This window comes from Rhineura floridana, chromosome 1 (assembly GCF_030035675.1).
Source record: "Rhineura floridana isolate rRhiFlo1 chromosome 1, rRhiFlo1.hap2, whole genome shotgun sequence".
In the NCBI taxonomy this organism is placed as follows: domain Eukaryota; kingdom Metazoa; phylum Chordata; class Lepidosauria; order Squamata; family Rhineuridae; genus Rhineura; species Rhineura floridana.
Window position 1 is genome coordinate 10,816,673 of NC_084480.1, and position 71,164 is coordinate 10,887,836.

Genomic DNA, 71,164 nt, shown 5'->3' on the forward strand with positions numbered 1-71,164 from the left:
GTGGTAATGAATGCATGAGAAAAGGGGCTGCTGGACCACAGAGCACCAACCCCCAGCTTCCCTCCCCTTAAACAGTGGTAACCACATGTAGGAGGGGAATGCCTGAAGAGGACTGGTGTCATGTCTGGAATGGGCCTTAAGCCTCCTTGCTTTTCTATAAGGTAGGGGTTGATGGAGCCCATTTCAGTTTTTGTTCAATTCAGTTTTGTGCAAATATTTGAAAGAACACACAGAAAGTCTGAAGGACCGTCTCTTCCCACATGAACCAACCCAGACCTGGCATTTGTCATTGGAGGCCCTTCTCCATGTTCTCCCTCCAAGGGAGGTTTGGAGGGTGGCAAGATGAGACCAGGCCTTTTCAGTGGTGGCTCCCCCATTTGTGGGATGCTCTCCCCAGGGAGGCATGTCTGGCACCCTCACTGTCTGTTTTTATTCACCCAGGCCTTTGGAGTTTAATTTTATGTTTGTTTTTAGTCAGGTGAGGAGGTGTTGGATTTTGTTTTGATGTAGCCACTGAGCAGGAGGATTTTTTATTCTTGTTTTCATATGTTTTTAATGTTGCAAGTTGCTTTGTTTCAATTTGAAAAAAGTGACTAATAAATAACAATAATCAGTCTGCATTTCAATTTTGCATTTTATATGCACTTTCTACAGAGTGCACATTTCTTCCAATTATTTTCAATACATTTTTGTGTAAAATATGCATTTCTTTTGCATTTTTAACATCAAATACCCATTTTTGTGTGCACTTTTTGCATGCCGAAGCAGCACTGCAAATCTGGAGGTGTGAAATTCGACTGGGAGTTGAGTTCTGAGCCACAAGCATATTTGGGAGCATCGGGTCAGTCCACTGGGAAAAGCAGACCAAACATTCTTCCTCCATCCATACAAGAAGGACAATCTCGTTGCCTTTCCTCCAGTGATTTCTATGCTTCCACTTCCTCCTGTACTTTCCACTTAATCACAGATTTCCTTCAGTTTGCATTAGTGCATTTTTACGTCTGCAGAATGCAACGAAAAGGGCCTTGTCTCAGTCTCTTTCCTCCAAGTGTGGAAGATCCGGTCAAAGAGGCCTTCATCTTATCTTCCACAGCTAACTTGCAATCTGCTAAAACATTGGTAGGGGGCAATGAGAAGGCAGAGAAGAAATGTCTGCTTAATTGCCATTAAACACAAGACGATTGATGGATTCCTGAAAGTTGTCTTCCTAAGGGAAGAAATGTACACCCTCATTTCATACTCATCAGTAATGTGACAATTTGCCAGAGTTAACGGGCTGCATATTTTCTTTACTTAAAGCAATAATGGCCAGTTTCAAAATTGCACGCAAAACGAAAAAAAAAAATCTTTATTTTAAAACTTGAGAGCCCACCAGCATGGTGAGTGGCGAGCATTGCTGCCCCCGCACTGCCTCCCTCCCTCTCCCATAGTGCCACTCTGCCCTGGCTAGTCTCTCTAGAAAAATCCATTTCTGCATCCCAAATTCCTGACCAAGAAATGGGATATGCAGCAGAAGGGAGACGTAGAGCCTGGCTTTGTGTCTCCCAGTGGGAATGGCAGTGCCTGCTCCAGGGTTGTAGCGGTCCTCCATGGCCAGGTATCCTCGGGGGGGGGGGTTCTTAAGTGAAAGGAAAGGAAAGGAAATGTGGCCTGCAATCCTCACACTTTTCTCATGCTGGAGCTGAATTCTGAGTGCTCCTTGCAAAGTTAAAAAGGAACATTGCTCAGTGCTGGAAAGCTTGTGAAAGATCTTCTAAACCAACGTTGACCCAACTTCTGCTCCATGAATCCCCTTTTATCTTTTCTCTGTAACTCGTTTTTGCCACGAAGGAAAAAAGCTTGGGATGGGGTAGGGGGAGATACAGAAGATATAAGTCAGACAATAGACCTCCTTAGTCATAGAATCATAGAATAGTAGAGTTGGAAGGATCCTGTAAGGCCATAGAGTCCAACTCACTGCTCAGTGCAGGAATCTAACTTAAAGCATACCAGACGGGTGGGTATCAAGATGCCTCTTCGATACCTCCAGCGTTGGAAAGCCCACCACCTCCCTAGGTCCATTGTCATACCACTAACAGTTAGGAAGTTTTTCCTGGTGTTCAACTGAAATCTGGCTTCCTGTAACTTGAGCCCATCATTCCATGTCCTGCACTCTGGGATGAGTGAGAAGAGATCCCGGCCCTTCTCTATGTGACAACCTTTCAAGTACTTGAAGAGTGCTATCATATCTCCCCTTAGTCTTCTCTTCTTAAGGCCCAGTTCTTTCAGTCTCTCCTCATAGGGCTTTGTTTCCAGTCCCCTGATCATCCTCATTGCCCTCCTCTGAACCTGTTCCAGTTTGTCTGCATCCTTCTTAAAGTGCAGTGTCCAGAACTGGATGCAGTATGCAAGATGAAGCCTAACCAGTACCGAATAGAGGGAAAATAGTACTTAAATGTGATTTGGAAACTATACTTCTGCTAATGCAGCCTAAAATAGCATTTACCTTTTTCGCAACCACATCACCCAGTTGACTCATATTCAGCTTCTGATCAGCAACAGTCCCAAGATCCTTCTTGCAAGTAGCCAAGAATCCCCCACCTTATAACTGTGCATTTGGCACTTCTCCCTGTCAAATTTATTCTGTTGTTTTCAGCCCAATGCTCTGGCTGCTGAAGATCATTTTGAATTTTGTTTCTGTCTTCCAGGATATTAGCTATCCCTCCCAATTTTGTATCCTCTGCAAATTTGGTAAGCATTCCCTGCACCTCCTCATCCAAGTCATTAATAAAAATGTTGAAGAGCACTGGGCCCAAGACTGAGCCCTGTGGTAGTAGTCACTGTGGGCAAAAAGCTTTCCTCTGTCTCTCTTGCCCCACAAAGAAAAGATTTTGGTGGTCAAGTAGTGATAATGTGGAAAGTTGAGAGGGGCTAGCAATTGGGAACAGCACTGGAGAAATGATTGTGGCAGGGACTTGCATTGGGATTGGATGGCAATGAATATTTTTAGAAGCTAACCAGGGCGCCTAGTGGGACTGTGAACAACCCCCTCCTCCTGATCCTGGGTTCTATCCAGTGCTTTGGAGCAGCCCCAATCTGACCCAGAACAATCCAGGGCCAACCTAGATCCTGAACTGATTTGAGGGCCTTGCAGAGTGCTTAATTAGGGTTTTAAAAACTAGTAAAAACCCATGGTTGGGAGTAGGAGGGAGATTGCTCTGAGGGACCCAATCTGATCAGGGCAATCCGGAGCTGCTTCAACCCACTGCAGCCAAACCCAAGTGGACCTGAATTGGCCTGATTCAGTTCAGGATCCGGGATGTGTCCGGAGCCAGTGCACATCCTTAGCTCCTACCATTGGGCCCCAGTCCCATCAAATTATGAACTTGGCTCCTGCTCATCCAGAGAATGGGAGCATTTAACCCATTTAGGCTCAACAACTATGGTTTAATGTGTTTGCTATACTGTTGCATTTCTTTATTCTAAAACATGCAATCTGTAACAAGATGGGGGGTGAGAAACCTCTGGCCCACAGGCCAATCTTGGCCTGGCACAGGGTCCAATGTGGCTTACAGGGCCGTTTCCCCAAACCACACCCACCTGTCAATCATGTGACATTACTGGGTGGGGTTCAATCATGCTGGATATTGCTTCATTAGTGCATTCCCCTGCAGGGAACATGCTGGTGAAACAAACCCATTCCCCCCATCCCTGCAAGTCAACTTTGACAGGTGGGCAGGGCAGTCCACCTATAAGTCACCTGGTATTAGATGAGTGACAGGTGGGTAGGCCTGCCAAAACAACAAAGTTAGCCCATGGGGTGGGTGGGAGATAATTATATGGCCTACTTGGCCATTGTTCCCTACCCATTATAGTGTTTTATGGCAGCCTGGCTAATATCAGAGATCAGGCTTTTTTTGATGGGACATGGAGGCAGCTGTTGGTCTGGCACGACATGCAGTGATGTTAGGAGGGCAGGGCTGTGCTGTGCTGTGCTTCACATGCTAGCCCAGCCTTTCCCAACTAGTGGGCCACCAGACGTTGTTGGACCACAACTCCCATCAGCCTCAGCTAGCATTGCCAATGGTCAGGAAAGATGGGAATTGTGGTCCAACAACACCTGGTGGCCCACTAGTTGGGAAAGGCTGTGCTAGAGTAATACATGCCTTTCCTTTGGGGTCTGCGGTTGATCTTTTGTTCTTTTACAGCATCAAAGAGCACTGTAGATGCATATGCAAGATTGTATTCTGGAAGAGAGGGCATCTACACCACTGCTGAAGGATTATTCATGTTTTAGGATGTTCTTCAGTTTCCACACATCTAGGCATAGCCATGCTGGGTTCAGGTGACAAACTGGTCTTTGTGCAACTCTTAGTAAGGGAAGAAGCCATGGTTGCGCTGATGCTAGGTGGACTATTTCTGAGAACCAGAGTCTCCCTGGACAGAATAGAGCGATGGCGACAACCAATGCCTATTTGCTTCAGATTCTGCATTAATATCCTCACTAGGAGAGGAGGGAAGGTGTAGAGCAGTCGGTGGCTTTGCTGTCATGGAAACATGAACTGCTCCCTCTGACAGAAATCAGGAAAACAATCTTGGGGTTTCACAGTTTATGGGGGAGGCAAGGGGTGGGTGGGTCAAAATGTCTCTGAATTGTTTTGAGCAAAGTTGGGTGGAGGCTTCATTCGAATGGATCCAAATCCTGATGGCTGAGCCAGCCCTCTTTGGAACTAAATACATGCCTGCATAAAGTGCAGCAACGGACAGACAACTGACTCATCCTAGGAGAGTCAAGTAATTGCATCCTGTTCAGAAAGCAGGGTATGGTTTGCCCTTGCTTGTCAATATGGACCTTTGCGGTGGTATTGCCTGTCTTGATGAGGGTGTGGGATTGGCAAGTCAAGTGCAGGAAGGTTTTAGGGCTAGCAAAGTCGTGTGAAGTTCCAGCCAGTTAATGCTGTGTTTGGACTCAGTTTATCAAGTTTACTGAACAAGTCCCAAGCAGTGCACTTCCTAGGCCCAGAGGATGGCGTCTGTGGTGATAAGGATAAGTACATAAGAAGAGCCTGCTGGATCAGGCCAGTGGCCCATCTAGTCCAGCATCTTGTTCTCACAGTGGCCAACCAGGTGCCTGGGGGAAGCCCGCAAGCAGGACCCGAGCGCAAGAACACTCTCCCCTCCTGAGGCTTCCGGCAACTGGTTTTCAGAAGCATGCTGCCTCTGACTAGGGTGGCACAGCACAGCCATCATGGCTAGTAGCCATTGATAGCCCTGTCCTCCATGAATCTGTCTAATCTTCTTTTAAAGCCATCCAAGCTGGTGGCCATTACTGCATCTTGTGGGAGCAAATTCCATAGTTTAACTATGCGCTGAGTAAACAAGTACTTCCTTTCGTCTATCCTGAATCTTCCAACATTCAGCTTCTTTGAATGTCCACGAGTTCTAGTATTATGAGAGAGGGAGAAGAACTTTTCTCTATCCACTTTCTCAATGCCATGCATAATTTTATACACTTCTATCATGTCTCCTCTGACCCGCCTTTTCTCTAAACTAAAAAGCCCCAAATGCTGCAACCTTTCCTCATAAGGGAGTCGCTCCATTCCCTTGATCATTCTGGTTGCCCTCTTCTGAACCTTTTCCAACTCTATAAAATCCTTTTTGAGATGAGGCGACCAGAACTGTACACAGTATTCCAAATGCGGCCGCACCATAGATTTAGATTTATACAACGGCATTATGATATCAGCTGTTTTATTTTCATGGAATTTCAAAATTTCATGGAATTTCATGGCATGGAATTTGCTTTTTTCACAGCTGCCGCACACTGGGTCAACATTTTCATCGTGCTGCCACTACAACCCCGACGTCTCTCTCCTGGTCGGTCACCGCCAGTTCAGACCCCATGAGCGTATATGTGAAATTCAGATGTTTTGCTCCAATATGCATAATTTTACACTTGTTTATATTGAATTGCATTTGCCATTTTTCCACCCATTCACTCAGTTTGGAGAGGTCTTTTTGGAGCTCTTCGCAATCCCTTTTTGTTTTAACAACCCTGAACAATTTAGTGTCGTCAGCAAACTTGGCCACTTCACTGCTCACTCCTAATTCTAGGTCATTAATGAACAAGTTGAAAAGTACAGGTCCCCATACCGATCCTTGAGGGACTCCACTTTCTACAGCCCTCCATTGGGAGAACTGTCCGTTTATTCCTACTCTCTGCTTCTTAACCAATTCCTTATCCACAAGAGGATCTCTCCTCTTATTCCATGACTGCTAAGCTTCCTCAGAAGCCTTTGGTGAGGTACCTTGTTAAAAGCTTTTTGAAAGTACACTATGTCCACTGGATCACCTCTATCTATATGCTTGTTGACACTCTCAAAGAATTCTAATAGGTTACCGAGACAGGACTTTCCCTTGCAGAAGCCATGCTGGCTCTGCTTCAGCAAGGCTTGTTCTTCTATGTGCTTAGTTAATCTAGCTTTAATAATACTTTCTACCAGTTTTCCAGGGACAGAAGTTAAGCTAACTGGCCTGTAATTTCCGGGATCCCCTCTGGATCCCCTTTTGAAGATTGGTGTTACATTTGCCACTTTCCAGTCCTCAGGCACAGAGGAGGACCCAAGGGACAAGTTACATATTTTAGTTAGCAGATCAGCAATTTCACCTTTGAGTTCTTTGAGAACTCTCAGGTGGATGTCATCTGGGCCCAGTGATTTGTCAGTTTTTATATTGTCTATTAAGCCCAGAACTTCCTCTCTCGTTACCACTATTTGTCTCAGTTCCTCAGAATCCCTTCCTGCAAATGTTAGTTCAGGTTCAGGGATCTGCCCTATATCTTCCACTGTGAAGACAGATGCAAAAAATTCATTTAGCTTCTCTGCAGTCTCATCATTCTTTAGTACACCTTTGACTCCCTTATCATCCAAGGGTCCAATCGCCTCCCTAGATGGTCTCCTGCTTTGAATGTATTTATAGAACTTTTTGTTGTTGGTTTTTATGTTCTTAGCAATGTGCTCCTCAAATTCTTTTTTAGCATTCCGTATTGTCTTCTTGCATTTCTTTTGCCAGAGTTTGTGTTCCTTTTTATTTTCTTCATTCGGACAAGATTTCCATTTTCTGAAGGAAGACTTTTTGCCTCTAAGAGCTTCCTTGACTTCGCTCGTTAACCATGCTGGCATCTTCTTGGCCCTGGCGGTACCTTTTCTGATCTGCGGTATGCACTCCAGTTGAGCTTCTAATATAGTTTTTAAACAACTTCCAAGCATTTTCCAGTGATGTGACCCTCTGGACTTTGTTTTTCAGCTTTCTTTTTACCAATCCCCTCATTTTTGTGAAGTTTCCTCTTTTGAAGTCAAATGTGACCGTGTTGGATTTTCTTGGCAATTGGCCATTTACATGTATGCTTAATTTAATAGCACTATGGTCACTGCTTCCAATCGGTTCAACAACACTTACATCTTGCACCAGGTCCCGGTCCCCACTGAGGATTAAGTCCAGGGTTGCTGTCCCTCTGGTCGGTTCCATGACCAACTGGTCTAGGGCACAGTCATTTAGAATATCTAGGTTGTTTTCATTCAGCCATCATGTGAATGATTGTTTCACTTATGGTGGCAATAAGAGGTAGCACCACTTTTTTTTGGCAATGCCATCCTGGAACACTAGGAATCACTAGGATATAATGGAAATGAGACCATGGAACAACCTCTGCAGGGAATCATGAGGCTTAAGGATAGAAATTGCTTCAGAAGGGAGAAAAGGAGTCTTTCCTATAGAAGAGTCTGAAACATTGAGATTCCTCTGTGATACGAGTCCTCTGATGACCACTCTTCTTCCTCCTAACCGAGGAAAGAGGGAATTTTTAAAACAAGTTTTACTGTGGTGGAATGCACTGCTGAATCAAACAGACACTGTGTCCAGAGGTGGAGTAGACCATTAACGTGGAATTCTTTATATTTTTAAATACAGAATTCTGTCAGATGCCAGTGGGTGGGAATCAGGAAATTACACCTTCAGACTCACCTGAAGTGTGAGAGAGAACCAAGGTGTGCTCGTGCTGGGACTCCAATGGACTTCTTTCTTCCATTGGGCTCAGCACTCAGTGGAGGAAGGTAAGTGTTTCCCCCTGTTGTGGATGTGCTTTCTTCCTGTTCTTTTATACATCTTGCTCAATATCAATCATTATGCCCTCTTTAACTCTCTGAATGAATTGAGCATGAAGGATAGTTGCAGAAAAATTTGGAATTGCACCATTCTGATCAGATACGGCCTTGAACACTGCCCTAACCTGAGGCAGACATTTGGAAGGCTGTAGGAGCTGGTATAGCACAGTGGGGAGGAGAACCTGGCTGGGAGTCCAAAGGCTGTGAGTTCAAATCCCCGCTCCTGTCTCCTGGGTGTCAAGGGCCGGCAAAAGATCACCCCCACAGGGAGTGGCTCAGGGGTTACATGCCCTGCCACCTGTGCAGCCATGGGCAAGCTGGCAGTTGCGGACAAGGAAAGGGCTGGCTTGTGCATCTGTGGCAAGCTGAGCAGGCCCTAGCCAGCTGGGGAGGACTAGCCTCAGAGGGAGGCAATGGTAAACCCCCCTCTGAATACCGCTTACCATGAAATCCCTATTCATAGGGTAGCCATAAGTCGGGATCGACTTGAAGGCAGCCCATTTCCATTTAGGAGTTGCTATCTGGCAAACATAGTCCCACTGCTATACAGGAACTGTTCTGATTGTATTGATTACTCTCTGCGGCCATCTGGTGGCCTGTGAGAGGAATGTCATTTTCCTTGGTATTTAATTACAAATGGGCTAAAAGTCTGCTGGGGCAGACCCAAATTGGACAAGGCTGCTAGACGCATCGCTCTGACCTGCCACATGAGAACATGAAGGAAGTCTGGACACACTGACAGGGCCTTCAATTGGCAGTTTTTCTTATCTGCTGAAGCTGGCTGCTGAGTTGAGTAGCGACATAACTCAAGTCATGCTTTGCTGGATCTTTAGGAGATTGCTCACACTGGGAGTTCCCTTTCTGACTTGGCATGGCAGGGAGGACTGACACTTTGGAAATGTAGCTCTTCAATGCATCACTGTTCTATCTGCGAACTTGGTTTCAGAACACTTTCCTGCTGGTGCTATGAGAAGCCGAGATGAAGGAAAGAGAAAATGAAAGCGGAACGGTTTTTGTTTCCTTTGTTTTTAGAGGGACAGTGAAGCTCAGAAAAAGAGGTCAAGAATAAGACTAGTAAGTAAGCAACAGGCTAAAGAGATGAATGGCGATTTGAAAGAACAGGCCTGGCAGATATGTGCCCTGTGGGGCGAGAGACAAAAAATCATGCCTGGCTTCTGAGCCAGACGGCGAGGGATGTGGGAAGCGCTGCAAGGAAGCAAAACTAGTCAAATGATCCCCGCCTCTTAAGCAAGTAGGAGTAAAAAGGTCAGCCTGGGTAACCTCCTGCATCAGTTGGGACAAGGGTTTCGTGGCCTGAATCCAAAGTTACTTACTTTCTATCTTGGTACACTGCGGGCTAACGACTTTCAGAGCCTCCTTCTTCGGCCTCATAGGGCACCAGGAACCATCCTCCTGGAATTTGATCTCATCTACATCCAAACATTCATTTAGAATTTCCATAAAGAGTCTGGAAAACAGCATCAAACATTACTAGTTTGTTTCCACTGATTGCTCTGATAGCGCCTCCGAGAGATGGTTGCCTTTGAAAGATACTTCAAAGATACTTCATCCTAAAGGGATGTCCCAGCGCCTCACCAAACCAAAAGGCAATTACCACCGTGAGCTACGGTTGACCAGCTGGTGTTAGGTTCTACAAATATTCATTCTGAGGCATTAGTAATGGACCACAGAGTGCTTTGACCCTGATAAGGTATGAGGGTTTGACGAACACTTACCATAGATTTTTTACATTTTTATAATATCCAAAATGGCTCAAAGTCCAAATGTAAAATCAGATTAACACATGGTTTAATAAAAAATTCTGATCATGACACAATAGCTAGTTAACCAGCCTGTGGATCAGGAGCCATGCAGCTTTACACCCATAAATTAACTGCATGTTGCCTCAATCATATAAAGTCATCCACAGAGCTCTACATGGGGCAAACAAAGGCCGAAGCCAGGTCTACAGCCTTGGAAGCTTGATGGCAATTTAAACGGTTATAAAACCCTTTGACACATTACATCTATATAGGCTCAAGGTGTAATGTTGGTTAAAGAATAAAATGAGTTATGGGATGCAAGTTCCAAGCTTCAAATCCAGATTAGCACCAGCCCTTTATGGCTTTATCACAACCAAATGCATGCCTCTGGGAGTACACTATGCTAGCTTTTTATTATTATTATTATTAATTTAATTTGTATCCTGCCCTTCCTCCCAGCAGGAGGCCAGGGCTGCAAACAAGGCACTAAAAATACTTTGAAACATCATAAAAACAAATCTTAAAATACATTTAAGACAAAACAGCATTAAAAACATTTTAAAAACTTTTTAAAAAGGGTTAAAAACATTATTAAAAAACCTATTAAGCAATTCTGACACAGACACAGACTGGGATAGCTCTCAACTTAAAAGGCTTGTTGAAACAGGAAAGTCTTCAAAAGGCGCCAAAAAGATAGAGATGGTGCCTGCCTAATATTCAAGGGGAGGGAATTCCACAGGGTAGGTGCTGCCACACTAAAGTTCCGTTTCCTATATTGTGCAGAACGAACCTCCTGATAAGAAGGTATCTGCAGGAGGCCCTCACCTGCAGAGCGCAGTGATCAGCTGGGTATGTAAGGGAAAAGACGGTCTTTCAGGTATCCTGGACCTGAGCTGTACAGCCAAGACTAGAACCTTGAACTTGGCCCGGTAGCAAATGGGCAGCTTAAGGAGCATATCCAAGCTAAAATTAAACACTAAAGTCTCACTTATTTCAATGGAAGAATTAAACATGTGCTACGTACTCCATTATTCCTGCTGAAATAAGCTGTACTAAATGACTGTGCCCTTAAAAGATTTACAGCTCAAATCCACCCAAAAGTAAGTCTCACTTTGTTCAGCTGAGCTTACTCCTAAATGTAACTGAGTAGGACTGCAGCCTTACAGTGCAATCCTATATATGTTTACTTAGAAGTAAACCCCAATGGGTTCAGTGGGACTTGCTTCCAGGTGTGCGTATAGGACTGCAGCCTTAGGCTGCAATCCAGTGCATGTCTACTTAGAAGTAAGCTCCACTGGGTTCAATGAGACCTACTCTCAGATAAATGTGCATTGGATTGCAGCCGTAGTAACTTAAGTTTGGGGAGGGAAGAAAGGACCACATCACTTTTTTACAAAAGAAGTTCCCTATGACAGAGTTGGAGTTGCTAGTCTAACCAAAGCACTGCTATGAGAAAACAGACTTGGTACGCAATCACACAGTACTTTGCCAGCTATTTTCCTCCAAACCAGAGAAGAAAAATTGGGGAAAAATCCAAGCTGTGAAAAAAGGACTTCAGAATCAGTGCAAATAATTCAAATTGATGCAGTACCAACCAAGTTTTGCAAATGTGTCCATTCACAGATCCATGACCTTCATCCCAGAGACGTGAGACATTTATGTGCAAAGCTGTATGGTAAAGGGTATAGCACCCCTTTGTACCGGCAAGCAAGGATTCCAAGAAGTTTAGATTACAGCAGATATGCCATCAAAAAAATTTCAACAACTTACTGGCAATGGAAAGAGCTTCCCATTTACTTTTATGCACAAGCTACTAGGGTAGTTATCTTCTTGAGCTGGTTTCTGCCAGGCATAACGTATGTGCAGAAGAGAATCTTGTTGAATGGCAACATGAATGCACATTAAAATGTACTCCAATTAAAGGAGGCATTTCTACGTTTATGTAAAGAAGATGAAGTCACCTCAGCTGAACTTGCACAGTGTAATCCCTTCTGCCTCCTGGCAAAAAGTCCCTGTTGCAACAAAAGTAGACGTTATTTAGACAATAAGGTTGCTTTATCTCAACAAGTCAACCCCTCACACAGAGATTACTTTCCTAATCCCTGAATTGTAACATTACGTTGCTTTTGTGAGTGTAGGTATCAATACATACAGAGGTAGATAAACATATATACACACACTGGACAGCATAAGATCAAATGTAACCATTTTCCACGGACAGCAATGAGCCAAGCTATTTGTAAACAATACATGGCTAGTTTTCTTAGCTGTCTCTGTGGAGACAAACCTGTAGGAAAGCTGCCAAATATGCTCTGAAGCATCAAAAGAACCACAACCAAATTCATAAGTACTTCCAAGTGTCATTTTTGCTAGATCCATTCATGGTATTTGAGGGGAATGACAGACTGCAGCCTCAGTGATATATAACTACATATTACTGATTGTCACTCAGCATATTCATATACATTACATGCAAATGAACATATAATTTAACTGCTGTCATACAGTTTTTCATATTTCCAATAGGATTCTCATTTCTGAACAAGCTGCCCACTCACACTGTAGTCTTGGAAGAACATGTTCATGCTACCAGATTGTTAACTGAAACACAGAACTATTTTGCCTAGAAGTAGTTCTTAGGGTTTCCAAGTAACCTGCAGGAATCTGCTAATTCATATGGCAGAAAGGATGCCCAGAGGTAGATCAAGTGGTCTCTTACAAAATTCCATTCTTCTGCAATTTTGTCAAATAAAGTTAACCAAATCTGAGATGAGAGAACTCAGGCTAAACATTCTGCTATTACGGGGAAATGCAGATTTCTCTGACTTGTTGAGGTGTTAAAAGCAAAGATAAAGAACTTTTCTTGGAACCTCTGAATGCTGCTCTGTACTGCAAAGAGAAAGAGAGAGGGAGGGAGGGAGACATGAAAAGAGCTTTTAGCTGTAATCTATTGACAAAGTTCAGAGATTGCAGAGAGCAGTAAGAGCCTTGTAATTTCCAGATTTCACAGAAGACTTTCAAATAACAGAGATGTACAGCTTTCAAATCTTCAACCCAGATTAAGTGCATAGACCACCATACTTCTGCGTTTATATGGATTTAACAGTGCGCCTTGTACTATCAGTATCCCAAACAATTATATTCTGTACACTTCAGTAGCTTGGAAAGCTAACAGCTTTATAGTCATCATAAATGAGGACAGTTGTGATGTCTTGGAAGTTGACACACTGTAACAAGTATTATAAGAGGAAGGTGGCCCCCAAGTGAAAATGGTTAAGTGATTTGCACTCCTCATAAATACTGAAATAATTCCATAGCTAGAATTTTGCTAGTCAAAGGATAACACACCAACATAGTCAATACTGCAGGATGTACACATTTAGTGATACACACTAAAGACTAACAAAATCTAGCTTGCAATAATGAAAGCTAATTGGACCGATGCATTTAGGATTGAGTTCATTTTAACATTTTAATTTCTATTTTGTACACTAATTTCTTCAGGTTCCTTGACTATTTGCATTCCTTTAACTCTAGATCAAGGAGTCATGCTTGTCCACAACCCCCCCCCTCAATAAAACACAGATAAAAGAGAGAGAGAGAAAAGGGAGCCAAGAACAAAAGGAGGAGAAAGGGGGAAAGCAGGACAAACTAGAGAGATGGGGATAGAAGAGGCAAAACTCAGGAGCAGAACATTAAAAGGCGAGGACAGAAAAAAGCAGGAGCCAAGAACTAAGGTGGAGAGCAGGAAAAATCACGGCTGAATGATGGCGGAGAGGATAGTGGAGACAGAAAGAATGCATGAAAAAAAGTGCTGTCTCTCTAAACCAACCAAATTATGTTGTGATATTCTAACACTTACCTAAGCTTGTAGGTTTGATGAGAACATCAAGCACATCATAGAATGGGAGGCTCTTCAGCTGAACATCAGGATGCACAGGTGGAACTGGAGGTGACGGCTGCTGCATCTCAAAGCGAGGCTTTGTGTCCTGAAGTAGCACTGAACTAAGAGGCGAGGAAGGGGATTGAGGAGCAACTGAAGTAGACGGTAACGGATGCAGGCCAGCAGCCGCTAAATCAGGTTCTACTGGAGATGAGCTGCTGTCCAAACTGAAGACAGAAGGTTTTACAGTAGACAAGTCAGAAAGACCTTCTATTGTCCTGGGATATCGGCGCCTGTAGAGTTCTCGGATCTTTATCTGAACTGCTGGGCTGCAGCCACTCTTCAGCAAGTGCAATGCCCTCATCAGGAGGTCATGTTTGCGTCCACTTTTATTATGTCCAGCAAAGCCCAACAGCACTTGTAGTTCAGAGACCCGAAAACTTGATACCATATTCTAAGAGGAGAAATAGAAGAACAGTATATCAAATAGACATAATATATCATATTGAGAGGACTGAACATAAAGGTATGAAAATAAACAATGGGATTACAAATATACCTTAGGAGACCCCCTTTCAGTCTTACCTGCATCATCCAATAACACTGTCATATAATATATGGAGATGTCAAGCCAAGCCTTCATGGTTTAGTCTCATTTACAGAAAACACCATCAACACATTGTGGAAACATTACAGAAAAATATGGTCACTATACATGGAGTGGTTCCTACTTTTGGCAAGATCTAAAACTACTATAACAGAGTTTAAGAGGATTTGTTTTCTCAAATACAGGGCCAGATTTCCAAAAAGTTGGGGAAAACCAACCAACACAAAAGCTCCATCTGAACTGGTTAACATAGTAGGCCTTATCTCCTCTGTTCCATATAAACCTTTATGCTAGAAAAGTAGAAATTTATTGTTTGTAAAAACCCAACGCGTTTCAGCCTGTTGATTTTCAGGCCTTCGTCAGGGGAAATCAGGCTAGCGAGAAGTTCAAATGAGCAGACTGCTTACAACAATATAGACGCCTCCAATATATTGTTGTAAGCAGTCTGCTCATTTGAACTTCTCGCTAGCCTGAATTCCCCTGACGAAGGCCTGAAAATCAACAGGCTGAAACGCGTTGGGTTTTTACAAACAATAAATTTCTACTTTTCTAGCATCTTGGTTTCTGCCCCCCTTTTCTTCCTGGTTTGGATGCTAGCCACTTTCTGTCGTCCCATCATAAACCTTTAACAACTAGACTGTTCAGAGCTCAAATAGCAAAGGCAAATGAGGAGATATTCTTGGTGGCTACCCCGCAGGTGAAGAACTTCCCTTTCCTTGAAGATCCATCTGTCCAACCCCCCCCCTCCCAAATGTGTTCTGGAAGCACTGGATGACTTTCCTATTCTAGCTGGTTTTTAACAGCTGGACTTGATCAGAGATAGGGTATAATGTCTATACTAAGCATGAGTACGGGTAACTTAAATAATCACATGTTCTTCCCTGTTTATTCCTGCTGTCTCCTCTGTGTCTATTTCTAGATCAAAATCCCCCTGAGACAGTGCAGTGTCTTCTCATTCTTTGAGAAGTGCAATGTACGTGGATGGGCCAACAATTAACAACATTTAACTGGAATGGTCAGATACAGCATGCTTCTGAATACCAGTTTCTAGAAACCACTGGGTGTGTGCTGTTGTGTTCAGGTCCTGCTTGCAGGCACGTGGTTGGCCACTGTGTGAACAGGATGCTGGACTAGATGGGCTATTGGCCTTATCCAGCTGGTTCCTCTTATGTTATGGATTATCTCTTTTCAAAATCCGATACCTCCCACGAACCAGTGAGGGCAGGTTTGTTGAAATGTTTTGTTCTCATTTTTTGTTCTTTACACTTGAAAATAGCTTCTTTCCATCTGTCAACCAAGATGTGAAAGCTCTGCAGGAAAGCTCTTTGCACTTTCAGTGTTTAAAACAAGCTAAATCAGAATTAACATCTTTTAAAAATGTGGTCTATATGTTTAAGACAGCATAACCAGCTGCCTACATTGTAACAAATACAGGAAATCACAGCCACAACCAGTAGCTTGGCCATGATAATTTCTACTTTTGCTTCAGTTGTACAGCAAAGGAATACAGACACAAATATATTGGCCGCACCAGACAGAACTAGTATTACACACAGTCATTTTATTATTTATACAGCAAAACAATACAGATGATGCTTCACAGTAACAAAAGCAAAAGAAAGCAAGCCACTGCTCTGCTTACCGCCTCCTCAGATTAAACAGTGGGTGAGACAGACTTGTGCATTACCAACAGAGCTGTCAGTGTAAACTACTAGAAAAGGAACAGGGCTTGCCCCAGTGAAGAACTGTACCATAGATACTCCAGGCCACAATGTAAATTAAGCCAGTAGTAGAAGTAAGTGTGATAACACTAACATTTGTACAGCGCTTTCAAGTATTAAAAAAGCTTCACATACAACACCCCTGTAATGCAAGTCACTACTACAATCCCCCATACTATGTGTATGCATGTGGGGGGGCTTTCTGGTTGTAACTCTTAGCCATGATGCTACAACTCTCATGTACGTGTGGAAGCTGGAGGAAGTGAGTATACTCGTTTGTTTTCCTCAGTGGATAGTTTCGCCACCAAAGTAATATCCACTTTTTTAAAAATTGCATATTCATTCCTCTACAACAAGAAACATTAATTAAGAATGTATACTTCCTAAATAGTTATGATTGGAGGCAAGTTTCTGCATTCTCACTTCTCTGGTTCAACCCATGCAGATGAAAACAGCAGCAGTTCCATTTTATGTGTGTTGTTTTGTTCTTATAAAGAGTTATTCAGTTCAGTGCTTTCTTTCATGCAAAAAGGTTTTAAAAACAGAAAAAAGTTGGCTGCTATGGCAGTTCTCACAATTGGGAGAGGCTTTGCAGTTATATTACAGAATTAAGCAAAAATGCAACATTCAATGAAATTAAAATTAGCAATAGTTGTGTAGGTTGCTTAGAGTCAAGTGGAAGCACTACTGCTTTATCAGAGTTTTATATGTACAATGTTGCTAACACAAAATATTCTGAACATTACAACAATTTGTAATGAAGATGCTGGAGTTTTGCACACAAGCATTTAGTAGCTTTGCATAATTGGTTTAGAAAATGGATAGTCCCTCTTTGCTTTGGAAGGAAAATTTTACCCAGGAGTTCCTGACAACCATAACTATACTGAGGATTAAACACTCCCTCAATGTATTCCTATTTTGAAATATTTACAATGCTGACCTGTCTCAGTCAGCTGAAGATCACAGGATGCTTGGCAGTCATACCAGCAGAACTGCACAATGTGACAAACTGGTGCCATGTTGGTGTGATATCCTTCATGAGCTGCCATAACCAGCCTGCTTGAAGAAAAGGATACTCATAAGCTCCATTTGTAGCAATGCCTGCCAGGCACAGAAAGCCAGAAGACGCCCAAGAGCTGAAGGAAGGCTTGTAACTGCTTTCTTTGAGGTATGGTCGGTAACTTCTCTTTTTGTATTTCAGCACCAACGAAAACATGCTTATTTACACAGACGCTTGTATGCTCTTCTAGTTGCAAGAGGTCGTTTTAACAGGATGCTTTAAGGATAATGTATTATACAGCCACGAGAGTGGCTGTATACTATACTCAGCAGGGATTTTTCACATTCCGCAATGTTAAATGGAAAATACCCCCCAATGCCATTCTGATGCTTCCCATAAGCTCATTTCAAAACAAAACCTTACAAAACTTATAGTTCTGAACTCAGAAACGCTTGCTTAACAACCCTGTCAATTTTCATGGCGATACACAAAACAGTCAGAGAGAATCGAGAGTTCAAAGTTTAAAAAGAAAGAAAAAAACTCAGAGCCCTTTTGGACTTTTTTATGCTCAGAGGCACATGTTACCAAATTCTTCCAAGCTACACAGCAAGTGGATTGGACTGTGAAAGACCAACCCAAATTGTGTTTGCATTTTGACAACTTTGTCGGGCAGTACAGTATCTCAGAGAGGAGTTCAGGTCTCCTGCTTCCCTGGTGCATTCACTATAGCTGCCCAATTTCCCTGCTTTTTAAAGTTTGGTAGAACTATCTGTGGGCTATAGGTACATTCTTAAACCGCAAGGTTTTTTTGCCTATTAGTGAATTTATTTATATACCACCTAATGTCAAAATAGACTTGAGTGGTTTAAACTAGTTATACACAAATTGCTGCCCCAGAGAGGAAGGATGGGGGTGAAGTTACAAGAGGGCAGATTTCTGTTGAACATTAACAGAAAGTTCTTGACAAGAAGAGCCAATTGTCAATGGAACCAACTGCTTAGAGGGATAGGTTGGCTCTCCCTTGCTGGGAGTTTCATTCTGTTTAGATATTTTCCTGCTGTTTTTGTATTTTGTCATACTGGTGGGTGCAGTTTTAAAACTGAGTTATTGTGCCCTGCCCTGGGACTGCTTGTGACAAAATGCAGGTTGTTTTTTTAAAAATAGACACCTTTGCTCCCCCAGCACCACCTGCATTTGACACCAAAGCCAGGAGTTGTGAGAGCAGCTCAGTGAGGAAATCCTGGCCTTTGAGGGGCTATCCTACTGGAGGTAAGGGCAGGATATAAATTTAGTAACTAACCAACCTATTTCCAGGCCAGTAGATTCATCTGCAGAGTAGCAGTTGGAACATCTGAGAACGTATTACACCTTTGCCCCATTCTAATAACTCTTGTGTATTTTATTGTTGTGCCTCTTGCTGGGAGGAAGGGTGGGATATAAATCAAATAATAAATATTAAGCCAACTCAAGAACTTCAGTTAGTAAACTGAGTATAAATACTTCAGAACAAATAATGAAATGCACGCTTAGGGTTTCCACTCCAAGCAAGCCTACAAAAGAACCTGGTACTCTACAGAAAATGTAACTTTGGTATCACAGCACACTCTCAAGTGCCCTGCTTGTATAGGAAGAACAGTAAGGGAACACAAGACTCACCCCCTTCCAATTTTATCCTGTCTGTTTCAAAATACTCAGGGTAACTACTTAAAAGGTGCTTCATCCTGGACGAGGGGCTTATATTCCGGCTATCCATCACCCTTCAGTGATAGTACTATATTTTTTAAAGAACATATATATGACTATAATGTACTCATTTCATGGTATATTATGTGCACTGGCCTTATTTTTGTTTTAGAAAGAAGCCATGATCCATGAAATGCAACATTTGTTTTTAACGTCATGTACTTGGCTAAAACGGTTCTAAACCCGAGAGATTTATTAAAAGTTAATGATATCCAGCTTAATACTGCAGGAATGGCATGTTCAGTGACTTCAATCAGCACATCGCCATTGTTCATGGATTTCCCCTCTTTTAATATTTTATACTAACTCAGTTTCTTTCTGGCCTGGTCAACAATTGTTTTAGCCTTTTAGTTTCAAGTAATCATTTCATACGCAAATGATATCATTGAGGGACAAATTTGAGGCGGCTTTGTGGGATAGTTTAAGAACATAAACGGTGTTTAAATAATCCTCTTCTATACATGGGCAATTTACAGAATCCTTTCAGCAGTAGAATTTGTATTCAGTTCACATTAAGCTAGTTTTATTATTGAAATAATACCTATTACAGTTCTAACTCTCTGTATGCAGTTGTATTTTTAGAAGAGTGTGGCGTGTTTTTCATGATAATTTGGGGTAATCTTACTTGTAAGTTAGAAGCTGCCGAGGCAGCTTTCTGTTGTTTCTTAGCTATGTAGCTTGCTCATCTTAATTGGCGATGTTTTATTAAAGGGGTCACCGTGTTTGTGTCTGGAAAACAAAAAATAGTAGGAAAACATAGTAGCATGGAGAATGGCTATGGAGGTTTATTATTTGAGACTTAGATGTTAATGTGTTTACCAAACATTTTGGTAAAACAAAATTGAAGAGGGTGGAGTTAGAATAGGACAGCAAAATTCCCCTGTATTCAAGATGAGCAGAGTTGGTTATCTGACCAGTCAGGCAAAAAATGACATTGATCAGTCAGATGTCAACTAGTGCTCAAGAATTCATAAAGAATGAATTAGAATAGAGGAGTTACCCGTGAAGTTTTAACAACATATTTCACTACTATCTGGAAACAAATGACATTCTACACATAATGAACAGGAATTGCTGCAACTTTTCAGTGTTTTAAGTCTATAACACCAAACACCAAAAGCTAGCCTGTTCTTCCCCATCATTTTTGTCCTGTAACATAAAAAAGAAACTTAACTTTACATCTCTACTTTGAAATCTCCATATTGGTGTTCAAATTAAGCCAAGAACATTTTTTTTCTTCTAAAAACATTCCAACTTATTACAGGAGATTTACACAACAGACTACCCGATTATGTAGGAGCTGAGGGGGCACACAATGTTTTGAGCACTGTCACCTATTACTACTGCAAAGATTTCTTGTGTTCCCCAATTCCTGCAATTAGAGGAAAAGACAAAAGTAACTTGTACTCTGCTGCTGGCTACAAAGCCATTCTCTGCATCATGAAATCTTGACCAAGTTCAGACAACAGATGGCCAACCAGGAGTTCTACACAATCAAATCCTCACTTAATGAACCAGAATATGCACAAACTCCATACAACTGCATACAGTCCCTTCTCTCCTACTTCGTATCGCCTTTCGCATGAGCATGGAAACACAGCAGGAAGCCGCAGTTAACCACAATTTCCACTTGTGTGCAAACCAGGAACTATGGTTAACTACTCCATTATGCATTGACCACAGTAAACCACCACTCTACAAACCATCAAGCTAAATATTTCACTACATTCAAGCTGCAGTACTGCTGAAGTTACCCAATAATTACAAGTAAGATTCCCAGTTTGGCATAATTTAACAGAACCATTAGATAGTTGACTAAATGCTACTTCTTATTGCTGGTCAACCAGCAGTAATAATCATAATCAAGTGAAGTGTTAACTGGTATACCACCTACTCAGTTCAGCTTTCCTTTGGTCACTGGCATGCATCTCTGTGGCTAAGCAGCCAACAGAATCTTGCAATATAGGAAACAGTTGGAAAGATTTATGAAGCCCTTGGGAGCGGTCATCAGGAGATTTGGGGTGAAGTGTCAGCAGTACGCTGATGATACCCAGCTCTATTTCTCTGTAACATCTGAATTGGGAGAGGCTGTGCAAGCCCTGGACAACTGCCTGGACTCGGTGGTGGGCTGGATGAGGGCCAGTAAACTGTGTGTGAATCCTAGCAAGATGGAGGTACTATGGGTTGGTGGTTCAGATGATTGGTCAGTTGCCTGCTTTGGATGGGGTTGTACTCCCTCTGAAAGAGCAGGTTCGTAGTCTGGGGGTGCTCCTGGATCCATCTTTGTCACTAGGGACCCAGGTGACCTCCATGGCTAGCCTTTTACCAGCTTCGGCTGGTACGACAACTGCAGCCTTTTGTGAACTGGGATAGCCTGACCACTGTTGTCCACGCACTGGTAACCTCTAGGCTTGATTACTGTATTGTGCTCTACGTTGTGCTGCCCTTGAGGTTGGTCCGGAAGCTGCAGCTGGTATAAAATGCGGCGGCAAGACTGCTCACTGCGGCAGGGTATCGCCAATATGTCACCCCGCTGCTGAAAGAATTCCATTGGCTGCCCATTTGCTACCGGGCCAAGTTCTAGTCTTGGTGTACAAAGCCCTATACAGCTTGGGACCAGGATACCTGAAAGACTGTCTTACTCCTTATATACCCAGTCGATCCCTACGCTCTGCAGGTGAGGGCCTCCTGCAGATACCATCTTATCAGGAGGTCTGTTCTGCACAACATAGGAAATGGACCTTTAATGTGGTGGCACCTACCCTGTGGAATCCCGTCTCCTTAAATATTAGACAGGCACTATCTCTGTTATCTTTTTGACGCCTATGGAAGACCTTCCCCTTTCAACAAGCCTTTTCAGTTGAGACCTTATCCCAGTCCGAGTCTGTTGCAATTGCTTTTTAATATGTTTTTAAACCTTTTTTTAAAAGAACAATATGTTTTTAACCTTCTTCTAAACAATGTCTTGAAAGCGTTTAAAAAAATGTTTTTAAACATGTTTTGTTTTAATGTCATTTAAAGTCTGTTTTTATGATGTTTTAAAGTGTTTTTAGTGCTTTTGTTTGCAGCCCTGGGCTCCTGCTGGGAGGAAGGGCAGGATATAAATCAAATAATAAATAAGTAACTAAAATAAGATTTAAGGGAGGAAAAGCAGTGATATTCCACTAACTCTGCTTTTCTTCTCCCAATACTTAACCAGTCTGAAAAACAAAAACACCCTCAAACAAAAAAAATACATGCCACAACATAAAATCAGAAATATATTCAGTAGATTAAGGAAAACATGAGTTCTGGTTTCCTCTCTGAAGCAGTGAACCATCAAACCACCTGTTAGGAAGACTGTTGCTGAGTGGTAGAGCACATCCTCTACACGCAGAAGACCCCAGGTTTAGTCTCCGGCATCACCAGGTAGGGCTGTGACAGACTCCCAACTGAAAGCCTAGGAGAGCTACAGCCTGAGCTACAAGGACCAACTGTCTGACAGTAAAAGGCAGATTCCCAGGTCCCTAGTATAAAGATTAAATCCCTGACATTTAAATGAAATACAGAACTCTGAATCAAGTCATGTAGTGGAGGAAGTTCAGCATTACACACAAGACGACTTTACACCTTCACTAATGCAAGCTCCTGTGGGATACAAGGAATGTTCAGATAATCACAAGACTCTGAAGAAATGTTTACACAGATACTGACACACAGTTTGGCTAACAAACATTCTGCAAGGTTATTCCTGCCCAGTGGTTTCCCACAATGCTGTGTTTTAGCAACTATAACCTGTAGGTGCATCAGCACAAAGAGGCAGAATATTCTCTAGGTCAGTGGTTCTTAACCTTTTCCACTGCCAGCACCCCTTGGATTTCCAAAATATGCTCTCGCACCCCCTGAAAAAATACCATTCATTTTTAAATTGAATTTAATTTTAATGTGTGTTTTAACTTAGCTAAGATTAAATGAATTTTTAAAATCTCTTGAACAACGCCTCGCACCCCTAGAAAAAGTATCTCACACCCCCAGGGGGGGTGCACCCCAGGTTAAGAACCACTGCTCTAAGTGATGCTGTCTTTATCATATAATCAGATTAAAACAGCATAGCATGAACCGAAGAGATCATGGACACAGTCTATCTTTCTATACACAGTATGCTCCATTTGAGCTCTAAATTGTGACTACCCATGAAAGTTTAGTATCTAGTGAACTGTGGCAGCAAGATCATTAGAACTGGTGTAGTTCCAAACTGAGGTAATTGCACCCTACAGGAAACTCAGTGTTCCAGTGCAAAGAAAGGCGACATATTTTTATGAAGCAGCATACAATATATGCCTGTACTGTACTTTCACTCTCATGAGAGCAGCTCTCCAGAAGCAATACAAACTTTCTTTTTAAAAAACAGTAAAATAATTGCTTCTAGACCCAATTCTGCATCAGTTAAACAAGATGTTCTGCAAAGATAACATAACTAAATACTGTAGAAGATCAGAGCCATAGCCAAATTTAGGCAATTTTATCAAATACTGTTGATTTTATACTAAAACAATGAACCACAAAGTATTAAGGAACCATGGAATCTGGTATGTATTCATGTTTCTGTGAAGTCCTACCTTGGTCTTAAAATATGTACAAGGTGCACACAGAATACACAAGTTGTTTCAATATGCAAGAAGGATGGCGAGTTGAGAATCTGAGAAGTTCACCCAGCCGTTTTCTCACTCCAAGAAAAATGAGTTAGTGTGGTCACACAATTGTGACTATGTCAAAATTGGCTTAATTTAAGGGTGGAGGGAAAAATCAGGATGCCAGATATTTGTCCGATAGAAGGAATGTCACAGGAAGGCTGCAACCTCAACAAAATACTAATTTTTTACACAAAAAAACCATGCAGAGGAGTGCAAATAAGTAATAATCAGGGGGCAGCACCAGCCATGAAGTGCAGAAAATATCACCTCTTTCCATGCTTCTACTAACAACTTCTATTGTTAAAATAAGTTAGTGCCAACATACTTAAAATAGCCAACAGAAAAGAAATGAATGAATATAGTATTTTGCATATTAAGGTTCTGTGGGATACATATTTCAAGAGGGGGGAATCACTTGATAGGATTCTCAAACAACACGTACAAGGGAATGGCACATATAGGTATAATAGTGTTTTATATATAACCTTTACATTATTTCTAACGTTTCTTAGGTTAACTTAAGCTTAAATTTTCCAACAACTATGCCTCAAATACTAATGTTTCATCAGTTATAAGATAGATAATGAAGTATCAAAGGAGGGGAACCATCAGACGCAAGAATGCAGACTTTCTATTTCTTTCTCTGTTACTCATATACATATACACAGTCAGTTCAAACTATTTTCTATTCAACACAATGCCATTTTTTAAATATATCACAATAAAATCACATTTTGCATATTTCCCCCAATCCAATCTACTCTAGCACAAGAAACAAAACCAGATATAATACTTTATTCAGACTTACATGATGTGGTATAACAAAATCCATAACACATCTTAATTAGAAGTTTAAATTACTAACTCAATACAATCCATGTGTGTCATTTTCTCCCTCCCACTCTCATATATATATAACATAGACATAAGAAGAACCTGCTGGATCATGCCAAAGGTCCACCTGTACAATGGACTTAAAAGCAAGAATCCTCACAGGATGGAAGAACTGAGGGTGAATGGTTCTGAGTCTTGATAATTGATCAATTGCCTGGTTTGGACAAGGTCATACAGCCTATGAAGGAGCAGGTTCATAATTGGGAGTGGGTGGGTGCTCCTAGATCCACCTGTCCCAGGAGGTGCAGGTTACCCCAGTGGCTGGGAGTGTCTTCTACCAGGTTTGATTGGGCTACCACAGATTCTGTAGCTCAACTGCTCATTGAGGCAGAATACTGCCATGGTGTACAAAGCCCTATACAGCTTGGGATCAGGATACCTAGAACATCATCTTACCCTTTATATACCCAACCAATCACTGAGTCCTGTAGGAGAGGGCCTCCTGCAGAAACCATCTCATCAGGAGGCCCATTCTGTAAAATGTCAGAATTGGACCTTTAGCGTGGAGGCACCTAGCCTTTGAAACTCCCTAACATTACATACTAGACAGGCAACTTATTTTCTGTCTTTCTGGTGCCTACTGAATAACCTCCTCTTCCAACAAGCCTTTTAAATGAGTTTTAAACCCAATTTTATTTGTATTGGATTGAAATCGCACATGTACATGTTTTTATTGCTAAACTGCTTCAGAATGTTTTATGGGAAGAGAGTGATAAAAGAAATTTAAAAAATGAAATAAAACAAAGACAAGTTATATACGAAGGCTTTCTGATCTGTTGGGGAAAATATCTTGACATCATGGTCCCAAATATACAAACATACACCAACCTGTACATTTTTACCTAGACACAAATCCCTATGAAGTAATGAAGTGTTCACACAAATGAGTATAGTTAATAACTTAAGACTTGTGAGGGGCCTGGTGCTGTTTGTGACAGCTGTTTTTTTTTTTAAGGAAAACCAAAGACAGCAAGAGCAACTTTGGACAGGGTAGGAAGTACATCACAATGGCAGGATGGTTCAAGAAATAAAGCAGAAAATCAGCAGAGAGAGGATTCTGTGGAGTATTTACAAATGATCTTGGGCTTGACTCAAGTGGCTGCCAAATCTAAAAGAGGTGAGTGGAAATACAGGAAAGGAAAATGCAATACAGATGAGAGGATACCAGAAAAATCAGTCTGACCCTCAAACGTAGGAAGAAAGATCTACACACATAAAAGGTTAGCAGGAGAAAGAAAAGCAGCTTCGCAAGAGCAAAACTGCGGGAGAAGAATGAACAGATCACAGAGGGGTGCAGAAAAAGGTAACAAAAGCCAAGCATTTAACATGAAAAAGAAGAGATGGCAGAGAACTAGAGGAGCTATTCAAAGGAGCAGGAAAGAGGAGATAGAAAGGGTGATGAATTTGGTGATGGGGAAAGCAGACCTCAAAGAAGCACCAACCCTGAAAAGCATCAGACAGAAAATGCTGCTGCAAAGGATGGAAGAGAAACATGAAACTACATCAGCAGCCAGGAGAAAACCGGAAGGGGAGACCACGCGGTTATGAGGATCTGGCTGGAAAACACACACTGGAGGTTTGGGATGGGGGCAGCGTACCATAGGAACCCCGTTCATAGGAGGGCATTTGGACTGGGATCTCTCATCGCAGAGCAAGACAAAACGGCTGACCCTAAGGAAGAATTGGATAACGGGGAGTTCGCTTAAAAACAAAATGCGGTGAAAGAAACCGGGGTCAGAAATACTGCAAGGCTTGATCACTAAGAGAACTGGCGAGAGAAAAGCCAGTAAGGCTACAAACGGGGGGAGAGATTGGGCTCCAGAAAGAAACAGGAGCGAATTGCCCTGCCCTGTTCGGTCCAAGGAGACTTAGGCTACAAGCCAATACCCACTTACCTGGGAGTAAGTCCCACTGAACTCAAGAGACCTTACCTCTGAGTAGACATGTATTGGACTGCAGCCTTACCCTATCCCTAGCCAGACGTGCACGTTGATGATGATATATTATTAGTAACAACAATAATAATAATACATCAGTAGTAGTATAAAATAGATTATTATTACTGTTAGTGGTAGTAGCATGTTAGGGCTACAGCCTGTTCCTCTTAATAAAAGGATTAAGGGGGAAGCTGAGGGGCGGCGGGGGGGGAAGAGAAGGGAGATAAACGTGGGGGGCAGGCTGGGACAACGGCTGCAGGGGATGAGGGGCTGCCACCACCTCTGGGCCCCCCTGCCCATCGCCTTCCGTGGGGAGAAGGGCAGGGCGAGAGGCAGGCGGGAGAAAGAAAGAGGCTCCTCCGCCTGCCCGCAGAAAGGAAGGAGGAGGGAGGGAAGATGCCGCCGACGGAGCTGAGGGCGGGCTGCCTACGAGGGGGCGTCGTCAAAGGAAGGGGTCGACAGAGGGCCGCAGGGAGCGCAGTTAGCAGCGGCTTCGCCTCACCCTCAGCTCCTCGAAGTCCGCCATTTTCTACCCGCCGCCTGGCTCAACCTCAGCCGCCGCCGCCACCATCCTGCACGCTCCGAGCGCCCCCTCCTCCGCCCGCCGCTACGGCCGCGTGACGTACGTGAGAGGCGGGGCTGCGAGAGGCCCCGCCCTCAGCCGCTGCTCCTTGGCGGCGGAGGGGGGAGGTTTTGTGAGGGTTTCGCAAACGCTCCTTTTTCCGCCTGTCCCAGAGAGCTCCTTCCCTGCCTTCTCAAGCAGTGGGGGTGCGGTGCCACCAAGCTTTGGTGTTAACGCTGCGTTTCTATATACCCTACAGTTTAAAGCGCAATTCCCCCAAAGAATTTTGGGAATTGTAGTTTTCCCTTCACAGGCAGGTAGCAGAAGGTGGAGAAGTTCCATACTTTCTGCAAAAACAAGACCAGGAGCAGACTGCGGTACAGATCATGAACTGATCGTATCGAAAATCAGAGTAAAGCTAAAGAAGAACAACAAAGCAATCATAATGCAATCATAATGCCAAAATACAGTTTAAATAACATCCCAGAAGCATATAAAGATCAAATAGGGAACAGGTTTGAGGCTTTAAACTTAGCTGACAGAGAACCAGAAGAACTATGGAATGAAGTCAGAGACATTATCAGAGAAGAATGCAAAAAGACAATACCTCTAGTTAAAACGAGAGAAAGACCCCAATGGATGACTGAAGAAATTCTTCAAAAGGTTAAAGCGAGAAGTAAAGCAAAAGGAGATAGAAACACAGTCAGAACCCTAAATGCAACAATACAGCGACTACTACATAGGGACAAAGAGAAAAAGGTAGCAGAGCAGCTTTTAAACTGACTGAGGGGGGAAACCCGACAGGAGCTGAGAAAGGTCCGGTTCGGAATAAACCTCCCCCCTGGGATAAAAACCAAAGAAATGATGAAATTTTAAAAGGGGTAGGCCTAGAAGTAGGCATTGTCAGAGCAGGGGCACAGGATATAAATTCAGAAGAGCAAAATTACCACAGGCCAAACCACAAGTGCCAAACACACTTGAAGAGAGACACTGCTTACAAGTGCCTGTACGCTAATGCTAGGAGCCTCCGAACCAAGATGGGAGAACTGGAGTGCTTGGTCTTAGAGGACAGCATTGATATAGTGAGCATAATGGAGACCTGGTGGAATGGAGAAAACCAGTGGGATACGGTTATCCCTGGATATAAACTATATCGGAAGGACAGGGAAGGACGTATTGGTGGTGGAGTCGCTCTATACGTGAAAGAAGGCATTGAATCCAGCAAGCTCGAAACCCCCAAAGAGGCAGACTCCTCCACAGAATTGTTGTGGGTGGTGATACCATGCCCCAGGAGGGACTTAATACTGGGAACGATCTATCGTCCCCCTGATCAAAATGCTCAGGGAGACCTGGAGATGAGATATGAAATTGAGGAAGCATCCAAACTAGGAAATGTGGTAGTAATGGGTGACTTCAACTACCCGGACATAGACTGGCTGCATATGTGTTCCAGTCATGACAAAGAAGCAAAGTTTCTAGATATTCTAAATGACTATTCCCTAGACCAGTTGGTCATGGAACCGACCAGAGGGACGGCCACCCTGGACTTAATCCTCAGTGGGGACCGGGACCTGGTGCGAGATGTAAGTGTTGTTGAACCAATTGGGAGCAGTGACCACAGTGCTATTAAATTAAACATACATGTAACTGGCCAATTGCCAAGAAAATCCAACACGGTCACATTTGACTTCAAAAGAGGAAACTTCACAAAAATGAGGGGATTGGTAAAAAGAAAGCTGAAAAACAAAGTCCAGAGGGTCACATCACTCGAAAATGCTTGGAAGTTGTTTAAAAACACTATATTAGAAGCTCAACTGGAGTGCATACCGCAGATCAGAAAAGGTACCGCCAGGGCCAAGAAGATGCCAGCATGGTTAACGAGCAAAGTCAAGGAAGCTCTTAGAGGCAAAAAATCTTCCTTCAGAAAATGGAAGTCTTGTCCGAATGAAGAAAATAAAAAAGAACACAAACTCTGGCAAAAGAAATGCAAGAAGACAATAAGGGATGCTAAAAAAGAATTTGAGGAGCACATTGCTAAGAACATAAAAACCAACAACAAAAAATTCTATAAATACATTCAAAGCAGGAGACCATCTAGGGAGACAATTGGACCCTTGGATGATAAGGGAGTCAAAGGTGTACTAAAGAACGATAAGGAGATTGCAGAGAAGCTAAATGAATTCTTTGCATCTGTCTTCACAGTGGAAGATATAGGGCAGATCCCTGAACCTGAACTAACATTTGCAGGAAGGGATTCTGAGGAACTGAGACAAATAGTGGTAATGAGAGAGGAAGTTCTAAGCTTAATAGACAATATAAAAACTGACAAATCACCGGGCCCGCATGGCATCCACCCGAGAGTTCTCAAAGAACTCAAATGTGAAATTGCTGATCTGCTAACTAAAATATGTAACTTGTCCCTCAGATCCTCCTCCGTGCCTGAGGACTGGAAAGTGGCAAATGTAACGCCAATCTTCAAAAAGGGATGCAGAGGGGATCCCAGAAATTACAGGCCAGTTAGCTTAACTTCTGTCCCTGGAAAACTGGTAGAAAGTATTATTAAAGATAGATTAACTAAGCACATAGAAGAACAAGCCTTGCTGAAGCAGAGCCAGCATGGCTTCTGCAAGGGAAAGTCCTGTCTCAGTAACCTATTAGAATTCTTTGAGAGTGTCAACAAGCATATAGATAGAGGTGATCCAGTGGACATAGTGTACTTAGACTTTCAAAAAGCGTTTGACAAGGTACCTCACCAAAGGCTTCTGAGGAAGCTTAGCAGTCATGGAATAAGAGGAGAGGTCCTCTTGTGGATAAGGAATTGGTTAAGAAGCAGAAAGCAGAGAGTAGGAATAAACGGACAGTTCTCCCAATGGAGGGCTGTAGAAAGTGGAGTCCCTCAAGGATCGGTATTGGGACCTGTACTTTTCAACTTGTTCATTAATGACCTAGAATTAGGAGTGAGCAGTGAAGTGGCCAAGTTTGCTGATGACACTAAATTGTTCAGGGTTGTTAAAACAAAAAGGGATTGCGAAGAGCTCCAAAAAGACCTCTCCAAACTGAGCGAATGGGCGGAAAAATGGCAAATGCAATTCAATATAAACAAGTGTAAAATTATGCATATTGGAGCAAAAAATCTTAATTTCACATACACGCTCATGGGGTCTGAACTGGCAGTGACCGACCAGGAGAGAGACCTCGGGGTTGTAGTGGACAGCACGATGAAAATGTCGACCCAGTGTGCGGCAGCTGTGAAAAAGGCAAATTCCATGCTAGGGATAATTAGGAAAGGTATTGAAAATAAAACAGCCGATATCATAATGCCGTTGTATAAATCTATGGTGCGATGGCATTTGGAATACTGTGTACAGTTCTGGTTGCCTCATCTCAAAAAGGATATTATAGAGTTGGAAAAGGTTCAGAAGAGGGCAACCAGAATGATCAAGGGGATGGAGCGACTCCCTTACGAGGAAAGGTTGCAGCATTTGAGGCTTTTTAGTTTAGAGAAAAGGCGGGTCAGAGGAGACATGATAGAAGTGTATAAAATTATGCATGGCATTGAGAAAGTGGATAGAGAAAAGTTCTTCTCCCTCTCCCATAATACTAGAACTCGTGGACATTCAAAGAAGCTGAATGTTGGAAGATTCAGGACAGACAAAAGGAAGTACTTCTTTACTCAGCGCATAGTTAAACTATGGAATTTGCTCCCACAAGATGCAGTAATGGCCACCAGCTTGGATGGCTTTAAAAGAAGATTAGACAACTTCATGGAGGACAGGGCTATCAATGGCTACTAGCCACGATGGCTGTGCTCTGCCACCCTAGTCAGAGGCAGCATGCTTCTGAAAACCAGTTGCCGGAAGCCTCAGGAGGGGAGAGTGTTCTTGCACTCGGGTCCTGCTTGCGGGCTTCCCCCAGGCACCTGGTTGGCCACTGTGAGAACAGGATGCTGGACTAGATGGGCCACTGGCCTGATCCAGCAGGCTCTTCTTATGTTCTTATGTTCTTAACTATTACAATAGTTACTGCGTAGAAATAGAAGAGGACAACAAAAAGGGTAGAACAAGAGCCCTGTTCCAAAAGATTAGAGAAATGAAAGGGAAATTTAAACCAAGAGTAGGGATGTTGAATAATCAACAGGGGAACACACTAAATAACCGAGATGAAATAAAAGGAAGATGGAAGCAATACACTGAAGAACTCTATAAAAGAGGTGCCAGGATGACAGATTCATTCACGGAGGAACCATATGATGAAGAACCAGATATTTTAGAATGTGAGGTGAAAGCTGCTCTTAAAATACTTGGAAGAATCAAATCACCAGGAATAGATGGCATACCAATAGAGTAGCTACAAGGTACTGAGACTGAATCAGTCCAAAGTTTGACTAAAATCTGTCAAGAAATATGGAAAACTAAACAATGGCCCACAGACTGGAAGCGTTCCATATACATCCCAATTCCAAAGAAAGGGGATCCCAGGGAATGCAGTAATTATCGAACAATTGCCTTAATATCCCATGCAAGTAAAGTAATGCTCAAGATTCTACAACAAAGGCTCTTTCCATATATGGAGCGAGAAATGCTAGACATCCAAGCTGGATTTAGAAAGGGAAGAGGTACCAGAGATCATATTGCAAACATACATTGGATAATGGAACGGACCAAGGAATTTCAGAAGAAAATCACCCTGTGTTTTATAGATTACAGCAAAGCCTTTGACTGTGTAGATCATGAAAAACTATGGAATGCTTTAAAAGAAATGGGGGTGCTATAGCATCTGATTTTCCTGATGCGCAACCTATACTCTGCACAAGAGGCTACCATAAGGACAGAATATGGAGAAACCGATTGGTTCCCCATCAGAAAGAGTGTGAGATAGGGCTGTATTCTATCACTCTATTTATTTAATCTATACGCAGAACATATCATACGGAAAGCAGGATTGGACCAAGAAGAAGGAGTGTGAAAATTGGAGGGAGAAATATCAATAATTTGATATGCAGATGATACCATACTACTAGCAGAAACCAGTAATGATTTGAAACGAATGCTGATGAAAGTTAAAGAGGAAAGCACAAAAGCAGGACTACAGTTGAACATCAAAAAGACTAAAGCAGGACTACAGTTGAACATCAAAAAGACTAAAGTAATGACAACAGAAGATTTATGCAACTTTACAGTTGACAATGAGGACATTGAACTTGTCAAGGATTATCAATACCTTGGCACAATCATTAACCAAAATGGAGGCAATAGTCAAGAAATCAGAAGAAGGCTAGGACTGGGGAGGGCAGCTGTGAGAGAACTAGAAAAGATCCTCAAATACAAAGATGTATCACTGAACACTAAAGTCAGGTTCATTCAGACCATGGCATTTCTGATCTCTATGTATGGATGTGAAAGTTGGACAGTGAAAAAAGCTGATAAGAGAAAAATCCACTCATTTGAAATGTGGTGTTGGAGAAGAGCTTTGCGGATACCATGGACTGCGAAAAAGACAAATAATTGGGTGTTAGAACAAATTAACCAGAATTATCACTAGAAGCTAAGATGATGAAACTGAGGTTATCATACTTTGGACACATAATGAGAAGACATGATTCATTAGAAAAGATAATAATACTTGGAAAAACAGAAGGAAGTAGAAAAAGAGGAAGGCCAAACAAGAGATGGATTGATTCCATAAAGGAAGCCACAGACCTGAACTTACAAGATCTGAACAGGGTGGTTCATGACAGATGCTCTTGGAGGTCTCTGATTCATAGGGTCACCATAAGTCGTCGTCGACCTGGAGGCACATAACAAGAACAACAACTTCACAGGGCTACAATTCCCAGCATCTTAACAAACTACAACTCCCAGGGTTCAGTGTGGGGAAAACGTGCTTTAAACAGTCGTCCGTGTTCTCCCTCCACAATGCCTGTGGTTGAAAAAGAGGGATTATACAGCCACGAGAATGGCTGTATACTATAGTCAGCGGGGATTTTTCACATTCCGCAATGTTAAATGGAAAATATCCCCCCATGCCATTCTGAGGCTTCCCATAAGCTCATTTCAAAACAAAACCTTACATAACTTATAGTCCTGAACTCAGAAACGCTTGCTTAACAACCCTGTCAATTTTCATGGCGATACACAAAACAGTCAGAGAGAATAGACAGTTCAAAGTGTAAAAAGAGAGAAAAAAACTCAGAGCCCTTTTGGACTTTTTTCTGCGAGTTCTCATAATCTGTTGAAATTCATTAAAAATCAGCCATGTTCACAGAGTACCTGTAATCCTAATACTGACCTTGCCCCATACTCTGACCTTCGTCTACTGCAGTTTAAAAGTTTAAAAAATGCCTGGTTGATTTTTAATTAATTTAAGAAATTTTGGCTGGAAGCCTATTATAACGCGGGGCATGCTCAGTAAGGACCAACTGTCAGCGTTCTAAAAGCCACACAGCTGCTGGGCTTGGCTAATCAGAGGGCCACACCCACACCAGACTTGATTTCACTTGAGACAGTCATGGCTTCCCTGAAAGAATCCTGGGAAGTTTAGTTTGTGAAGGGTGCTGAGAGGAGACTCCTATTCCCCTGAGAGAATGGTTAACAGTCAGCCACTCTGATTGAAGGTCTGTGAGAGGAACAGGGCGTCTCCTAGCAACTCTCAGCATAGGAGTATATCCGATTCAACTCAATAATCATACAAATGATCTGACCTGCCTTTTCCCTCCTTCCCCTTTCCTCTCCCTTTCTCCTCCCCTCTTCCTTCTTCCTCCTTCCCTGCCCACTCGAGCCCTCCGTCCCTCCCCCCCAGTCAGTTTTACCTATCCTAAGCATGATTGCATGGGAGTAAGTCCCACTGAACTCAATAAACATGCAAACGACCACAGCTGTCCTTCTTCTCCCGTCCCCCTCCTGCCTGCTCCCATCCCAGTCCTCCCCTCTGCCTTTCCACCCCTCCCTCCTCCCCCTCCTCCCTTCCCCATCCCATGGTCAGTTTCACCTATCCTAAGCATGATTGCCTGGTGTGTGTGTGTAAATCCCACTCAACTCAATAAGTATTTAAATGATCAATCCATAAACTTGCACAGGATCCCATTTCTTACCTCCCGGATTAAAAAGCAGGGAAATTCACTAATAGGCAAAAAACCTTGCGCTTTAAGAATGTACCTATAGCCCACAGATATTTCTACCAAACTTTAAAAAGCAGGGAAATTGGGCAGCTATAGTGAATGCACCAGGGGAGCAGGAGAGCTGAACTCCTCTCTGAGATATTGTACTGCCCTACAAAGTTGTCAAAATGCAAACACCATTTGGGTTGGTCTTTCACAGTCCAATCCACTTCCTGTGTAGCTTGGAAGAATTTGGTAACATGTGCCTCTGAGCATATGGTGAGTGGTGGCAACACCTGTAATTAGCCCAAATAATAGAAAGAAGATATGTCCTGTGCTGATCTTGTTTTAGCCGGGAGGAAGCAACATTATTAAGACAGTTGATATAGTTCAGATGGTCACTTTAAATATTTCTGATTTACTTTGCAATTTTAGTGAAGTTTTCTATAGGAAATCATTTTCTTTTGCTTTTGTTTCTATGAATATGTGAAGTACAGCAACACTTTGCAAAATTTATACTAAAAAAACTCCAAACATAATTGTGGAATAATGGCACTGACTTCTGCAAAATAGTCTCCAGTGGACCTCAGAAGTGTCTCAATTTGCACAAGATAAAACAGTGGGAGGTGAAATATATTCTAGCAAAATTCTAAGTGTGCTCTATGTTTTTAATTGATCGTGAACACCTTGCCTTAAATAAAGTGGTGTAAACATAGCAGGCTGAAAACACGAGTCCTCTTTTTTCCAACAACTGGAGTCATTGCTAAAGTAGCAGCATATTGCTATCAGTCTGATTTTACATTAAACTGCAGTTTCAGGCCAACTGTTAATGAACCCGAAATAGAAATAGACCATAACCTCCAGTTTGAAACAAAAAAGGCTATCTTCACTATCATATGACATTGACCAATAAAAAGGCTCTGAAATTAATAAAAATAAATTTGACACAGATTTCTAGGATGAATAATGAGGGAAATAACATTTTCTAGTTTAAATTCTCTGTAGAAACATTAGTAACACAGGAAAGAAGCAAAGTAAGAAGAACACCAACAAACATACAAAAATATAATTCTCCATCTTTGGAGATGGCAGGTGTTGCCGCCACTCACCATATGCTCAGAGGCACATAGTAGTAGTTTATTGCGGTCAAGGACCCGGAAATTAAAACAGAATAAAAGAAATCAACATATAATACAGAACAAAAACAAGATTCATGATACAAACATTAGGAGGAGGCACGTATTGATTGGGCAGCAAATACGAATTTTGAAACTTGTATGGTAGTATCTCTGTCAGAGTCTGTGAGGAGCAGAGCAATCATATCTTCGGGGGGAAAGTTTTTAAATTTCTGGTTCGACAAGATAGGATTAAGGAATTTAGTTCTGATTTGTGAATACAGCGGGCAATCCAAAATGGAATGGGAAAGGGTTTCGATCTGTTCATGACCGCAAGGGCATACACGCTGCTCATAAGGGGTTCGTCAGAATCTCCCTTCCATTATCGCTGAGTTTAAGGCGTTGAATCTGGCTTTTGTGAAGGCTAAACGTAATTTGGGTAAAGTAAGAAAATATAAATAAGGGGCGAGTTTACCAAATGCAAAAGATAAATTTAGGGCCAATGGGGAGCATGTTTTGGATGCATTAGAAATTGAGTTTTGGTAATCAATATCTATAAGCCGAGAGCAGATCTGTGGGAGTACATCGTTTTGAGATTGGGAGGCCAAATTGTCTTTGGAGAGGCCAATTTTCAGCAGTTTGGCTTCTATATTTGTGATCCAGGAAGAGGGATAGGTGTCATTCCAGAATGGGGCTAGAAGGCCTTGGGGAAAGTTAAATGAAATTTTTGCCCAAAAGTTGAAAGTCATGATCCATGCTCGGCAGTCCAAAGAGGTCAGCCCGCATTCAAGTCTTAATGCTGCTGAGGGAACACATCGGGGCACAGCTAGAAGGCTGCGGAGGAAACTGGAAAGTGTGGTTTCAACGGAAGGACCTAGAGAGTGAATCCAAATGGGGGCACCGTATAAAAGTTGGGGAACGATCTTATATGTGAATAGTTTGATAAGGGCTGGGACAAAGCGGCCGCCTTTATAATGAAAAAAGCGGAGTAAATTCTTTGTGGAGCACCTTGCTTTTGTTACTGCTGCTCGGATGTGGGTAGACCAACTCAGAGAGGCGCGGAAAATTATGCCTAGATATCTGTAGTAGGCAACTTGTGCAATTTGATGTCCATTTATCGACCAAACAGGGAGGGATTTGCTGTTGGAAAAGACTAGGATTTTAGTCTTTTCGAAATTAATGACTAGTTGGTTGTCATTGCAATAGGACATGAATGCCTTTATCATACGGGTAAGGCCGATCTTCGTAAAAGAAAGGAGCACAGCGTCATCTGCATATAATAGTAACGGGCAGGATGTAGAGGCAATTTTAGGAATATGAAAATCATTGGAGAGACACTGTACTGCCAGATCATTTAGATATAAATTGAAAAGGAGAGGCACTAAAATGCAGCCTTGTCTCACCCCTGTGAATGTATGTATGGGGTTTGACAGGCCACTGTCTTTACCACAGCAAACTCGGAGGGATGTGTTCTGATGTAATTTGTAAATCAGGAAAAGGAGTCTTTTATCGATAGTGGTATTAATTAATTTGTGCCAAAGTTTGTCCCGTGGTATGGAGTCAAATGTAGCCTTTAAATCTATAAAGGCAGCATGAAGACCAGGACTGTTATGTTTGTTATATTTTTCAGCAAGGTGTTGCAAGATTATACAATGATTCAAAGTGGAGCAACCTTTCCGAAATCCAGCTTGCTCTAAGCCCAGAATGTTTTGGTCATCAAGCCATGACTGAAGTTTTGTTTTCAAATGGAGGCATATAGCTTTCCAATAATGGAAAGCAGACTAATCGGGTGGTAATTTGAGGGGTCTTGCCTGTCTCCTTTTTTGTAGATGGGTATAATGGTAGCTTCATGCCACGATATTGGAAAAAGACCCGATTTATTAAAGTTGGTAAAAAGCTTTGCTAATAGGGGGGCCCACCAATCCTGGTTATCTTGGAGAAGTTCAGCAGGGATGTTATCTGGGCCTGGTGCTTTACCCTTCTTAAGGTCCGCAATCAAAATCCTTATTTTGGTTTGATTGACAGGCGGCCAATCCGGAAGCTGGGAAAGTTCAAAGGACAAAGAATTTATTGGATTGGTTGGGTGTTTAATCCGATACAAGGAGGAAAAATAACTTTCCCATGTCTGAGGAGAGATAGCGTGCACGGCTATGGGGTGAGATCTAAAGGCCTTCGTAATAATAAACCAGAATGTCTCCGAGTTATTCTGTCTTGATGCAACAATGAGATTGTTCCATTCCTCTTGGAGTGCTTGTTGTTTTTTACGGGCAAGTGTTGACTTGTACAGTCTCTTGGTTAAATAGTACTCCGGGGGGAGGGAAGTAAGATGTTGACGACGGTAATTTAGATAGATGGATCTTAGGCGTAGTTTTAAGGCTTGACACTCCTTGTCAAACCATCTAGGGCAATCAAAATTCTTAGAATTGTTGGTTGATGGTCGTAGGGATAAAAGAGAGCGTAACGCTGAAGACAGAGAGTCGTAAACAGTGAGGATTTCATCGGAGGAATTTGAATTCATCAACAGAGAACGAGTAGCTATAGTACTCGGGGCGGTCAAAAATTTCCCTATGTTTGTAGCTAATGAAAGACTCCAGATAGGTCTTTTACTGTAAGAAGTAAAATTTTCAATGAGATTATATTTGTGGGCCAGGCGAATCTCTCTAGGGATAATGCATATAACATTCAGGGGGAGATGATCACTACTTAGTTTTGTTCCGATATAGAATCGATCAATTATACTTAGCAATTTTGGGGAAATTAAGACACAGTCGATTGTACTGCAGCCGTGGTTGGAGATGTATGTAAATTCAGCACAGTCATCAGTGTTTTTAAGGCCATTTAAAATGGTCATGTGATGAGAGGCTACGAAGCGGGCTAGATTAATTCCGCTGTAGTTAGTGACCGTGTCTTTCAAATTCTTTTCATAGTAAAAGGCTGTATGGTTGCATTCTTCGCCTCTCCAAAGGGACGAAGAGAGTAGTTCATTATTGCTTCCTCCTGGCTAAAACAAGATCAGCACAGGACATATCTTCTTTCTATTATTTGGGCTAATTACAGGTGTTGCCACCACTCACCATATGCTCAGAGGCACGTTACCAAATTCTTCCAAGCTACACAGCAAGTGGATTGGACTGTGAAAGACCAACCCAAATGGTGTTTGCATTTTGACAACTTTGTAGGGCAGTACAATATCTCAGAGAGGAGTTCAGCTCTCCTGCTCCCCTGGTGCATTCACTATAGCTGCCCAAGTACTGTGTGGCACCCGTAACATGGAAAGCACACCTTGAACTTGGCCTGGTAGCAAATGGGCAACTAGTGCAGATTTCAGAGCATAGGTATTATGTGCTGATTGGGTCTAACCCATGTCAGCAATTGTGCCATAGCATTCTGCACTAACTGCAGCCTCCGGGTCAGCTTGTGCTGCATGGGGATTTCTGTGACCTTGGCTGACTGGCTGCCAGGATTCTTTTAGTTTTGGTTGTTGGTTAGGAACCCTGACTGGTTGTGGGATGCTGTTGTTGTTGTTGTTTGCCTCACTCATAGGAATCTTGTTGTGGTTGGTATGGCATTGCATTTACAAAATCATCATGGTTTTTTGTTTTTCTGTTTGCATTTTATTTACCTCTGACCTCACTCCCTACCTCCACAGAAGCAACAACAGTTCAGCTCAACCCCCTTAACCCCACTGATGATGCACCTTGTTGGTTGCATGATGGTTTGTTTCTTGCACAATAGCGGTAAAAGAGAATTCACATACAGGGAAGTATGACTCCAACTGCGGTTGTTCCCAAGTTACTGCCTGTGAAGGTAGACCAAACCATGTGTGTTTTCGCTCTGTCAATTACTCCTTGGAATTGGGTTAGCTATCAAAGCCCACAGGGTAGGCAGGAAAGGGTAGAGAATCTTCTGTTACTCATTTCCCAAACCTCTCTCTGCAGTGAAGGGTCAAGTCTATAAAGACATTTGGGGCAAACACATTAAAAGGCAGGGGCAGGACATTCAAGGCAGGGGGTTGCCAACCTGCTTTGATATGGATATCTTTGCAGAGGTTCCCTAGTCAAGCCTTACCAACAGCACAATCCTAACCATATCTACTCAGCAAAGAGACCTATTGAGTTATATGGAGCTTAGCCCCTTACTAAGTGTGTTTAGAATTGCAGCTTTCAAGGGCATCCATCTTTACTCTTGAGTGCTTTCATTTAACATCTCCACAACACAAGGCTCCTTTCTTCCTACAATGGCCTCCTGGTGACTGGCTTCACCTGCGGGCACTTAAACCCTTCTTGCCAGAAGCAAGTAGGCTAGATTAAATGTTCCCTATCCAGGCTCTCTAAGCAGGTGAGAAGGTATTCTCCCATCACTTCATCTGGACCTGAGAATACCCTCTTTTAGCTAAGATTTCTATCTTAATTTCCAATTGGACATTTTTTTTTAATTTGAATGGTATGCTCCAAGCAACTGTGGTTAATGCTTAATGTGTCATGGTTAATGACATCACTAGGGCCCACCCCCACAACATCACTAGGGCCCAGGGTTTGGGATGCTTCTGACCTGGCAACCCTAATGAGGCTATTATGAGGCCTCCCCAGATGTTCCCATTGTCTGATGACCTGTCATGTCACAAAAGCACATGGCAGCTGAGAGGATATAAAGGTGGTCCTTGGGGAAAGCCAGTGGGCACAGGGAAAGGCATTTTCCTCTTCCCCAGCTGAAGACAGCAGGCAACAGCTGTGACATTCAGCATTGTCCAGTCTTCCTCCACTTCCAGGAGATGAATTGGTGAATGGATGGGACGATGCGATCATCTGGCCATGGGATGCTATGGAGCAATAATGAGGCAAGTTTACTTGCTGAGTGGGATCGCAGCTTTAAGGTGGCTGAGATCCACAATCTGAAGCTGGCTGATGTCTAGCAATGGATCTAGCAGAAGCTGGCAGCTGTTGGTGGGTGGAAGCCAGTGGATTTCTCATTCGGAAACTGGGGAGGACGCCGCATGGCTGAGGCCAGAGGATGTTTGTGAAGGAAGCTGGTTGAAATTCACCTTTGGAAGTCCGTCGACAGAAGCTGGTGGATATTTGTGGGTTGAAGCTGGGGCACAAATGTGAATGGATGGGGGGGGTGAGAGGGGTGGATGTGTCCGCTGGCATTCCTCACGGATGTCGGCTGGCCACGTGTTTGTGTGTGAGTGGGGTTTCAGATGTGGTCGAGGGGGTGGTGGGTGTAAGTGTGTGAATGTGACGTGTGAAAGAAAACCGGTGGATATTCATGAGTAGATGAAACCAGTGGAAGCTGGCATGCTGATGAAGTTGCCAGGCAGACGCTGGTGGAGGATAGTAGCCATCCCCCTCATTTTCTCTGTGTTGTTTTTCCTTCTAGGGGAGGGGTTCTCAAGACCAACCGTGAAAGCAATGAAGAGAACTGCAGGTCTTAAAGAAGCCAGCTTATTTTTCTAAATAAAACTTTTCCTGTATTCATCTACCTGTGGTGTCCATTGTTTTCTTCAAAAACAAATAATAGGAGATGAAATCCCTGTTATGGTGTGCCCTTTGCTGGTGTCAGAGTATACATGAGGGGCGGGCTATTTTAATAATAAACACATCAATCACTGCTGAGGTGTCCCCACAATTGTCGGGCTGAGGGAGGTTGTGCTATTGCCATTGGTTACGTACTGCCTGTGATGTCACAACAGGAGATGGTGGCTGAGGGGAAGGAGGCAGCAGGAGGAAAGGTGCAGATCACCCAGAGTTCCACTGCAAAAGGAAATTAATTCACGCTCAGTTCACCTGGAAATGATAGGAACTGCTTCCAAGTGTAATTCAGATGTTTTTGAATAAATTCAGTGAATTAGTTAAGCTATATTAGTTCATTCCAAGCACTGAGGTGATAAAAAAAATAAAAATAATTTATTCATCCCATTCAGTAACTATAAATACATCCTGCAGCCATGTCTTTACTATTTTTGTTAAAGAGAACTGATTGTCCTATTATGTAAAGAAAGTACTGTATTAAATGACTCAAGATTTTTTATCACTGCATTTCTAGATTATTTAAATTCTGAAGTAATACAGGGTTGGATCCATAACAGATCCCTCCATTACAAAGGATGAACTACTGTTGTTGCAGGCATAGGAAAAATGCATAAAATGCAAAAAAACCCACCCAGGTTAAGTCTCTCTGCATCAAGGGGCAGGGTTCTTTTTAATGTAATTTTTATTAATTTTGTTTTGTTTGAAAGGCTACAAATTACAATAAAATAAGGTGAATAAAAATGAAAAGAATCCCCAAACTTACAACAAAGATGCTTAAAAATACATGAAGATACAAAGCAAAGGCTGGTGTTTAGTATGATTATTCTGTCTCTTTACAGATCCCTTAGCAGGTTTTCGTGAAACATGGGTTGAAATCCCTACTCTTTGCAGGACAGGAAAGGGGAACTCCAGGTTCTCTTCAGGTATGTGGAACTCCCTCGCAAACCTCTCTGACCATTAAGATCCTCCTCAGAGGCTCTGGTCAGAAATGTCCCCACCTTATTTATCTATTTATTATTGCATTTATATCCCACCTTTCCTCTTAAGGATTCCAAGATGACTTGTATCTCTTTCTGTCTCTCTCTCTCTTTCTCTTCATATTATCCTCACAACAACCCTGTGAAGGATAGTGAATTGGCCTAAGGCCACACAGTGATCTTCAGGGCCATGGGGGGGGGGATTTGAACCAGGGTCACAGTGTTGTTGTGAGGATAAAATGGAGAGCGTGGAATCCTGTATGCCACTCTGACCTTGGAGGATGACGGGCAGGATTCAGGTAGAGTTGAGAACGTCCCTTGTCTGAAACCCTGGACAGTCACTGCCAATCAATGTACTGATCTAGATGGACCAGTGTTCTGACTCGGTATAAGGTAGCTTCCTAGGTTCCTATGTAAAACTAGCTCTTTATTCACGACCGTGAGGACTAGAATCTTACTTTATCTTTAGGGGAAAGTCCATAGCTCAGTGGCAGAGCATGCACCAGGTCCCAGGTTCAATCCCCAGCATCTCTGGGTAGGGCTGGGTGAGATTTCTTCCTGAAATCCTGGGAAGTTGCTGCAAGTCAGTCTACACAATACTGAGCTAGATGGACTCAGTATAAAGCAGCTCCCTATATTTCCTGTGTTCCTAGATAAAAAACAACAGGGCTGATCCCACTGACCCAGGAGTCTACCTCTGAGTAGACCCACATAGGATCACACTGTGAATCGGGCCGTCGCAGCTCAACTCTCTTAGGCCTCTCCCTGCTGTCTAGAAAGGAATTCCTCATTGCTATTTCAGATGCTGGCACCATTTGAGGAGCAGGCAGCGGTGAGTGTTCTTGTACTCGGGTCCTGCTTGCGGGCTTCCCCCAGGCACCTGGTTGGCCACTGTGAGAACAGGATGCTGGACTAGATGGGCCACTGGCCTGATCCAGCAGGCTCTTCTTATGATCTTATGAGTTTCTGTGCAGCGGAGCGGGGCCTGCCTAACACTGACCAGAGGCCACTAAGCACGGACATTAAACAGGAAAGAGATGAAGAAGCCAGTTTGCTTGGTAAGTACTGGGATTCCTTGGATCTGCGTTTTGCATTTCCTGAACTAACTTTAACAAACTAACTCACAGCGCTCTCCTTCCTTTACGTCGGCCTCTTCTCAGCTTCCTTTGAGGCTGAGGTAAAGTTCCCTTTATAGCTCTGTTCTTGGGCTCGTACTGATGCTGCATTTGTTTCAGCCTCTGTTTGCCTTTCTTTCCCCCATCCCACCCATTGCCCCATTTTTATTTTACTGTATTTTATTTAAGCGATTTCTTCACCGTATGGCCCCAGGCTGGGTTACAACAATAGAATGTGCAATGAATGTACAGTTTATAAACCCAAGCAAAACCCTTCCAAATGGAACGGGACAGTACAAATTCAGGAAAAAAAGCTGGTTTCTGCAAAATGAAACATCTTAACTATCAAAGTAAAAACTTTGTTTGTTTGGGCTTTCCTGGAACACTAGCACTCTACCCCTTCTATCTTATTATCTGTGAGTGTTGGTTTGATACGTCTTTTAGTTTTGTGAAACTTCTTTGAGATTTCTTTGATTGTAAGCAGTATATAGAAATATTATCAATAAAATGAAATAGAGGCCAGGGTAGAGAGGTGCTTCTTGAGCGTATGGCGAAAGCTGTACAAGGAAGATGACAGATGCACTTCTGCGGGGAAGGAGTTCCACCATTTAGGGGCTGTCACAGAGAAAGCCTTCTCCTGGGCTGCAATTCTCCACACTTCTGAGGGCAGCAGAACTACCCGGAGAGAGTCTTCTTTGCCGATCTTTACACCCAAGAGGACCTTTAGGGAGGGAGATGGTATTTCAGCTATTTGGGGCCAAAGTTATGTATGGTTTTAAGCACTAATGTGAGCACCTTGAATTGGGCCTGGAAACGAACTGGCAACCAGTATAGCTGTATTAAAACAGGGGTTATAGCTCTAAAGGGAACCCTGGCTGTTGCATTATGGACAAGTTGAAGTTTCCAAATAGTCTTCAAGGGCAGCCCCACGTAGAGCACATTGCAGTTGTCCAAGCTGGAGGTTAACAGAGTGTGGAGTACCCTGTCCAATAGCTGTAGCTATTGAACCAGCCATAGTTGGAAATAGGCACTCTTAGCCACTGAGGCGGGGACTGAGATGGCATCTTCAGGCTGCTCTTACAGCCAAGTTGCTCTTACAGCCAAGTTGGTAAACCAAAAGAGTAAGTGCCTGAATGAAACATGAAAATACCCACTCATGGACCAAGGGGAAAAAAACTAATGCCTAGATATGTGTACACCCAATAAGGTACAATTGCAAGTAACACAATAATCGGAAAGATTGCAAAACAAATGCAGAACTGGATAATAATGAAATAAACACTAAAAAGCCCGTATGTAAGCGGAATTTACAGTCCATAAGCTGTATAAAACAACGGAAGGATTTCTTTCAACAGAGTAGATATAACAGTAGAGTATATGTTGACAAATACTCCAGATTGTGTATCCGTTTCATTACTTCATCAGAAGAGTCTACTGCTGTATTGAACAGCAGCCAAGCTTGACTCCCACTAAATTCACTGTAGTCTTCCAAAATTCAGGGCAAAAACCAATTCTCCTGGGGAATGATTATCCCACCAATATGCCTCTGAAACAGGGAACTGAGATTCCAAAGGGAGGTGGCTCATCCTCTGGCATAGCTGTGTTAAATTTAGTGAGCTGCGGCAGCCAAGGCTGTTCCCTGGTCTCCCCCCCTTTTTTTTAAAAGCCTGGGCAGTTTCCCCCCTTCCAGACCAAAAGTCCTAGAAAGTTAAATGAGCATCTATGGGGAGGTCTATAGTGTGGGAACCAGAGGGAAGGATATTGCACAACCTGGGTCCCACCACTGAAAAGGCCCCATCCTTTGTCATCATCAAGCACACCTCTGATGGTGGCCGCTTGCAAAATTTAAGATCTTTACACAGCCCCTGTGAAAAAAGCAAGTTCCATGATACGAATTGTTTGTTAGGAAAGGGACTGAAAATAAAAACTGCCAATATTGTGATGCCTTTATACAAATCTAGAGTACAATCCCACTCAGAGTCCTGTACACAGTTCAGGTCTCTGCACCTCAAAAAGAATGTTGTACAGTTCCAAAAGGTGCAGAAAAGAGCAGCCAAAATGATCAAGGACCTGGAGAAATTCACCTGTGAGGAAAGGTTACAGCATTTTTCATTTGTGGGGGAGGAAGGTGAGTAATTGGGGTGGGTGGAAGTGACAAAAGTGTCTAAAATTATGCATGGTTTGGAGTGTAACAAACGCCCACAATATTTGTTTTATTGTTAGGCGAGGATCTGCTCCCAAGTACAAGGTTTCAATATTACTCAAGGAACGACGAAACGGTCTTAAAAGTAAAGCCAGAGTTTTATTGAAGCACTTGCAAGTGGAGAAACGAACAAAGCCGAGTCTGCCCCTCCCTGGTCGCAGCCAGGTCTTATACCCTTGGCACCACATACATCATGCATACATTAACTGCCTGCTCAGCCTACTTCCTTATTCCCGATCTTTTCCATATAAGGTCTTTTTGGCTCTTGGCCACATTCCTGAGACAGGCGTTGTCTCTTCACTCGGTGCCATTTGAAGCACTTGCAAAACCGGTTTTGCAAGCCAAGGTAGTTTACACAAACAAAGAGATAGCCAGGCAAGCTTATGTAAACAGCAAAGTACGTGCCTATGGAATGTTCACTAAGTCACCGGTATTGTATTTATTTTCCTTAAGCCAAGCAAATTCTACAAAAGCTAAATAAGCATTATTTCTTGTTCATTATTTTCTACAATTCCCCCCTCAAGAGCCCATTTTAAATTATACTAAATGGGCTCTTCCTTCTTCCCTCCTTTTGTCTCCCATGGATCTTCTTTATATACCCTTTGATACATTATTTTTCCATACAGTTGCATACTACTTCTTGTTGCTGCATTGTCCGCTATACTACGAATGCCATTCATAATTATTGGTAACAGACAGGGTAAAAGCATACATCCTACTAAAATTAGCATAACTAGTATAACCATAGTCTTCATTCCTCCGAACCAGTTGAACCATGAATTCCAATCCCCAAGATCGAGCCCTTTCCAGGTTTGTACCGGTACGTGTGCAAGCTTCTTCATCCTATTTGCCACATCTTTTACAATCTCACCATTGTCATCTATTTTGAGACAACATTCCGTTAGGTTGAGGAGCCCACAGACTCCTCCCTCTTTTGCCAATAAGTAGTCCAGAGCTAACCGGTTTTGGAGTATCCCCTCTCTCATTTGAGTTGATTGATCAGCAAGCAGAATTAAGGAATTTGCCGTCTGATTAGTGAGAATTTCTACCACAGCTTGTAACCGGATCAACCTATTCAACAAATAAATAGGAGTCCTGTATCGATACATACTATCCTGTGCCCAGGAGGCTGGATCATATGTGGCGATGATGTGTTCAGGTGGCCATTCATCCCTCCATCCATTGTCCTGTCCTCTTGCTAAGTTAACATTTATGGAGCGTTTTCTCTTATCGGTTCGCTCCTCATCGAACACTGGAATTAAAGGATTAAAACTACCTCCTTTTATGGTATAGAGGGGTTGTATGACTCCAACATAACAAGTGCCGGTCCAATTTAAGGGGAGAATGGCATACGCCTTACTCCCGCAAATCCAATAATGTCCTTTTAACGCAGGCCTAGTGCCCTCATGCAAGATCGGGGATTTCCATTTATAAGGGATATAATAACTGTCCTCTGCCCCAAGGGGTCCTGTAACTATCCGGTACCCTCTCTCCTCATAACTGCATCTCCATATGGGGGAGTCATTTTTATAATTACAAATAGTGTAGTTATTAGTCTGATTCCATGTAGTCCAATAGTTGTGGAATCCCTTCACAACCGTTCCATTGAGGTGCGTCCACAACCAGCCCCAATCCTTTAAGATTGTGGGAATCGTTAGATTCCTCTCCTGACATTCATTCACTTGGATGTCTACATTGGGATCATCACATTTAGATCTGCATGAACTTCGATTACGTGCATCAGGGATACATGAGCACCATGTACCATTGTTAAGTCGAATATGTGTGTTATTCCATTGAGAGGCCAGCCGAGTACAGTTGGTGACCGGACAATCCCGTATGATGCAGTACTGGCGCCATCCCAATGTCCAATTACATCTACTATGCCCAACTTGTACCCCTCCCGTGATATTCTGATGAATACAGTATTTGCCTACCGCTGCCCCGTGTAATTTCCAGATATGGGGCTCTGTCCAGGTGCTTAAATTGACATGCACTTCACTTACATTACTTAAGAGCCACCGGGGTGCTACCGGGAATGCAATCCACGGCCACTCTGGAAAACCTTTTGGACTCCCACAAATCCAGCAGTTTTTGAGATAAAATACTTTGGACACCTGATGGGCAAGTTCAACAAATGTGTTTGTCCTGTCCATCTCGATGGATGCGGACCTGATATTTCTCAACTGCTCATCGTGAAATCGAGGTTGGTTAAAGAAATTTACACACAACAATATAATTAAAATTAGGGAACATGAGAAAACCGTCCCCAGTCTAAATTGTAATACTGGATTCATGATTATAAACTGTCCCTTCTCCTGGAGAACTTGAGCTTCAGGTCAGAGTCCGACACGACCCTCGAAGACCACTTAGCTTCGGGTTCTTGATTGTTCACCCCGCCAGTTGGAGGGTCCTTCGCTACCCTCTTCTCTGGTTCCTGAATGGTAAGTGGTTCAGATGCTCTCTTTATATGGGAAACATGGATCCATTTGTCGCTTCCAAATACTTTTACTGCTGCCTCCGTCACGAGGGCGACTTGCTTCTCTGGTCCCCAGGTTGGTAGAAGGGGCTCCTTTTTCCACTGCTTGACCCGGACCCAATCGCCTGGACGGTAATTATGGATTGCCAAATCCAATGGAAGTCTCTGGAATTCTCGACTATGCCTGTGGAGAGAGGAAAGAACATCCTGCAAGGCAATTACATACTCTTTTAACTGTTTTGCACCCACATCCCCTGTTATGGGAGCCCTTTCTGTCTGGGGCCGTGACTCAAGGGGAGGTTGTCCGAAAAGGGACTCAAATGGTGTCAATTTAGTTTTTCCTCTGGGAGTGTTTCGCATAATGGTCAGAGTCAATGGTAAGGCTTGAACCCATTTTAGTGATGTCTCTCGGCACACCTTGGTCAGCAGTGTCTTAATTGTCCGATTGGCGCATTCTACCTGACCGGATGATTGGGGCCGCCACGGGGTATGTAACTTCCAGTCAAACCCCAAAGCGGAACTTATATTTTTCACAATCTGGCTGACAAAGTGGGGTCCTTGATCTGATTCAAAAGTCTCTGGTAGTGAATACCGTGGGATGATTTCCTTCAGTAGGACTTTAGCAACAGTATTTGCAGTGGCATTACGAGTGGGAAACGCTTCTGGCCATCCCGTTAGTTGGTCAATGATTACCAACAAGTACTTGTAGCCTTGGTTGCGGGGCAGTTCTGCAAAGTCGATTTGTAACCGTTGGAATGGATAATACGCCCATGGTCTTCCTCCCATTGGCACAGGAGGCTTTGGTGCTGGGTTGACTGCCGCACAAATAGCACAGTTGAATATGGCTCTTTTAGTTTCCTCATACAGTCCTGGTGCCATGACCTGGCGAATTAGGAGATCTCCCAGCGCGTTTCCACCCAAATGCGTTTGCGCATGTAAATCCTGTATGCGTTGACGGAGGATCTGCCGTGGGATGGTGAGTTGTCCAGTTGGTATCTGCCACCATCCGGATTCTAGTTTTATAGCCTTTTGACCTTGTGCTCTTTCCTCTTCTTTCTGAGAGTATTCTGGTGCCTTGGTGGGAAGAGGTAGTTGGATTGCACACATTGTTGCCGTGTCGCTATCGTCTTCAAGTGCTGCTTCCTTTGCCTTTTGGTCTGCGAATTGATTGCCCTGTCTCCATGTCGAATTCTTATCTTTTCCGTGAGCTAGCACATGCACGATGGACACTCTTTTCGGTTCCTGGATGGCGTCTAGAAATTTGATGATCTGCTCTCGATGTTCCACCGGCTGTCCTCCACTCTTCACATACCCTCTTCCTTTCCATATCATTGCAAATGCATGGGCTGTTTGAAAGACATATTTTGAGTCCGTATAGATGGTCACACTTTGGTCCTTCATCATCTTTAATGCTTCTATTGCTGCTGTTAGCTCTGCCACCTGGGCGGAATGCGTCGAGGGTAGTTGGCCACTTTTAAGAACCTTCATGTTTTCACATACTGCATATCCTGTTTTCCTCTTCCCGTCTATTACCCGGGAACTCCCATCAATGAACACGTGTCTTCCATCTATTGGTTGGTCTGTCAAGTCAATTCTTGGGCATAGGGTGGTATCTAGGGTCTCAATGCAATCATGCTCGAGCTCTCCTGGCTCCGGTAAAAGTGTTGCTGGATTCAGGGTGTTGCAGGTTTTCAGTGTTAGGTCTGGGCGACCCGGTAGTTGCTGTTCATATTGAGTTTGGCGACTCGGACTTAAAACCTTTGATGCTGCTTCTCCTAAGATCCTCCGGAGGTCATGAGGGCCAAGGACTGTTACTGGCACGCCCATCATGATTTTCTCAGCTTTTGTTAGCACCACTGCTGTGGCTGCCACAATCCTCAGACAAGCAGGCCACCCTTGGGCTACTGGATCTAATTTTGATGAGTAATATCCCACTGGGAGGTGGTCAGGTCCCATTTTCTGTGTCAGCACTCCCATTGCCATGCCTTTTCGCTCTGCCACATACAGTCTATAAGGTTTACTTCCATTGGGCAAGGCAAGAGCTGCAGCTTGTTGCAACACATTTTTAATCTTCTGAAATGATTTTTCACATTCTTTCGTCCAGTGCCACTTGGAGTCCTTCTTGAGGAGTTCATACAGAGGTCCAACATATTCACTGTACCCTGGGATCCATTGTCGGCAAAACCCTGTCAGTCCCAGGAAGGATCTTAAAGTCTTAATGTCCCTTGGTGGTGGGACAGCACAAATAGCCCTCTTTCGCTCATCAGATAGCCGGTGCCCTTGGGATGAGACCTGGTACCCTAGATAGGTCACCTCCTTCTGATTCCATTGGACCTTTTCTCTTGAAACCCGGTATCCGCATTTATGCAAGTAATTTAACAGGTGCTTTCCATCTTCGGTACAGGCTTCTTCTGTCGGGCTACATATCAGCAAGTCATCCACGTAAACCAGCAGCGTCGACGATCTCTTTTCTCGGTACCATCCAGCCAGGTCCCTCTGCAACGCCTTGGTAAATTCGCTTGGTGAGCTGACAAATCCTTGTGGGAGCACGCCCCAAGTGAGCTGACAGGCCCGTGGTTCCTCCGGGGCTTCCCATTGGAAGGCGAATAGATCTTGGCTATCCTCATGTAGCGGGATAGAGAAGAAGGCATCCTTTAAATCGAGGACGGTGAAGGTAGTAGATGTAAAGGGTACATATGACAACAGTGTGTGTGGATTCGGTACAACAGGCACATCTTCCAGAACTTTTTCGTTGATAATTCTCAAATCTTGGACTAGCCTATACTGGCCCGGCCGTCCTTCCTTGGGGACTCCGAATATCGGGGTGTTGTGTGGGCTAGTGGTCTGGTGTATCCATCCGTATTCCAAAAACAAAATGATCATTTTATGTAGACTTTGTCGGACCTCAGCCCTTAGGGGAAACTGCTTTACTGGCGTTGGGGCGGATCCGGGCTTCAATCGTACTTGGACCGGAGTAGCGTTCTTTGCCCTGGCCGGATTGTCTTTTCTTGCCCATACGTCTGGGTGTACATTGGGAATCATGAGAGGCTCCTGTTGGACATTCTTTTCCTTTATCCCTGCAAGTGCCATTTGGAAGGCACATTCGTTCCGCTTGGGGACCTGTACGTGTAATTCATTGTCTTGGAACGTGATGCGGACTTGCAGCTTACTTAGAATGTCTCGGCCAAAAATGGGGAGTGGGCATTCAGATGATATCAAAAATTGATGACTAAACTCTGTTCCTTTATCGTGAAACCTAACGGCTAGAGGTTGTGAGATGGGTATCTTCTGCTTGTTGCCTTCTATTCCCATCACGGTGGCAACTTGAGACGTAAGGGGTATCTTTTGACGGGAACAGGTCCGGGGCATCATTGAGAAAGACGCGCCCGTATCAAACAGCCCTTGTAAAGGGTTTCCATCGATTGTTAACTTTAGCATTGGCTCTGCCTGCGGACCCCCCTTGTATCCCATCCACCTTCATTCAGAATCATACTCTTCTGTAAATTGCGCCATTTCCTTGGGTGGGCCTTTCCGCATTGGCTGTTCTGCCCTCTTGCCTTCCTGCCATAACTGGTGGTCAGCTCCCCGTTCCCGATTCTCCGTAGTCCTTACTTTACAATCCCGAGCCCAATGGCCCCTTTTGAAACACCGGGCGCATTGGTCTTTCTGTAGTGTGGGGTGGTCCCTGGCTCCCCGCTAACTGATGTGTCTCGGGGGTCCATACCCCCCTCTCGTACCTTGAGTGGCGTGGGTAACTCCCTCCACAATTGCGGCTGCCATCATACCGTATTCTTTCTTCCTAACCTTCCCTTCTTCCTTCTTCACTTGCTCCTCCCTATTCACATATACCTTGTAAGCAATCTCTACTATCTGTCCCATACGCATGCCCATCACTCCCTCTATCTTCTGTAGCTTCTTTCTAATATCCGAGCAACTTTGACCAATAAATAGAGTAATCAGCAATCTCTGATTGTCTTCCGAATCTGGGTCTAAGGCCGTATATTTCCGCATTGTGGTGGTTAATCTTTCCAAAAACACAGAGGGTGACTCTTTTGGTTCCTGCTGCACCTGGTATAATTTGGCCATATTCATTGGCTTCGGTATGGCATTTCTCACCCCATAAAGAATGAGTCTCTTGTAATTGGTTAACAGTGGGTGTGCCTCACCGGGGGTAGGTACCCATCGAGGATCTGCTATAGGGAGGACCACTTCAGGTGCCAGATCAGCAGCATTATTTCCTGTCCTTTGGTTTCGGGCTGCCTCCGCCCTTGCCTGGGAAAGAACAAGGCTCTTTTCCTCTTGTGTCAACAGCATATTCAAAAGTGTCTGTATATCCACCCAAGTGGGGTTGTGATTGGCAAAAATGGAGTCCCACATTTGGTAATGTTTATCTGGGTCCTCCCGTAACCCCGGCATTTGGTTTTTCCAATTAAATAAATCTGAAGTGGAAAATGGGGCATGCACAAACGCGACCTGGGCATTTGTGTCCAACACCTCCCTCATTGGTGCCACAAAATTTATTTCCGAAACTGAGTTGGATCTATTCCTCCCGTATTGCTTTCCCCCTCTTAATGTCATGGGATCCTCCATTGTCTTTATAGCATTTATCAGCTCTTGTCTTTTCTTTGCAGTAGCCACGGGTAACTCCTCCCGTTCCCTCTCTGCCAATTTCTCATAGAGTCTTAACATGTTCTCATGTGCCGCGTCACGTTCCCTTTGGGTCTGAGCCAACTCCTCCCGTAACTGTCGGGACCGAGCCAACTTCTCCCGCACTCTTTCCGCTTGGTCGGGGTGCTCAGGCGGGGCAGTTGGTGGCGGAGCCCCTGCCTGGTCAGCATAGGGAGGCGGGTTCCCTGGTGGTGGCTGCGGAGGGGGCACTATTTGTTGTGGGGGGTGGGGCAGAGCTAGAGCCGGGCCCTCACCTGCACCCTCAGGTGGTGCCGGTGGTGCCACGACTCTCCTCCTAATGGCCAGATCATTAAAATCATCGCTGTCTGGCAGGACAGGTTTTTCCCCTTTGGACCGAGTCATGACCATTTCCAGCGCACATTCTGTTGGCGGATTACGGCTTACTGCCCTCCACCCCTCTGCATAATGCCAAGAGTCGGCCGTCTCTGGTAAGGCATCATACAGAGTGGATATTAGGCGACTGATTTTCTTACTGTCCCAAGTCCCACCCGGTGGCCACGAAATTCCCAATTCCACCCAATCAATAAGACAAAACTGTTCTAATTTCTCCGGTGTTGGTACCGGACCCCCCGCCGAAACAACCCCAATTTTGAAGCTTAAGAAATCACTCAAGCGGTGTTTTACCCGGTTTTCCCTTTAAAGGCTGCCCACCCCTCCGCTTCGTCTTCTGGGCTGTCCCTTTGGCAACGGCTTTCGACGCACCTTGTCCCATGCTTGGGGTATTTTGGTGTCTAATACGAAACGCTCGTCCTTCAGGTGACAAAAACCCACCCTGTCTGTCTGTAACTATTTATCAGGTGAGCCTCCCGGTCCCCGTTTCCCTTGTCAAGTGACTCTTTTTCGGTCCCTGGTTCCCCTTCTTTCTTTCTCAGAACACAGACAAGGACTTACGGACGAAAACAGACAGGACAGACAACTTGCGCTTCCCTGCTGTCATGGCCCGGCCTCTCGCGAGGATGCGGAAAACGCACTACTGGCCGGTCCGCTCTTGCTTCGGGATAACCGTTAGGATTCGTCCCGTCTCATGCACACCTCATACACACTCTTACATTCACAAATTTCTTTGGCCCTGTTCCGGGTGACTTACCCCTTCCGAAGTCTGGCTTTACTCGTTTCGATTTCTATGGAGAGGCTTGGTGCTTACCCCGGCGCCCCGGCGCGCTCGTCAACCACACGGAACAGGCCTCAACGGGGCCCGGAGCGCTCTTTCCGCCCGGCCACGCCACCTCCGGAATGCCGTGGGGCGCTCAATTGCCTGTCCCTTCGTGGTCGCCACTTGTAACAAACGCCCACAATATTTGTTTTATTGTTAGGCGAGGATCCGCTCCCAAGTACAAGGTTTCAATATTACTCAAGGAACGACGAAACGGTCTTAAAAGTAAAGCCAGAGTTTTATTGAAGCACTTGCAAGTGGAGAAACGAACAAAGCCGAGTCTGCCCCTCCCTGGTTGCAGCCAGGTCTTATACCCTTGGCACCACATACATCATGCATACATTAACTGCCTGCTCAGCCTACTTCCTTATTCCCGATCTTTTCCATATAAGGTCTTTTTGGCTCTTGGCCACATTCCTGAGACAGGCGTTGTCTCTTCACTCGGTGCCATTTGAAGCACTTGCAAAACCGGTTTTGCAAGCCAAGGTAGTTTACACAAACAAAGAGATAGCCAGGCCAGCTTATGTAAACAGCAAAGTACGTGCCTATGGAATGTTCACTAAGTCACCGGTATTGTCTTTATTTTCCTTAAGCCAAGCAAATTCTACAAAAGCTAAATAAGCATTATTTCTTGTTCATTATTTTCTACAGGAGAAGGTGGAGAGGGAGAAGCTTTTCTCCCTCTCGTAATTTCATTTATTTACTTACTTAATGATTAAAATATTTATAAGCCACATTTTTCTTAGAAATATGTCAATGTGGCTTAGAACATACAAAGACACAATAAAATTTAAAAATCAATAAAAACATCATTAAAAACTGATAAAAGCATCAACAAATACTACATTGATTAGAGAGAAATTGATTTTACAAAGGCCTGTGTAAACAGTTCAGTTTTCAAAAGATGCCTGAACCTCTATTGGGCGAGAATTTCACAGGGCAGGAAATGCCCACATTGAAGGCTCAGTTCCTGATGGAGGCCAAACAAACCTCAGTGGTGTGGGGAACCACCAAATATGCCCATCAAAAGATCTCTGTGATCGAGATGGATCATAAGGAGTCAGGTGGTCCTTAAAGTACTTTGGTCCCATAATACTAGACCATGGGGCCATCTAATGAAGCTGAATGACTGAGGACAGACAAAAGGCAGTACTTTTTCACACAGGGCATAGTCAAACTGTGACACTCGCCACCAGAAGCGTAGTGATTGCCATCAACTTGGATTTCCCCCTCCCTGATATTTATTTTTATTTAATTTCACCCAGCGTACAAAAACACAAAAGGAAAACAATCGATGAATACAAGAGTACACCAAACAATGAACTCTTTGTGGCAGAGAAATTAGAAGTGTTATTAAAACATACGAATAAGGTTTAAGAAGTCACTATTGTGGATAGTTTTAAAAAGGAATTAGGAGAATTCATGGAGGCTAGGAATGGCAACTGTCCATGATGGCTTATGTTATATCCAGTATCAGAGGCACTTTGTCTCTGAATACCAGTTGCTGGGAAGCACAAGAAGGAGAGGGCTATCACCTTCATGTCCTCTTCATGGGCTTCCCATAGGCATCTGTTGGCCACTATGGAAAACAAGATGCTGGACTAGATAGGCCTTTGATATAATCCAGCAGGAATCTTACGGAGTTCTTAGATTTACTGTTGATGACTTCAACGCATCAGCAAAAGGAGATGTCCAGAGCTTTGACAGTTCCATATGGTTCCACAGTGTTCTCTGTCCCTTTGACGGATTCCTTTCCCACAAGGTCTTCTAATGGGGAAATATTCATTTGGTCTTTTTCCAGTTCTGTTTTTCTCTAGCCCAGGGAATTAGCTGTTTTTTGGGATATTCTCATCTCTCCAGCAGGTGAAGAACGGATGAGCATTGACAGGGAGGCAAAAAACTCACCAGAAGATTCAGTGCATGCAGGACCTTATGGAACCCCCGCAGTGAGAAGACGAAGATGACAATACGAGCGGGCACAGACCAGAGTGTCAGACACCAAGCCACTCAAGGGGGAGAGAAGATGATTCTGTTACTGGCGTGGGTAATGACAAGGACCTCCGAAAAAATACCACTTACCAAAGAATCCACACTGGTAAGAGACAAAGCACATACAACATTGGCAGGAAAAGTTTCAGTCTGAGCTCAGGCCTTGATAAACATAGGAAAACCCACATGATTGAAAATCCACACAAATGTTTGGCATGTGGAAAGTGCTTTGTTTACAGCTCAAATCTTGTCCAGCACCAGAGAACTCACACCGGGGAGAAGCCCTTCGAGTGCTCTGTCTGTGGGGAAAGATTCAGCACCAACTCAGACTGCAGCCGTCACGAACAAATCCACATGGGGGAGAAGCCGTATAAGTGCTCAGAGTGCGGGAAAAGGTTTTGGCTCGCTTCAGATCTCTCTCGTTATCGGAGGATCCACACTGGGGAGAAGCTTTATGAATGTTTGGACTGCAAGAAAAGGTTCACTCAGAAGGCGAAACCTTGATACTCATTGTAGGAAGATCCACACAGGCAACAAACGGTATCGATGTTCACAGAAACACCAGATGGGTTTCAGTGAAAGCTGGTCTCAACTGCACGTCCCTTCAAAGCTCACAGCCCTAATTCTAATGGACTAGTTCATCCTAAACAAACCTGCTTGGGTCTTAAGGTCTTCTGTAGAGGTCCTGCAGTGGGTCCCTTCAAAGGATGGGACCTTTGCTGTGGTGGCACCCAGGCAACCAGAACACCCTCTCCTCCAATCGTATTCATTTGGCACCTACGCTGTTTCCTTTTAAGTACACATTAGGGCAAATGGGGCATCAACCTCAGTCTGTCCTGAGTCTGCCCCTTCTCTGCTCTATCTTCTTATTGATATGCAGTCCAGGCGGTCACCATACCTGTCAGCTTCTTCCTTCTCTTAGTCTCATTGTAGCCCCCAAACTAGAGTTAGTTGACCCCTCCTGACACTGGCCACCTACAGTTGGGCTCCTTCCTTTCTGCCCTAACAGTCCCAATGGGCAGCAGTCACTCCTGCTATTAACAGTATTTAATTTTGTAGATTCCCTACTATAAGCATGAGTTCCATTTATCTGCTGTTTTTATTAGCTGTTTCATCATTGTTTATGTATGTATGAATTTTGTTTCTAATTATTTGTTTGAGAGCTGTCAATTAGATGTTTTGTTCCTTTGAATGGCAAGATGAAATCTCCCCCAACTTTTATTAAGTTTTATATAAAAGAAGCAAGAAGGAGGGTGGTATTCAGTGGTAGTCCTATTCAGAGTAGACCCATTGAAGTTAATAGACTAACTTAGGTTCACTCTGAGTAGGGTTGAATACAACCCAATATATACTTATATAAGCCAGACAAAAAATCCAACTGATTACTGCCATACCAATCTTCAAGCCTACTGTCACTCTAAAAGTTGCCTTCTGAAGACCTCTTTCAGCAAGTCTTTTAAGTAGATACCTTACCCTAGTCTGCATCTGTATTGCAATTGTTTCTAAAGCTGTTTTGTTTTTAAAGGTTTTTTTTAGTGTTTTATCACTGTTATTTGCCCCCTGGGCTCCCTTTGGTTAGGAAGGGCAGGATAGAAATTTAATAACAAGTAATAAAATAAAAAAGCAAAATGAACTACACTTCGCTCCCATGAGGTACAGTGCAGGCCACCAAGCTGAATGTCTTTAAAAGGTGTGATTAGATAAATTCATGGAGAAGGCTATCAATGGCCATGATGGCTATGTCCTACCGCCACTGTCTGAGGCAGTAGGCCTTTGAATATCAGCGTCTGGGAATTGCAAGTAGGAAGAGTTGCTCTTGTGCTCAGGTCCTGCTTGTGGGCTTCCCAAGCCTTACCAACAGCACAATCCTAGCAATACCTACTCAGAAGTAAGTCCTGTTGAGTTCTATGGCACTTAGTCCCTTAGTCAGTGTGTTTAGAATTGCAGCCTTCAGGGGCATCCATCTTTAGTCCAATCTATTGCTCCAATCTAACATCTCCACAACACTAGGCTCCCTTCTTCCTACAATGGCCTTCTGGTGACTGGCCTGGCCTGAGGGCACTTAAACCTTCTTGCCAGAAGCAAGTAGGCTAGATTAAATGTTCCCTACCCAGGCTCTGTAAGTAGGTGAGAAAGAATGATCCCGTCACTTCAGCTGGGCCTGGAAACACCCTCATTTAGCTAAGATTTCTGTCTTAATTTTCAATCAGAGAAATGTTTTTGTTTGACTGGTATTGTAATAAACGCCCACAATATTACTTTGATTGTTAGGCGAGAGTTCGCTCCCAAGTACAGTGTTCCAATATTACTCAAGGAACGACGAAACGACTTTAAAAAGCAAAACCAAGTTTTATTGAAACACTTGCGCAAGTGGAGAAATGAACCAAGCCGAGTCTGCCACTTCCTGGACGCAGCCAGGCTTTATACCTTTGGCACCACATGCCTCATGCATACATTATCTATTTTAGCCAGCCCATTTCCTCATTCCCAAACTTTTCCATATAAGGCTTGTTTGGCACTTTTCCACCCTTCTCCCTTCGGGTGTTGTCTCCTTGCCCAGCGCCATTTTATGACCTGTAAAACCAGTTTAACAGGTAAAGTCAGCCTACCGCAAGTAGCAAGGTAATGTTTAACAGGAAGGCATTGATTGTTTTATTGCTCACAGTATGCTCCAAGCAACTGTGGTTGATGCTTAATGTATCATGCTTAATGACATCACTAGGGCCCGCCCTGAAATCTCAGGGTTTGGGAATGTTGACCTGGCAACCCTACTGGTGTCCCATAGCTAGACTGCAATAGTACACACACTCAGTAGGGGCTGGAGCCTACTAGGCCTGGTGGGGTTGGGGAGAGGTCCCAGGGGGTGGCCAAGTTATTCCGGTTTTCTCCCCATCCTCTCTTGCAGAGATACTGTAGACACTCCTGCCCTCACAGTTGCTTCTCTGCTGCTAAAAACATTGTTTGGCCTCCACCTGTTCTGATTCTCCTCATATACTCCTCCTTTGCACTTAATAAAACTGCAATGTTTAAGTATTTATTAACACCAAAGTGTCTTGTCGTGGTTGAGAAGGGGTCCCTGTTGTCACAAGTTCTAGTGTAGATTCATGCCTCAATAACTGCACACTACTCAGAGGTAAGCCCCCGCTATATTCCATGGTGATTGCTCACTGGTTAGTATGTACAGGATTGCAGCCTGAATTTGTTAATCTGAAACTAACACAAAGACTGTTAACAAGGAACCCCACACATTTCCAGACCTATGGGGAAATATTGTCACCAACAGAAGCAGCATATTCATTTCTATATCTTTCCAGAATGTGTAACAAAATGCAGGAAAATTAAGTAGAATAGGACCCAAGAGACTACAGTAAAAATCATGACTCCATCAGGAAGTCACTGTGTGTCCTTGCGCCAGTCAGTCTCTCAGCCTAACCCACCTCATAGGGTTTTTGTGAGGATAACATGAGGGGAAAAAAAGGATGAATGCTACCTTGAGCTCCTTAAAAGAAAGATGGAATGGATTTAATGTAATACTGATAAACAAGGAATAATGAACATTTAAAAAAATCTATTTCCAGCCTGCTTGTTCCTGATTTTGAACTGGGGCAGGGGTGCAGGTTTGGACTCATTAAAAAATCAATCTAAACACAAGCCCTGGTGCAGTTTCCAAAATAGGGCCCTTTATGCTAGAAAGGAACATATGAAATAAGGTACCACAAAATAAGTCTTGTGCTATCTTCAAGAATAATCAATTTATTATGGTATAAGCTTTCATGGGCTACAAAAGATACTCTGAGCATGTGCAGTTTAACATTTTAAACTCACTTATTGTTTTTGTTCAAATCTCAACCTTATTTTTTATGTAGGACTGCACTGCAACATTTATTGATGAAGACAGATCTGAAAAGAACACCACAATTCTTAGTTGGTCAAGTTCAAGGTTCTAAAGCTTGGGACCAGGACACCTGAAAGATCGTCTTACCCCTTATATACCCAGTCAATCACTATGCTCTGCAGGTGAGGGCCTCCTGCAGATGCCATGTTATCAGGAGGTTCATTCCGCACAACAGAGGAAACAGACCTTTAGCACTATGGCACCTACCCTTTGGAATTCCTTCCCCTTACATATTAGACAGGTGCCATCTCTGTTATCTTTTCGGCGCCTACTGGAGACTTCCTCTTTCAACAAGCCTTTTAAGTAGAGACCTTATCCCAGTCTGCATCTGTTTGGGAATTATTTTTTAAGATGTTTTTAAAGTTTTTTTTCAAAGATACGTTTAAGATGTTTTAAAATGTTTTTGAAGATATTTTGTTTTAATGTTTTAAAGCCTTTTGCTTTGAAGATGTTTTAGAGTGCTTTTAGTGTTTTTGTTTGCTGCCCTGGGCCCCTTCTGGGAGGAAGGGCAAGATATACATTTAATAAATAAATAAATAAGTCACCAGCTTATAGCGTAATCCTAACCACGTATACAGTAATACCTCAGTTAACAAATCCTCCAGGAAAGAAGCTCCTTTTAACAAAGTCATTGGGGGGGGGTCTCCTTGTCTACAGGATTGCAGCTACTTCAGGCAGCTCTCTGACGCATGGCTGGAGTGGCACTCCTAGCCAGGTGGTGCAGGTGCTTCCTCAGTAAACAGTGCTTTGGGTGCCCTGAAAGCACTGTTTACTGCAGACACATCTGTTTGAGCATAGGGGAGGATGACAGAGAGAGAGAGAGAGACCAAGCACAGAGAGGTGCCGGTGGCTGCCCCTTGTCTGTCTGCTCAAGTGTATGGAGAGGAGAACTGTGCTCCAAACTTTAGACTGCTAGAGCAAGATGCTAATAATAAACGAAAAAGGCAAGGCAGGCATCCCTGAAAGAAGCCTTCAAGTGGTCTGTATGCAAGGCTGACGTGACCTGGTTGTTTCATTTCAAACGTGTATTGTTAGTTTTGAACAAAACGTTTGCTGAAATATGTTGAACTGCTCTTCTTTTTTGTGGTGTAGGAACTTATTCTTTCCATGTTCAGAGCTTGGAAAAGTTACTTTTTTGAACTACAACTCCCATCAGCCCCAGCCAGCATGGCCACTGGATTGGGCTGATGGGAGTTGTAGTTCAAAAAAGTAACTTTTCCAAGCTCTGTCCATGTTATTCCTATATATGGTACCAAAGTTTCTGTTAAACAAGTAATGTCCGGAATACATGCACTTCTTTAACTGAGGTATTACTGTACTCAGAAGTATGTCCAAAGGGATTTACTCCCAGGAGAATGGGATTAGGATTGCAGCCTTAGCAAGGGGAACAAAAACTGGACTAGAATAATGATTCATCACCCCCTTTTAACTTTCCAACAGCTCTCCTGGGCAAACAAATGTACGGGGAGGAATACAGCCACAACCCCACCAAACCCCTATGGGCAAGCAAACTTGCAGAAGAGGAAGATGATGGGATAGGGGAGAGCAGAGATTTATGACCACAATATCCTCCCCCTTCCAACTTTCTAAAAACCCCTATGGGCAAATAAAGTTGCAGAAAGAGCATGCCCAGCGCCAGTGGGCGGCCAGGTTGGAAGTGACAGGAGCCCCTGGGCCTGGGCGGGTATAACTCCTGCTCCAAGTTCTGTGCTAGCATTGGGTTGTGGAGCACGTACCCCGTGCCCTGATGCTGGCACAGATTGCGGAGTGGGAGCCACCCTCCCAAGCAACACACATCCTGGCCACCGGCATGGGCTTAGCATGCCACTTCCCACATTGCGTATGCTTGCCATCGCCCAAGATGGCAGCACAGGCATGCATGCACAGCACACTAACACACTGACGCATCCAAGCCTATTTAGGCTCCCAGCAGCAGCAGTAGTGTTGCTGTACCGCTGCTGTCCCCAAGGGCCGCTGCAGTCTGGTGCCAGTCCTGAGAAAAAGACAGGGTGGGACTTCAGGATATATACTTATTGCAACCTACTAACTTTCCAAAAGGCTTTGTAAGCAGACAGGTTTACAGAAGAGTCTTTAATTCAGCAAGTCACCATGTTACAATGAAATGCTAACCACGTCTACTCAGAACTAAGTCCTACTGAATTCAGTGAGCCTTACTTCCATGTAAGTGGGATTCAGACTGCAACTTTAGCAAGGGATAAAAAGCCAGAGTGGAGCAACGATCCACCACCAGCTATCGACTTTCTGCCAGGAATCTCGTGGGTGTAGAGAATAGAAAGGTGGGTGGGACATGCAGCCTCCTGCTCCAGCTTTCCAAAAGCCTTTGGGAGGAAACATATCTACATAAGAGGAGAACAATTGCTAAGCACATGGAGGGTCAGCATGCAGGGAAATGGGAAAATAACTCACCTTCCCCAGGTTCCTCCCTCCACCATTTCTCCCAATCTTCCTATAGCATTCCCTTAGCCTGTTCACAAAAATAAATACAAATAAGTTAAGAAGTAAAAAAAATAGGTAAATCTTTAGTATAGAAAGAGACTTACATGGTCCACTGTTGCTCTCTGTCTCTCTCTCTCTGCTAACAAATACTAATTAAAAAACCCTCACTCACTCCCCACCCCAGTCCTGCAAGGAAAAGAGGCTGTTGCAGCAAAGCACACACAAACAGAGGCAGGCTGACATTTCTTCTCTTAGTTGTTTCCCCACCTATTCCCAATAATAAATGCATTATGAGTACGGTTGCCAGGTCCGTGGCCTGAGACTGATCCTGTATCTTTAGGAGAAGAGAAAGTCAGCCAAGTGCACTTTTTCTTGCAACTCTGTAATGGGAAAAACCACAAGGTGGAATTCTCCCTTCCCCCTGCACAACCTTTAAAGATACAGAAGACCTCTTGGTTGCCAGGCCCAACCTCCAAGAGGTCTTCTGTATCTTTAAAAGTTCAGGAGGGGAGAGGGAGACCACCTTGTGGTTTTTCCCATTACAGAGTTGCAAGAACACCTGCACTTGGCTGACATTCTCTTCTCCTAAAGATACAGGATCAGTCTCAGGCCTTGAACTTGGCAACCCTATCTCTGCACCATTTTTCCAGCTCTATAATATGTTTTCGAGGCAAGGCAATCTGAACAGCACACACTATTTCAAATGTGGTCACACCGTTGTTATGCTTTGTCACCTGTCTGCTCTCTTTGAATTTTGTCCATAGCGTACAGCAGAAGACCATAAACCAACTGAGGGGGCGATTGTAGACTTCTTCACCAGCCCACTGGAAGACTTAAAAAAGCCAGTGTGGTGCAGCAGTTAGAATGTTGGACTAGGACTTGGAAGGTCAGGGTTCAAATCCCCACCTAGCCATGAAGCTCACTGGGTGGCTTTGCGTCAGTCACACATCAGATGGAGATATGAGGCAAAATGTGGCTACTGACAGACAGCCCTCCATCATGGACCCTGCTCTAGCGGAGAACTACTCTCTCCTCATCCTAGCAGCTTCCATCACTCAGGGCAGTAATCAGAAAAAAGGGAGGCGAATCCCAGGCATCCCTCTTATTGTGCCTAGACCCAGGTTAGAATTGTCCTCCACCCAGCAGTATTTTCTACTGCATTGTCAATCACTGCTATTTATATTGGAGTTTAATTATTTCAAGCTGCTTTGGGTGCCAGTTTATGGCTGTGATTTACTTGTGAGCCACTGTAGCATAGTGGTTAGAGTGTTGGACTACAACCTGGGAGACCAGGGTTCGAATCCCTACACAGCCATGAAGCTCACTGGGTGCCCTTGGGCCAGTCACTGCCTCTCAGACTCAGAGGAAGGCAATGATAAACCCCCTCTGAATACCGCTTACCATGAAAACCCTATTCATAGGGTCGCCATAAGTCAGAATCGACTTGAAGGCAGTCCATTTTGTGTGTGTGTGTGTATGTGTGTGAATGTGGCCCAAATCTCAAAAGGCTCTTGTAACAATAGACTAATGCATGTGAAGTAATTTCATGTCTAACTGCAAGTGTTAGACAGGCGTTGCATGCAAAAGGACCTAGGTTTGATTGCCAGCATCTCCATGCAAGGTTGGGGGCCACCCATTTTGGGGGTGAGGGATGACTCTCAGTGGTCCCAGCTTCAATCTACAATGGCATCTCCAGATGGGACTGGGAGACCCCTGCCCAAAAGACACGGCTGGCTAGTGTAAACAGCATCGAGCTAGATGGATGGAGAGTCTGACATAGTGTAAGTCACTTTCATAGGCCTGTATTTTGAGGGGAAGGGCCATAGCTCAGTGGCAGAGCAGCTATGCTGCATGGTAAAGGTCCCAGGTTCAATCCCTGCATCTCTGTTTCCCAGTAGCGAGAGACCCTTGCCTGAAATGCGGAAGAATCTCCACCAATCAATGTAAACAATAGAGGCTAGACGGATCATTGGTCTGTGTCGGCCTAAGGCAGCTTCCTGCGCTCTTGGTTAACAAAAGTCTCATAGCTTTGTATTTTTCTTTTAACACTTTATTAAACACTGGCAGTAGGAGAGAAACAAATCCATAACTATTTCATTCAACTGTATTTTTTAAAAAAATCAAATTCTGAAAAGGGGAGGATCAACCAAGAGAAGCCAGTTCAGGGGAATCCACTTCATGCATCTTTAAGGGCACAAGCACAGCCCACTGGATCAGACCAAAGGCCCATCTAGTCCAGCATCCTGTTCTCACAGTGGCCAGCCTGCCGGAGTCTCAGGGAAAAAGGGGCCATCTCCGGCCTCCGGCTATACTTCATTTAAAAAGGTGGATCTCCGGCTTTTCAGCGGCCCCCTCAGCCACGCATGTGTGATTGACACACGCATACGTTGGACTGTGGCTGGCCGCCTTCCCGCCCTTTCTCAGTCAGCCGGGGACTGCAGACACAGGAGGACGAAGCGGCTGCCAGCAGGTGCCTCAAGAAGACTCGAGCTGCCGCCGTCATTGCATGGAAGCTGCCTTGGCACTGGGTCGACAAGCCGAAAGGAGTTCAACGAGGCTAAGTGCGGGAGAAGGAGAAGGGCACGCACATATACACAAGAGCCTTCCCCATCCCGAAAGCAGGCAGGGGCTCCCGGCCACTTCCCTCCCGGAAAACGGCTGACAGGCCCAAGGCGGTCCTTCTCCTCCTCCTCTCACCTGCGACCGGCTTCAAGCGCCGGCTGCCTTTCGCGCAGAATTCCGGGTTGCCGAGTGCCAACCTCGGCCTCGCCAGCCCATGCGGCAGAAGGCACATGCCCGCCCGCCCTGCCTTCTTTGGGCCGAGGAGAAGGCGGAGGCCCAGCGCGCCCAGGAGGGGAAGAGCGGGTGGCGGGGTGGAGGCTTAGGTTTGGGAGAGGCATCTCGGCCGTTGCCAGCCTCAGGGGGGAGGACGGAGCCTGCCCCTCACCTTTCCTGTAGGGACCCCCCCCAGCAGCAGCCCTTGCCCGCTGCCGAGCGGCCTGCCAGCCTCAGCAGGAGTGGAGGCCGGCCAGCCGGCTCCTTCTTAGCCCCAGAGCCGGTTTCCCACAGCATGAGGGGTGAAGCGGCCGTCCGTCCTTTCCGGAGCTGGCAGGCCGCTCGGCAGCGGGCAGAGGGAAGTGGCTGGGAGCCCCTGCCTGCTTTCGGGATGGGGAAGGCTCTTGTGTATATGTGCGTGCCCTTCTCCTTCTCCTACACTTAGCCTCATTGAACTCCTTTCGGCTTGTCGACCCAGTGCCAAGGCAGCTTCCATGCAATGACGGCGGCAGCTCGAGTCTTCTTGAGGCACCTGCTGGCAGCCGCTTCGTCCTCCTGTGTCTGCAGTCCCCGGCTGACTGAGAAAGGGCGGGAAGGCGGCCAGCCACAGCCCAACGTATGCGTGTGTCAATCACACATGCGTGGCTGAGGGGGCCGCTGAAAAGCCGGAGATCCACCTTTTTAAATGAAGTATAGCCGGAGGCCGGAGACGGCCCCTTTACCCCTGAGACTCCGGCAGGAAACCGGAGACCTGGCAACCCTAATCTTGATCCTCCAGGTGGGGAGTGCTGGGCTGTCCCACATCCTTGATCTGGTCAGACTTCTGGGAAGTCACGTTTGCCACACCAGGCTCCCTGGCAATGATCTGGCTGCCTGGCCTTGAGAATTCAGCTGCTTCTGAGTTGCCACCCCCAACTGCAGGACTCTTTGCCTCAGGGGCTCCTTCTCCCATTGAAGCGTGGGACTGTGGGGGTGGGCGGTCTGTATCTGTCCCCATCATAGCTGCTGCACTGGAGCCTGCATCCATCCTCAGATTGCCAACTGTGTGGAGGTCAGGATTCCCTGCCTCTTCTTCCTCCTTCTTCTCCTCCGGGACACTTTTCCCTGATGGGCCAATCACGCCTGAGATTGTTACACGTTTGGAAGGCTTGACAGCCACCTGCTGTGGAAGAGCAAAGAGAGAGAAGAGAGTGGGGAAAAAGAGATGGGCGGCTATAGGAGAGGCAGGAGAAAACTTGGTGGGGGGGACAGCATTAAAAAAATGGAGCAGAGGTTCTCAAACATTCCACCCCCAGGGCCCACTTGAGGTGACTGAAAATTACTGAAGCCCACCAGTCACAAAATGGTGGTGCAGGGGCAGAACCAGTCAGAGACTTGTGGCAGATGAAGTTTGGTATAATCAGCTGGCAATTACTGATATCATTTTCTATTGATCTCTAAACCATCTTGAAAAATTGCTAAATTCTTTGCCACAGTGTTTTCCTTGTGGTAGGGAGTTCCATAGCTCTGCTTTCCTAAGTACAGGTATTTGCTCGAGCTACTGTGACAGCCTCCCTGTTTCACTCAGAATTTGCAGTTCAGTGGCTTTAAAGGGCTTTTTCTTTTATATTTTTAATATTTTCTCCATGCCATCCCATCCCCCCATGCCTCTCAAAGTATTTTTTCCCATCTCCTGTAATTTCTTCTTCCACTTAACATGTACCTTATCCACACACACCCAACTGCCAGTTTCTTTCATCCCTCCTGCCTGTTCATGTTCCACTCATGTCTTTTTCCTTCTGCGGAGAGAGGCCTTTTTTCCCTTCTGTTCCCCACAACTTCTCTGTCTCCCAGCTACCTTTACATTTCTGGCATTGGTCCAACCAAAAGGCTATGTGGCATGTCTAGGGTGCAGGGCAGGCAAGTGAAGAGGCACTAGTCAGGCTGTGGCACTGAAGCCCACCTGAAAGTGGCCCTAGGCCCACTGGTGGGTCGAGGCCCGCTATTTGAGAAATACTGCACTAGAGCATAAGATGAGGTAAGCCTCAACTTGGTGCTTTAAAAGTAGTAATTTGTTTTGTGGTGATGACTGCCCAATCCTTTTTGACCAAAGGTCTTCTTCAGGAGCAAAGGGTTTTAATGTGTCTTATTCTAGTACACTTGCTAAATGTTTGAAAGTATATTCTTGAGGGTGTTGTGTTCAAGGGTGTACAAGAATAAGACACAGAAAGACCCTTTGCCCCTAAGAAAGAGCATTGGTCAGAATGGATTGGGCAATCTTCACAACATAAATTAGTCCTTCCTTCCCTTTTGAGCACCCCTATGAGACTGCCTCTCCCTTCTGATAGGGCTGTCCAAAATTCAAGCACAAGGTCTTAATTTGTATTATGCAGTGACAATCCTTGACACCACTGGGCAGGGTTTAAATTTGGAAAGAAAGGGTAAAGAAATCCTAGGACTCAAACCTGCCCTTTGACCCACAAATCATGCTGGCTAATGAATCCCAAACTGGTGAGGTTAGTGGCAAAAAGGATTCCACATATGCTCAGAGGCTCTCTTATCTTATTTCTTCACATATACCCTAGCTGAGGCTTGGAACTGAATTCTTTCTCAAACCTTGCTGGGGTTTGTGTATTTGCATGTTGTTAGGTGTAAGAATAGGTGTACATTTGCATGAACAGATATGTGTCTATAAACGGAGTAATAAACTGAGTAAGGAATTGGAATGTGGTTTTGGGAGGGGGCCTGAAAAGCATCACCTTAGGGCAAGTCTCCATTGGAGCTACCATGGTGCAGAAATGCAGAAAGAAACTTCTAGAAGAAAGAAGGCATCCTTGAGGCATGGAAGAATTCTGCACTATGAGCTGGTTCATATATGAACCATCAAGTAAAGGATTGCACATGTGTAGGGGCTATCATAGATCAAACACCAATGACAGAATGTCTACATTGCCCACTGTCATCTCAAACACACATTCTGATGTCATCCATCAAGCACTGATGTCACATCAACATAATACATTTAAAGCACTCTTGTAACACTTTAATGGAGAATCCTGGGAACTGTAGTTTGTTACAGGTGATGGCAATTGTAGATATAGATAATTATTTAAGGGTAATGGGAATTGTAGGTCTGTGAGGTCAGTTCCCTTAAACTACTGTTCCCATTTATTTATTTCATTTGTATATTGCCCCATAGCTGAAGCTCTCTGGGCGGTTTACAACAATTAAAAACATTAAAAACAAATACAAATTTAAAAACACATTTTTTAAAAAAGCAATTTAAAAACACATGCTAAAATGTAAGTTCTTTGATGGAAGCCAAGACATTTCAAGATCTAATAATCAAGTAATTATTAGGGCAGTCTAGGGATTCTGCTCGTGTACCGTCCACCCCGCTGCACGACGGACTCCCTGGCCGAGGTGCTGGAGGTGGTCTCGGCTGTGTGTGTACAGTCCCCAAACCTGCTGGTATTGGGGGACTTCAATGTACATTCAGAGGCCATCCTTACTGGGGCGCCTCGGGACTTCATGGAAACCATGGCTTCCTGGGAGCTGCACCTTATTACAATGGGGCCCACCCATGTAGCCGGTCATGCACTCAACCTTGTGTTTGTTTCGGGAGAGGAGGGGAGTGATCTGAAAATTGGGGGTACATCCATCACCCCCTTGTCATGGTCAGACCACTACTTGGTGAGGATGGACTTTTCGGTGCCACAAACCCTCCGTGGGGGTGGAGGACCTATTAAGATGGTCCGCCCCAGGCGTCTGATGGATCCTGATGGATTCCTGAATGCGCTTGGGGACTCTCTGGAGCATGCACACAGCCACTCGGCTGAGACCCTGGTGGAGGGGTGGAATGCCGCAATCGCCGGGGCATTAGACTGGGTGGCTCCGAAACGCCCTCTCCCCCTGAATAGAGCTCAGATGGCACCGTGGTTCACCCCACGGTTGCGAATTCTGAGGCGGGAGGTGAGACGGAAATCTCGCTCTGACAATGATCGGACACATGTTAGAGTGGCTGCGGCAGCCTATCATGTGGCAATAAGGGCAGCAAAAAAAGATTTTTATGGTGCCTCTATTGCATCTGCAGAGTGCTGTCCCAGGAGACTGTTCCAAGTGGTCTGGAGCCTGGTCGGTCCAGTTGCTCCGGAACCAATGGAACATGCTAAGGCCTCCTGTGACGAGTTTGCTAAACACTTTGCGGAGAAAATCAATCGTATTAAGAGTGCTATTCCGTGCGCTGTGGACACAGTGAGCGAGCCAGAGGTGACCAGTGGTGCTCTGGTGGTGTGGGATCGGTTCCAGCTTCTTCCATCTGATGAAGTGGACAAGGTGCTTTCAACCTTAAAGCCAACCACTTGCTTACTCGATCCTTGCCCATCGTGGCTCATTATGAGCTGCAAAGATAGACTGGGTGAGGGGATCAAGATGGTGGTAAATACATCTCTCGAAGAGGGAGTAATGCCATCAGCGCTCAAGGAGGCAGTAATAAAACGAATCTTAAAGAAGCCCTCCTTGGATCCCCAAGATCTGAACAACTTTCGCCCAGTCTCAAATTTGCCATTCTTAGGCAAGGCGGTTGAGCGGGTGGTGGCAAAGCAGTTGCAAGCGCACTTGGAGGAAGCGGATTATCTGGATCCATTTCAATCGGGCTTCAGGCCTGGACATGGGACTGAAACAGCCTTGGTCGCCTTGGTAGATGATATGAGGAGGGCGTGGGATAGGGGCAAATGCACCTTCCTTGTCCTCCTTGATCTCTCAGCAGCTTTCGATACCGTTGACCACGTTATCCTCTTGGACCGCCTGGAGAGGTTAGGCATGGGGGGCACTGTATTGCAGTGGTTCCATTCCTTCCTCTCTGGTAGGTACCAAAGAGTGGTATTGGAGGATGAGGTCTCGGATCCTTGGCCTCTCACTTGTGGGTTGCCACAGGGTTCCATCCTCTCCCTGATGCTGTTCAACATCTATATAAAGCCGCTGGGGGCAATCATCAGGAGATTTGGGCTGCAATGTCATCAGTATGCAGATGACACGCAGCTCTATCTCTCATTTAAATCTTCACCGAGGTTGGCTGTAGAAACCCTGTCCAAGTGCCTGGAGTCGGTGAGTGGCTGGATGGGAAGGAATAAGCTGAAGCTGAACCCTGACAAAACCGAGGTACTGTTTGTGGGAGACAAGGGAAGGCTGAGGGATGTGGACCTGGTGCTCAATGGGGTACGATTGCCCCTGAAAGACCAGGTCTGCAGCCTGGGGGTCATTCTTGACTCCCAGCTGTCCATGGAGGCTCAAGTCTCAGCTGTGAGCCGGTCGGCGCTGTATCAACTCCATCTGATATGGAGGCTGTGCCCCTACCTTCCCAACCATCTGCTCCCACCGGTGGTACATGCCCTGGTCACCTCTCGCCTAGACTACTGTAATGCGCTGTACGTGGGGTTACCCTTGAAAATGGTCCGGAAGCTGCAACTGGTACAGAATGTGGCGGCTCGTCTGATTAAAGGCAGCCACCGGCAAGATCACATCACTCCAGTGCTGAAGGAGTTGCACTGGCTACCGGTTGTTTACCGGGCCCAATTCAAGGTGTTGGTTTTGACCTTTAAAACCCTACACGGTTTTAGCCCAGTCTATCTGAAGGAGCGCCTCCAGCATCGTCAGGGATGCCGCTCAACAAGATCAGCCTCAGAAGACCTTCTCTCGATCCCACCGGTTAAAACAGTTAGACTGGTGAGGACTAGAGAGAGGGCTTTTTCAATAGTGGCCCCCACCCTGTGGAACTCTCTCCCAAATGATCTCCGCCATGCTCCTTCTATGATGAGCTTCCGCCGGGCCTTGAAGACCTGGCTCTTCAGGCAGGCTTTTGGGGTGGGTTAGGTTTTTACTGTTATGGTTTTAAATTTTAATGTTTTAATGTATTGTTTTTTATCTTGTACGTCGCCCAGAGTGGCTGGACAACCAGCCAGAGGGGCGACTAATAAATTGAATAAATAAATAAATAAATAATGATGTACATGCAATTATGAATCAGCTGTAGTTGTGAATAGTGAGTAGAGAAGATCACCCTATTGACCTCACACCTGCCATCTTATTTTAGGAACAGGGAAGCATATGACAATCAGATGCACCAGAAGAGCATCTCTGACTCACAAAATGTTTCATTCAAACCGCACCCTTGCTCTGCCCCAGTACCTTAGAATCTTCCCTGCTTTTTGACAGTTTCAGTTTCTGCATAGATGAGGACAGGACACTATAGATGGTTACAAAAGTAAGGCTGCTTCTTTGTCGAGCTGCAAAGCAAATGGAGCAATTAGCCAGCGACATGGCTTCCAGCCAGGGGCATGGTGGTGGGGGATATGGGAATCAAGCATTCATATAGGCCATCTAATTGGCATTTCTTCCTACCTGAACTCAGAGCCTTTTTCAGTTTGTTCTTGGACATCTGGCTCCTGTTTAGATACAAGTTCAGTTAGTCTAATTTGTTAAAGGAGTTCAGAATAAAAACACAGCTAATGATTTTTATTGTTATTCCAAGGTTCATAATAGTACCCGAGACCACTTCCTGGCCCTGCCTGGAATCCCAGGAATCAAATGTTTTAAATGGAAGAAGTATGTTTCTAGGTCTCATGGATGCAGCAGTTAGAAAAAAATATGATGGCATGCTTAACTAATGGAGTCAGCAGTTATACATAACAGGAATGCCTGAACATGGGGGACATTATGGCAGTAGGCTGCCACAATGTGTCTTTGTTAGAGAACCTTCGCATGCGCAGGATTTGTGATCATAGGAAGAGAG

The 71,164-nt window shown here is 44.3% G+C and overlaps 3 protein-coding genes and 1 long non-coding RNA gene across 16 annotated transcripts in view; 1 reads left to right on the forward strand and 3 right to left on the reverse strand.

Annotated features, from left to right (window-relative positions):
- Positions 1–602: 602 nt before the first annotated feature.
- Positions 603–27,106, reverse strand: LOC133378834 (E3 SUMO-protein ligase PIAS2-like). Of its 11 annotated transcripts, none has more exons than XR_009761110.1 (5): positions 13,767–13,857; positions 12,463–12,793; positions 11,675–11,916; positions 9,476–9,609; positions 603–1,105 (listed from the first exon to the last, which is right to left on the reverse strand). XR_009761110.1 is itself a non-coding variant. In XM_061613471.1 (5 exons), the coding sequence occupies exon 5, from the start codon at positions 7,245–7,247 to the stop codon at positions 6,192–6,194; it is 1,056 nt and encodes a 351-aa protein (XP_061469455.1). In that variant the 5' UTR covers positions 7,248–7,817; positions 9,476–9,609; positions 11,675–11,916; positions 12,624–12,793; positions 13,767–13,857; the 3' UTR covers positions 5,544–6,191. The 11 variants fall into 11 exon arrangements, 9 of the variants coding, with proteins under 9 accessions (XP_061469455.1, XP_061469468.1, XP_061469435.1 ...); XR_009761109.1 differs by having other exon boundaries at positions 604–1,108; XM_061613471.1 differs by lacking the exon at positions 603–1,105 and adding an exon at positions 5,544–7,817 and having other exon boundaries at positions 12,624–12,793.
- On the forward strand, positions 17,192–41,586 carry LOC133378904 (uncharacterized). Of its 2 annotated transcripts, none has more exons than XR_009761112.1 (3): positions 17,192–17,283; positions 25,381–25,542; positions 41,503–41,586. It is a non-coding gene; the product is annotated as an uncharacterized LOC133378904 (long non-coding RNA). The 2 variants fall into 2 exon arrangements; XR_009761111.1 differs by lacking the exon at positions 41,503–41,586 and adding an exon at positions 40,512–40,576.
- Positions 41,587–45,055: 3,469 nt separating this feature from the next.
- Positions 45,056–61,701, reverse strand: LOC133378819 (uncharacterized). Of its 2 annotated transcripts, none has more exons than XM_061613438.1 (2): positions 61,591–61,701; positions 45,056–47,621 (listed from the first exon to the last, which is right to left on the reverse strand). In XM_061613438.1, the coding sequence occupies exon 2, from the start codon at positions 47,253–47,255 to the stop codon at positions 45,501–45,503; it is 1,755 nt and encodes a 584-aa protein (XP_061469422.1). In that variant the 5' UTR covers positions 47,256–47,621; positions 61,591–61,701; the 3' UTR covers positions 45,056–45,500. The 2 variants fall into 2 exon arrangements, 1 of the variants encoding a protein (XP_061469422.1); XR_009761108.1 differs by lacking the exon at positions 45,056–47,621 and adding an exon at positions 61,363–61,502.
- A 3,454-nt stretch (positions 61,702–65,155) lies between these two features.
- LOC133383745 (uncharacterized) overlaps positions 65,156–71,164 on the reverse strand; it is a 7,503-nt gene continuing 1,494 nt past the window's right edge. Inside the window, exons 2-4 of the mRNA XM_061625060.1 lie at positions 70,774–70,817; positions 70,561–70,658; positions 65,156–65,557 (exon numbers count right to left, since the gene is read on the reverse strand). Coding sequence (XP_061481044.1) covers positions 65,156–65,557; positions 70,561–70,658; positions 70,774–70,817 — 544 coding nt within the window. The remainder of the gene's footprint in view (positions 65,558–70,560; positions 70,659–70,773; positions 70,818–71,164) is intronic.

Bases quoted from the DNA above. Each gene is read 5' to 3' on its own strand.
- LOC133378834 (XM_061613490.1), bottom strand. From the start codon at position 7,247: ATGCTTGGAAGTTGTTTAAAAACTATATTAGAAGCTCAACTGGAGTGC.
- LOC133378819 (XM_061613438.1), bottom strand. From the start codon at position 47,255: ATGAATCCAGTATTACAATTTAGACTGGGGACGGTTTTCTCATGTTCC.